Source organism: Gossypium hirsutum, chromosome A03 (genome assembly GCF_007990345.1).
Source record: "Gossypium hirsutum isolate 1008001.06 chromosome A03, Gossypium_hirsutum_v2.1, whole genome shotgun sequence".
NCBI lineage: Eukaryota > Viridiplantae > Streptophyta > Magnoliopsida > Malvales > Malvaceae > Gossypium > Gossypium hirsutum.
The window spans coordinates 52,914,123-52,986,211 of NC_053426.1; the positions used below are offsets into that span (position 1 = coordinate 52,914,123).

The 72,089-nt window shown below is 34.9% G+C and overlaps 1 protein-coding gene across 4 annotated transcripts; it reads left to right on the forward strand.

Moving 5' to 3' along the window:
• The first annotated feature begins 32,060 nt into the window (after positions 1–32,060).
• On the forward strand, positions 32,061–37,921 carry LOC107948427 (probable boron transporter 2). 4 transcript variants are annotated; one of them, XM_041109371.1, is made up of 13 exons: positions 32,061–33,229; positions 33,487–33,618; positions 33,777–33,859; positions 33,943–34,135; positions 34,226–34,364; positions 34,567–34,732; positions 34,931–35,097; positions 35,224–35,397; positions 35,521–35,616; positions 35,979–36,116; positions 36,197–36,516; positions 36,831–37,101; positions 37,350–37,921. In XM_041109371.1, exons 2-13 carry the CDS (start codon positions 33,515–33,517, stop codon positions 37,644–37,646), a joined length of 2,148 nt encoding a protein of 715 aa, XP_040965305.1. In that variant the 5' UTR covers positions 32,061–33,229; positions 33,487–33,514; the 3' UTR covers positions 37,647–37,921. The 4 variants fall into 4 exon arrangements, with proteins under 4 accessions (XP_040965305.1, XP_016738458.2, XP_040965314.1 ...); XM_016882969.2 differs by having other exon boundaries at positions 32,061–33,618; XM_041109380.1 differs by lacking the exon at positions 35,521–35,616.
• The last annotated feature ends 34,168 nt before the right edge of the window (positions 37,922–72,089 follow it).

The following is a 72,089-nucleotide window of genomic DNA, read 5'->3' on the forward strand; positions in this document are numbered from 1 at the left end:
AATATGTAGATGGGCATATGAGTCTAGTTTCAGGGAAAAATTACGAAACTGATTTTCGAGTTGTGAAACTCAACATATGATTTTTAAGGTGACAGTGTCGCAGTTAGCCAACTGCCTGGAAAATTTTAAAATGGACTGCGATAGTAAGCGAATTTAGTCTGTGAACCCCTCGTGTCCGACTCCGACAACGGTCTCGGGTACGGGGTGTTACATGATTTTTGCATAAAAAGAAAAATGGAAGCAAATATTCCTCATTGGTTATCTAAATGTTTAACTAATACTAAGCGATATTATGTGGTCGGATCGTAGTACAAAAAGACAACTTGTATTAGTAAACGAACCTAAACATGACCTTAGTCTAATCAGAAATGAGCAAACAGATTAAAAGACTAATATGTCGTCTATCAAGTCCAATTGGGGAGATGTCTTGTCTTGGGCAATAGAGCGAATGACTCCTAGAAGATAAATATATAGATGTGACTAACTGGACTAACAGTACATTGGACAATACCCAAGCAGAATAGATCATGAATCCGTTTATGGATTTATTCACTTGTAACTTTCATAGTGTGACATAGCTAAATCTTGAGTGGATGGCGGACTATGTATGTGTGACTCATATACTTTGATGTAAGTAAAAGCCTGAGTTCAAATAGATAAGGAACTAAAAGCTGGTGCGTTCGGTGTACGACTTCTGTAGTATGTAGTATCATTCACAACAGTGGAATTCATAGCCCAAAACATGGGTAAATGATATCCTTTGATTAACATTACATGGTTGATGAAAAGTAAACATGGTCAGGGCCGTCCGTCTTTGTGATGGATGACTTAATCACTATATGATAGTGATTGATTTTTCATGAAGGGAGATGTAATGGTTACCATGAGATAAAATAAGATCATTTTGGGAGAATGGATATTATTCCAAAGAGATCAAGGATATCCTATGAGGGTAACACACTTATGACAAGGTCATTAGACGAGCATTGAGTAGTTGCTTCTGTAATAGTATGTTGTTCAGGAGAGCTCAGTCACGATACTATAGTGGAATGAATTCGTGAATAAATGAGTTTATAATTAATAGGCAAAAAGTTATAACTTAATCATAAATCATTTGAACTTTAGCTACATATGTCCAATCAGTCCCTCTACTAGCTCGTTGAAACTAGAAATGAATTGCGTGTTTAGAACAGAAAGAATGGAATGAATAGAAAAATAGAAATGGAAACATTCAGGAATGATTGTGGTTTTCTCCGAAATGGAAAAATGGATCATTTGGAAATGAGTGTAGGTTTCCAAAAATGGAAATGGAAATTTGCAATCCTATATGGATTACTTAAAAGTGACTTGAAGAATGAGTTTATGTTTTTGGACTATTTTGAACCTGAAAATGAAAATATCCTTTCAACCATAGTGAACATATTGTGCTATGAAATATTGAACATATTTTCTCAAAATTTTACAAGGAAAAAAATCGTTAAAATTTTACCAAGGGTAAAATCGTCAAAAATTTTATTGGTAGGGATAATAAAATTGTTTTATATATGAATATTAAAGTTTATTTTGGGAAATAAAAAAATTAAATCGAGTTGGATCACATTACAAAGTACTAGGTCAAAAAGGTATAGGAAGTACTTGTAATTGGACCTGGTGTGTGAAAGGCCCAAAACTCCTCATGTAACATGAAGGGGGCGACAAACATAGTAGGAATATAGTGGCCCCTTTAAATAGGCTTAGATTAGAGTTCTAATCATACTAAAATATCCATAGAATAATTAGAGTCCAACTAAGAGAATTAGTCCTACTTGAAGTCTAAAAAATGATTGCATAACTTGGAGAAATTGTCATGACATCCCAAGCATGCTCGTCACGACATCGGGCCTATTTTGGCCTTTCTTTGATCGTTTGTTGATCGTTGTCTTAAACGCCTGCAAAGTTTCCGATTAATGCGAGGCACACCCCTTAAATCTCAACCTTGACTCGTATTTATCATGCCTTTTTTCATGTTCAGGCATAGGTCAAACTCGAATTTTGCAAAATTTCAACCAAGTATAAACTAAGTTTGGCCCATGACAGGGTATGGAAAATGAGGCATGATAAATATGAGTCAAGGTAGAGATTTGTAGGGCGTGCCTCGTATTTATTGGAAACTTTGCTGGCACTTAAGACAAGAATGAACAAACAACAGAAGAAGGGCCAAAATAGGCCCAACATTGTGACGAGAAGGTAAGGCTCATCATCACGGCACGAAAAAAACCTAAACGAACGTGGCAGGGATGTTGTGACGAGCATGCATGGGACGCCACAATGATTTCTCCAAGTTATGCAGTCACGTTTTAGACTCCAAGCAGGACTTCTTCTCATAATCAGACTCTGATTATTGTAGGGATATTTTAGTATAATTAGAGCTCTAATCTAAGCCATTTTAGTATAATTAGAACTCTAATCTAAGCCTATTTAAAAGGGTCATTTTATCCCTATTTTGAGATACCAATCAGTAAGGGCTTTTCTTGAGGGCGACAAGATGTAGTTGCATATGAGTTTTGGTGAGAGAGTTTTCGTAATAACTATGGAGAGAATTTTGTTCCCGAGTTAGGGCTTTGTTTTCGGGTTTTGTATAATGTGCATTTAGGTTTATTTTCTTCATATTGTACTCTTGTTTTTTTTCTTATTTAGTGAAAAGTCGATACATCATTTGCCCATGATTTTTTTCTCTTTAAAGGTTTTTCACGTAAAATATTTGTATTCATTTCTCTCCACTTTTACTATCTTATTATTGATATGGGTCGATCCCCAACATTTTCTCTAATAATGTAAAGGACTTGCAGCTTAGAAATTTTTTTTGAACTCCAATCTATTGTTTATCTTCCAAACAATATTATTCTCCATCAGTTTCTTGTCCATTAAAATGCTTTTTGACGTCTATGATTATTCACAAATCTTAATAATAGTTATGCAACATAAATTAAAGATTTTATGCTATCAGAAATGTCAAAACTTAATTTAATTTGGGCCATAGAAAAGTTTCAAAAATGAAGCACTATTCAACTAACCTAATCGAAGGCAATAATTGCCATTATGTGCTTGTTGGCCTCGCAATCTAATCAAATTTTAATCAAATACTTATTTCTCTTTCAATTTAACCATTATTTTTTCAGAATATATTGATAATTTGCCACTTTACAAATATTAAAATTTGGTATTATACTTTATTTTTATTGATATTTATAATTATATTTTAAAAATATTGATAAATTTATCACTCAAGTTTTATGGGACTAAACTTAGAATTTTAGTAAAAATTAATAGTAGATATTGATTATGAATATTTGAAACAAAATTAACAAAAAATATTATTCAAATATTTAATTTTAATAGTTAACAGTAAGTTAATTTTATAAAATATTCAATTAATAAATTAATTTTGAATTTTTATTTATCAATAATTTCAAAGTTAAGTTGATAGCTGAATTGGTCATACAATCGATTACTAGTGCAATCGATTTGACTGGCTAAACTGTCAATTCAACAATAAATAAATATTAAAAATATAAATTGGTTCAATTGATTTAACTCGTCGATTTTTTTCTTTTTTATCTCGGTTAACAAATAGTTTGCTCTATTTTTAGTTTTATCAATCTGATCGAACTATTAATTTCTATTCATCCAGTCGATCCAATCTTATTTTTTCATTTATTGAAAGAAATACTTCATAACTTAAAAACATAAAAAAGAAAAAATAATTTTATTATTATAAATAGCAATTCTTATTATTATCTTTAATTTTTTAAAATTAAAATTAAATAGTAGAAATTAATAAAAAAATCATACTTTAGTTTCATAATTCGATCAAGGAAATGTGAAATTGAAAAATTCAATATAAAATTAGAGTAGTAGACTTACTTTCAGTTCAAAAATACAAAAACAAATATTAATTAAATTAAAATATAGTGACAATTTTTAATATTTATTAAAAATATAATGGAAAATTTAGTCATTAATTTTTTTTAATGCATTAATCATTTATCAACTTTCTAATTGATTATTGAAGAGGTTCTACAATAATTTAGTGTAAAGGCTTTTTTTTATGGTTATATCATTATTTTTCAAATTTTTAATAGAAAAAGAGTATTTTTAAAACTATATCAATGGCATTTTCTTTCTCCTATCAAATGCTCCATGTTGCCTCATTTTCTATTATTTCTAAGAAAATCAGGAAAAAAAGAATAAACAAATAATATTAATGACTGAAATTGAGATTTATTATGTTTTTTAAGAAAAAAAATTAAAAATAGAATGAATTTTTAATTTAATTTTGCATGCTTTTCCCATAAAATTACATTTTCAACTTTATTTCATTAGTTTTCTGAAAAGAAAAGAAAAGCAAATGAGGCAGCAAGCAACATCTATTATCTCTAAAAATGTGACAGCCACTTGGGTCTTAAATTATTCATAAAACCCCCACTATGAGTACAATTTCCTAAAATGTTCATACATTTTTGTAAATATTTTTTTTCTTACAAATTTGTATTCTAACTATTGTGGATGTCCGTTAACGGAGGATAATTATTCTATTTAAGAAAATATTTATTGATAAGGTAATTTTTGGACCATTTTATTAAGAAAGGCTCATTTCTTATATTATTTATAGAAATGGACCACTTTAAACTTTATTTATTAGAATGGGCTAAAATTATAAAAATGCTTTCATGTAAGTGTATTTCAAAGGGAAATTTCAGAAAAGCGCATCCTTGAGGGAGCACTTTTGCCATGTTAGCAAAAAATGCGCTAATGTGGACACGCTTTGTTGACATGGCAAAAACGCTCCCTCAAAGACGGAGCTTTAGCCCGTATTTTTGGCCCCCAATGTTCATTTAAAAATTTGACTGTTGGCCAGTAGTCATAAACAAAAAAAAACCTATAAAAAGCCCCCACCTATATTTTTTTCACACAATTTTCTTTAGCATTTCTTCTGAAATTCTCAAAAAAGCTCTTAGATTTCTCTCTAAATTTCTCAAAACTCTATATAAATAACTATTTCCTTCAGTTTTTTTCTAAATTGGTATTTTTTTATAATTTCTAAGATATTTGATCGTGTTAGCAATGGTCGGGGAATTAATTTGTCTCAATCATAAACATATCTCCGTCAAACAAATGAAAATGGTAAGGGTTAATTTCAATTTTTGAATATTATTTAATTTTTTATGTAATTTTAATTAATTTTATTTTATGATTTTCTATAACAGTTGGTAGATTGGGTGTTACAATGTTATATTCGTAATATGTTTGGTCTTCTATCACCGTTGATAGAAAATTACTTGAGGGAAGCGGATTTTTGGCACGTGGCCAATATAGGTCAGGGGTGCAAGTTGAACCCGAAACTCATCAACCCGTTCATAGAGAGGTAGAGACCCGAGACGCACACATTTCATCTTCCATGTAGGGAGTGTACCATCACTTTGGAGGACATGCAGTTACAATTGGGATTGCCAGTGGATGAGTCCATACTCATCGGGTCCACTCAATCTATTGATTGGAGAGTCATATGCTATGATCTTTTGGGTGCGATTTCGGATAATATTTACGAAGGTCAAATTGAGATGGGCTAGTTACGAAACACATTCCCGAAGCTAGGGGATGATTCGACTGAAGTTGAAAGAATACTGTGACAGCCCTAATGTGACCCTAGTCGGAAAGTGGTTTCGGGACCACAACACCGAGTCGTAAAAAAATAATTAATTGCTATATTCTGTGCTTATTATGTGTGAACATGAGTATGTGGAAGTTTCATTCCCTAATTTTACCAATTGCATGAGAAAATTGTTAATAGGGATCGATTTGAGACATGGAGAAAATATGATAGTCCAATTTAAAATGGTCTATTAGTGCATGTACCAAAAAGAGTGGACTTGCATGTCAAATAGACCATTTTTGAATGTGAATGGCCGGCCAACACAAGCATGCATTATGGTGTTCCCTTGTCTCCATTTTTTATATTTGGTGGGAATTATGTATAATAAATTTATATTAGTAAGTGGTGATAAAAACAAAGTTCCTTCATCTTTTCTATCATCTTGCCGAAACCATAAGGAAAAGAAAAGAAAAAATAATGGAAGCTAGGACATTCGGCCAAGTGAATTTGTAGATTAAGGTATGATATCATGTGGTTCTTTTGGCATTTTTTTTGTGAAGTTGAGTTGTTTTGATGCTCATAACATGACCCATGTGTTGATTTTTGAGTTGTGTTGCAAGAAACCTTTGGTTATGTTCTTATATGCCAAAGTGATGATGTTTTGTAGTATGTGATTTGAAATGATTATAGATGAATATGAACTAAGAAACATGTATTATTGAGTAAGTAGAAGATGGAAAGGGGTTTAAATGGGAGGTTCAATTGATTTATTTTGGTCCTTGTATGAAAAGTGGTTCTTGGTTATGGCCGAATGAGTCATCCTAGATTAGTTGAAAAGAATGTTCATGTTATGAGGTAATTTGAATAATTGACCGAAACATGAAAGGAATAATGAAAGTTGTATTAAGTTTAATGTGCATACTTTAGTCTAAGTATTGAGGAGTATTCGGCTAAGATAGTTGAATGTGGGTGTTGCCGATTTTTAAATGTAGATTATGGGAGTGGCTATAATGGGCATTAAGATGTGGAACTTAAGAAATGTAGTTATATGTGGACTTACATGATGTTACAAATAGATGTGAAAATATGCTAGATTAGGGAAACTTGATTAAGTGTTCATGAGATGAATTAGGTGTTTAAATGATGTTATAGTTGACATTGTACATGTATACATGCATTTCGGCCATGGGTTTTGTTTGAATTTGAGATTTGCAATGTGATTTTCCTAAATTGTCTATGAATTTTTGGTTGTTGATTTCATGGTAATGGTATATTGAATCCATGAAAATTTAGTAAGGTTGCATTCGGCAACCTGCTTGAAATTAAAAATTGATGTCTAAGCTTAGGTGATTTCGATGATGATATATGTGTATATACATAAGTATATTTAGTTGATTCGGCTTTGGTAGTTGCATGAGGTTATTAGCCGAATATACTAACATACATATACATGTGAAATCGGATTGTAAATATTTAGCAAGGTGGTTAAACTAGTTAAATTATTGATTTAGCTCAAGGAGCTAAAGGAGGTGAATCGAGCAAAGGCAAAGAAAAGGTTATCGAGTAGCCGAGTTGGAACCGTCTTACCCAACACGAGGTAAGTCATTAAGCATGTAGTTGGTATTATTTCAAATGGTCATAATGTGTATGTATTGATGCTGAATGGAATGAATAAATATACATATATATATGCATGTACGTATGTGATGATGAAATTGTTGAATGAAAGAAAAGAGGTAAGATGTACCGAGTTGTTGATCTCGGCACTAAACGTGCGGGATAACCATTTATGACCATGAGATTGGCGCTAAGTGCACGGGATTAAATTGTACAGCACTAAGTGTGCGATTCGACTATGTTGCACTAAGTGTGCGAAATGAATATGATGCACTAAGTGTGCGAATTGACCATGCGGCACTAAGTGTGCGAGTCTGACTATGTAGCACTAAGTGTGCGATTTGATTACGTGGCACTAAGTGTGCGAGTTGAATATATAGCACTGAGTGTGCGGGCTCAATATACATTCGTGAATCATTATGGACACTATGTGTGCGACACTATTGAGTCGGTCGCGGACAGCGGATCGGGTAAGTGTCTTGAGTACATGGCTAATATGTGCTATGCTTATACTTGGTGTTGAGCTCGGTAAGTTGAACCTATGTGACAACTATACTTGAAGTCACGTACATAAAAATTTATCGTAGGATGGGTGAAAGGCCGTTTTGTTGTTTGATTGTAACGAAAATAAATTGATTTATGAAAATGCTTCAATGTCCTATTGATGAGTATATGGATGGTGAATGCATGAATTGATATGAAATTGAATCGATAGGTTGGAGGAACTATGGCATGGTTCGGTATGGATGGAGTAAATTGTCTCATTCCATTTTGTTTCCTCTTGTGATAATGTTATTGATATATAGTAGTGCATTGCTTATGACTTACTGAGTTATAAACTCACCCGGTGTTTCCTTGTCACCCATTATAGGTTGCTTGGACTCATCTACTTTTGCGGGGTCGGGCCGTCATCGAAGTCATCACACCGGATAGCAAGTTTTGGTACTTTCTTCTTAGTGTGCTTAGAAGATCATTTTGGCATGTATAAGCTAGTACGTTGTGTTTGAATTATGGCATGTAAACTTTAAGCCATGCGAAAATGGCACGAATGTTCGATTGAGTTGGATCAAGGGTAGGCATGAAATGGACCTAGTTACTTTCGTAACAGATGCTGGCAGCAGCAGTGTCATGAGATTGAAAAATCACTAAAAATAGTAGGAGTGGAATTAATTGATGAATAAATTATGTAATCGTAGCTCGATGAGTCTTCTTTCATGAGGAAGTAACGAAAAGATCATATGGGCAGTATATTAAGAGATAATCAGATTTTTGTGGGACAGGGCCAGAACGGTTTCTGGATTCCCTGCTCCGACTTTGGAAATTCATTATAAATTAACCAGAGATAATTAGGGGTCGTACCATATATGTACAGATTCCTCTCTGAGTCTAGTTTCCATAGAAACAAACGGCATCAGTATTGAAGCCCCGTGCAGGGAGATATCCAAGTCGTAATGGGCAAAGGTCAGTGTAGTCGACCCCTGCAACTTGGGGGACTTTGACTAATAAACTGTACTAATTGGCCCAACCAAAAATTCTAGAAAAAAATACATAGATGGGCACATGAGTCTAGTTTCTGGGAAAAATTACGAAACTGATTTTTGAGTTACGGAACTCAAGATATGATTTTTAAAACGACTAGTACACAGATTGGGCAGTGTCTGGAAAATAAATTTTGTAAGGGGTTAAAGCCAGTTAACACCTCGTGTTCGACTCCGGTGTCGGTTTCGGGTTCGGGGTGTTACAAATACGATATGCTCGGGCATACATCCTTGATATCATTGGAGTTATCTAATGTCGGACTTGCCTCAAAACCTCATACATTTGAGCTGGCTGATGAAACTCGTTGATTTTAGAGTAGCTGACGAACTCAATTGAGGGTCTGTCATGTTGTCAACATTGTACAAGGAGATGTGCGAGGCTACGAAACCAAACAAAGTCAAAATCGGAGGTTGCCTATCACTACTATAATCACGGGCTCGGTTTTGCTTTCCATTTTTACACTATCAAGTGAACCACCCATATACATTCCCACTCTTAACAAGGTAAAATTTATATTAGATTTTATAATTATTACATAGATTTAAAATATAATTTTATGCTAAAAATTTATTTAATTAGGTGGAAATATTCAGCAAGTTATGTTGGAATACTTACCGCTCTTGAAGATATATGACTTCTATTAGACCAACGGTCGGAAGCACATGTAAGTATTAAATAAAAAATATATACATAACATAGTCGTTTCGTATTTAGAATTTAGTATTATGTAACTACTATTTTTATCATGTTCATATAGTTTCAATGGACACCATATGAGGATCTGACAATTTAGGCAGTAATTCTAGATGAATTTTTAAAGAATCCGAACATCTGGCATGTTAAGGCCCTATTGATCAATTATGCTACTGTCGAGATGCACCAGACGGTAGAGTGTTGCAGCAATTTAGATCCTGACAACCAATTTCCATGACACCTGGCCTCAAAATTTTTAGATTTAGATTTAACCACGTGGTAGTTAACCCCGTTCATAATGTTATATTGTTTCAATACACCAAAAAACTGTAACACCCCTCACCCGTATTTATTGCTAGAATAGGGTTACAAAACATTACCTGACTTATTTAACAAATAAACATACATTTCTCATACATTTTTCTATTCCAAATATAAAACATTCACAATCATTCATAACGTCCCTAATATAAACCTACGAGGCCCAAAACATGCTTTAATAGTGGTTCGAGACTAAACCGATAACTCAGGAAATTTTTGGAAAACTTAAAAAATTTTACAAAAAATAGGGGACACATGCCCATGTGGCCCAGCGTGTGTCTCACACAACCAAAGACACGCTTGTGTCATAGGCCATATGGACATTCGAAATGGGATCACATGGTCGTATCCCAGCCTATTTTTGACCCCGTGTAACTCTCTGACTTGGGTCACACGGCCAACCACATGCCTGTGCGACTAGCTCGTATGCCCTTCAAAATGGCCACACACGCTCGTGTGTCAGGCCATGTGCTAGGCCATGCCAAACCTGTAGGGTATACTGACTTATACCACAAGGCAAAATCACACGCCCGTGTGTTGGGCCGTGTGGAGAATACTAACTTGGTTTCTAATTAAACACCAGGGGACACACGACCGTGTCTCTTAATTGTGTGTCACACACGGCTGAGACACACGCTCGTGTCTCTTCTCGTGTAAGCAAAAAATAGGCTATTTACCAAGCCATCTTTCTCACCCAAATTGCAATCACCTACACCAAACCAAAAGGCATATAATATGGCATAAATAGGCATTCCAACCAATTTCAGCCAAGCCTAATTCATACTAAATCCATACTATCAACCATATGACATACAAGTATCACAAATAGTCATTCAATTTCATACCAAATTCACATTCTCAAATCACCTAAATGGTCACTTTCATTTATACATCACTTTGCCTAAAATCACAAGCATACAAATTCACAATTATCAACTATTTGATACTCAAATTACCAATTCATAAAGAACCTTTCACCACAAGCATTTACATAACAATTACCAAATGCATAACAAAGGCCATTTGCATATATATATACAACCAAAATAAGCCAAATCACATGGCTATACACATAGCAAACCATTCATCATTTACAAGACAACTCAAATGGCTAAATCCATTACCAAACTATATACCAAAATGACCATAACTCCTATACATGCCATATGACCAAAATACATAAGTTCAAAAGTACCAAAGTGAAAGCTTGATAGTGTGATGAGATCTCTGAAGACTCCCAAATCTGAGCGAGCTTTGATTATACTATAAAACACGAAAAAGTAAACAAAGTAAGCTATAAAGCTTAGTAAGTTCTTATAATAATAAACTCAACTTACTATACATGCACAATTTATGCAACTAAACATATCATAATATAATCTCATATTGATCCACAAACCTATCACATATTCATTCACTAGGTTAGATATGAAATTCACAAGTTTCTTCGATTCAATGCTTGTACGGTTCATGTACATACTTGTACCAGCTCGTATCAATTACATACTCATCCATATCCTCGATAAACCCGTTGAACCATTCGAAATAATATCAGATACGCGGGACTCTCGCACCCTAAGTGCCAAATACATAGCTGAAGTTATCTCGACCTCATATAATGCTCACTCTCGAGCTATCAACAGGTCTGCTCACACAAGCTAACGGTCATAACGTAGCTACACGATGCTATTCATACAAGCTGATGAGAATCCGCAAGACATGCCGGATAACTCAGGCATTGGTAGGACGTATGGACTAGCACCCAAATCACATAAGCCCTATTGACATGTCATTTTTATCCTAATCTATTCCTAAGGTTCAATCAAGATTTCTCATTTCTGAATCTTCGTTGAACATTTTCGTACAATCATATTCATCAACAATTCAAATATAAAGCATTTAAAACACAATAACAATAATACTTATTAACATATAAACTTACCTCGATCTCAAAAACGACGAAATATATCGATTAGTCCAAAACCTTGTTTTTCCCCCGATCTATTCAATTTAGCTCATAAAGTATATTATGACAACTTTACACTTTTTTCCCGAATATTTCAACATTTTTACAATTTAGTCCTTAACTTATAAAAATACAAATTCATGCAATTAGGTCCCTATCCATGCTAGCCGAATTTCTCTTATTACCATAGTAGCCCAAAATTTTCATTTATTTCACATTTAGCCACAAAATTTTCACATTTCACAGGTAAATCCTTAATTGACAATTTTACCAAAAATCACATTACAAATGTTGTTTATCTAACAACAACCATACATTTTCTATCATCAAACATCAAAATACACTTATTTTTATCAATTGAAAAACCCTAAACCTTTAACATTTTTCAAATTAGTCCCTGAGCTAGCTAGATTAAGCTGCGACGATCTCAAAAACATAGAAATCATTAAAAACGGGACAAAAACGAAGTTACATGCACAAGGAGACTAGACCAAATGCTTAAAGCTATTCTCATGGCTTTTCTATGCCCTAAATTCCGCTAGGAAGAAGATGAATGAATAAAATGCCTTTTTTTATTAATTTATCATTTAATTATCTATTTACTTAATTAACCTTAAAAATTAATTCAATTTACAACATTACCAAGACATTATCATCCACTATCATATTAATGGGTTATTTATCACATAAAGACGTCCACTTTAAGGTTCCATAGCTATTAGACACCTTTAGCTAATAGAAAACAAGTTTTACACTTTACGCGATTTAGTCCTTTTTATCAAATTGAACACTCAAATGATAAAATTTCTTAACGAAATTTTCACACAATCATACTATCATGTTGCAGACATTAAAATAATAATAAAATAGTTATTTTGATCTCAGATTTGTGGTCCTGAAACTACAATTTTGATTTGACTAAAAACGGGTTGTTACAAAAACAATCATTACTAGAAAGCTCCTTAACAACTTCTAATTCACCCGAATCCAAAAAAAAAAACTTGTATGGTCACTCCTTATATGTGGTAGATTTGGAAACTCCAATGCATCATCTGCAGATAGATCGACATTATGCATGTGGGTTGTAGGCGAGCATGCTATGAATCATGGATCTTCTTCTTCTTTCTCTGCACCCCCTTCACCATCTTCATGTTCGATTGGAATAGGCTCTGGTTCAGAAAATAATGCAACTTCTGCACCATCTGGGTCGGGCTCTCGAGGTGGATCCACACCAAACTCATCATCCATCCCACCATCATCTGCAATGTACGAGGTCCCCTCGTCGGTGGATGTTGTAAGGAGTACATCATCCCTTCTTGTGGACATTTTGTAACGTCCCCAATCAGATGTGGATTGCCAACCACTAGAAGTTGATATCATTCCCTAGTACGTATTTCCAAGATCGAACATTGACCCACCGAGGTGCATGTCCCATCCATTAACCGAGTGCCATGCAGGGATTGTGTATTCTATACTACCAACAAACACGAGCACTTTCGTGTTCTACCTCCCAGTAACGGAGTGTCAAGCAGGGGTTGTGTATTCCTCTCGAATAACAGTAGATGTTGAAGTCGCAAGTGCTTCATTTGGCGATGAAAATTGTACATATAACTTAAGATAGGGTGATCCACTAGCAAGATGAGTGTGCACCATTGCCTCCAAGCTACGACCACCTTTGATATCAAATGAGTCATATGTCACGGGATCAACTGAAGCACAAAATCAATACTTAATAGATGAAACTCTCATTGGCGTCATTCTGAAGATTTTGTGCCTAATTCTTTTACGAATTTTTGTCAAATCTATGTTCTGGTTAAAAACCAGTCACGCTATGTTCTTTGATAAAAAAACAATATCGTTCTCGGTGTCACAGACCTCACCATCACAGTAAATAACAACACTAGTACGTTCACTCATCTTCAATTTCTATTCCTCTAAACTTCTCTAATTTTCTTGTTGTAACTTATGCAACACGAGAATGAAATTTGACTCATTTATAACCTAAGGCCAAGCAGGAACTACTATAGAAAAAGAGCGTCCACGTGAGAGCTTTTTTCAGTACTTTTACTGATAGTGCATCCTTCTTCAAGCATTCTTTTACACTATTTTTTATAACATTCTTCTTAAAATTATTTTTTCAGAAACTACCGTAGAAAAAAAGGTCCACGTGGGAGCTTCTTTCAGTACTTTTGCTAATAATGCATCCTGCTTGAAACATTTTTTACACTATTTTTATAATATTGTCTTCTCAAAATTATTTTCTCAAAAACTACTGTAGAAAAAAGCGTCCACGTGGAAGCTTTTTTTCGGTACTTTTGCTGACAGTGCATCCTGCTTGACGCATTTTTGACACTATTTTTTTCAAAACTATCTTCTCAAAATTATTTTTCCAGAAATTACTAGACAAAAAAATCCATCTTTTCAATATAATTTTTTCAAGACTCATCCCAGAAACTATTACAAAAACCCTAAAACTCTAAACACAAAATTATTTTTAAAAACTCTAAACCCTAATTTAATTTATTTTTTAAAAAACCCTAAACATTAATTTGTTTTATTTAAAAAACCCTAAACCTTGATTTATTTTTTTAAAAATCCCAAACCCATAACCCCATAAATAAATTCTTAATTTATTTTAACAAAACCCTAAACATAAACCCCTAAAACCCTAGCACTAAACATCCAAATAGCCTTAACCCTAGAAAAAACATGGGCTAAAGCACGTCCTTGAGGGAGCGTTTTTGCCATGTCAACAAAGCGCGTCCACGTCAGTGCGCTTTTTGTTGAGATGGAAAAAACACTCCCTCAAGAAAGTGCTTTTCTAAAATTTCCCCTTAAAACGTGTAACACCCCTTACCCGTATTCGACATCGAAAGAGGATACGAGGCATTTTCAGAGTTAAATATGAGCAAACATACATTTTCTGAGTTATAAATTTGCGTCCAAATTAAAACCTTTGTGCATTCAATCATAAAGTCCCTAATACGAGCCTACGAGGCCCAAAACATACTTTGAAGGTGGTTCGGGACTAAAACGAGAACTTTGGAAAATTATACCAAACTTAAGAAAATTTTCACCAAACAGGGGTCATATGCCTGTGTAGATATGGGACACGCCCATGTGGGCAGGTAGCGTGGTTACACACGTCCGTGTCCCGAACCTTTGTAACTTTCTGTTTGTCACCTAAGAACAAATTGAAGACACACGGCCAAGTCACACGCCTATGTGTTAGGCCTTGTAGTCAAATTAAAATTTATGATTTTTCATAAAATAGGTGCAGACTTCACACGCCCAGGACACATGCCCGTGCCTGAAGCCGTGTCATCCACACGGCTGAGACACACACCTGTATCTCTGCCTATTGCTCAATTTTGAGCATTCTATTTTGCAAAAATTAGGGTGCATAGGACACACAGTCTAAGCACATGCCCATGGGGCAAGCCGTGTATTGCACACGGCCTAGGCAAATGCCCGTGTGCCTACCCATATGGACAAAAATAAGGCTATTTATCAAGCCATGTTGCCACCCTTTAATGCACACACCTACACAACTCAACATAGCACCAATCCAAGCATTTACATACAACCAAATCAGCCACAACCAAGATATCAACACATTAGCATTTACATACAACCAAATCAGCCACAACCAAGATATCAACACATTATTCACATGCTACCACGAACATCACATACTTATCAATTCAAAACAAGTAAAATCCCACATCCATGAAAGGCATCATCATATAAATTGCTTATACCAATAGTAGCCAATTTCAAATGGCCTTATACAAAATGAACTTTCAACCAATATAAGCCAACACATTTGGCCAAATCAATTATGACGCATAACAAAATGACCAAGTCCCGTATAAATGCCATAACTCAAAATGTTGAAATCATTGGTACCAAAATAATTGTTGATAGTATGAATGGATCTCCGACGGTCTCCGATCCTTGAGCTAGCTTGGTGACACTATAAGACAAGGGAAAGGAAGGGGAGTAAGCTTTAAAGCTTAGTAAGTTCCTATGCAAATAATAAGCATCATAATTATACATTTAACATACTACTAGCATAATGAAAATTGGCATGAATGTTATAAAATCTCATAGTCATACTTACTCAATCACAACCTTACCAAGGTTTCATCATATATCGAGCTCATTACATATGAGTTTTACGTACATACCTGTATCAACTTGTAACATAACCATAGTATTTCATAACTTTGACATTCACGTTGAACACTCGGAAATCTTGCACATAAGTGCCATATATGTAGCCAAAGCTACCTCGTATCTCATAATACATATAGACTCGTTTTCAAGCTACTGTCGGGCCTACTCACAAGAGCTGTCGGTTAGGACGTAGCTACTTAGTGCTGCTCACACAAGCTGTTAAGTATTTGTAACATATTCCGAACTACTTAGCCATTGGTAGGACCTACAAGACCAACACCTGGATCACATAAACACATGGGTTCCTAGTGACATGTCAATTGTATCCTATTTTATTCCTAAGTCTCAACCGAGAATTCTCGCTTATCAAAACTTCATAGAGTACATTCAAAGAGTCATTCATAATTCATACAATATTAAATCATTTAAAGCATAAATATAACAATGCATTATTTACATACGAACTTACCTCGGTACAAAAATAGTAGAAATGAGACCTAATTGTCAAACACTTTGTTTTCCCCCCGATCTAGGTCTAAACCTCGTTTTTCTTGATCTATAATAACAAATTTAACTTATTTAATACACACATTGTTCAATTCAGTCCAAAATTCATATTATGGAAAATTACATTTTTGCCCCTAATGTTTCACATTTTTACAATTTAGTCCCTAGGCTCGTAAAATATTCTCATCCAATTTCTTCATTACCTAAGCCTAGTTGAATCTTTATTATACTCATACCAACCCACATTTTTCATTCAATCACACCTTTACTACTTATTTTATAACTTTTACAAATAAGTTATTTTTGATATTTTTACCGAAAACCATTTAGCAAAAGTCATTTTTCTAACAACAAACATGCATTTTCTACCATTAGCCATCAAAATACACACATATCCAACATGGGTCAAACCCTAGACCTTAATCATACCTCAAATTAGTGTTAGAAATAGGTAGATTGAGTTACAACAACTTCAAAAATGTAAAGAGCATTAAAATCGAGGCAAGAATGGACTTACAATCGAGCTTGGAAATGGCCAAACCCTAACTATGGTTTCCCCTTCTAATTTTTGGCTATGGGAGGAAGAAGATTATTTTCCATAGCCAAAAATTTTTAAAAATTATTTTCCATTTCGATCCTACAGGGGTTTTCACACGGCCAAGCATACGCCCATGTCCTTGGCCCATGTCCTTCACACGGCCTAGACACGCCCATGTGGTCACTCATGTCCAGAAACTTGAGCATTCTGTTTATTACGTCAGCATGCATTTAGGGGCACACGACCAAGACACATGCCCGTGTGCTAGGCCATGCCCTCTACATAGTTGAGACACACGGCCGTGTCTCTACCCGTGTGTTTACTACAATGCATTCTGACTTAAAATTTTTATGTGCAGGGGACACACGACCATACCACACGCCCATGGAGCGATCCGTGTGTTACACACGGTCTAGACACACGCCCGTGTGTCTACCCCTGTAGACCTTGTTAGGCTATTTTCCAAGCCTTTGGTCACCCTCTATCAACCCCATACTCTTATAGGTTCCCATAATACATAACACGGCCTAATTATACATCTTGGATGACCTTGATAAACCTCATTGCATGTAAACCTCATCTCATTGGATTTACACATGCTAGTGTTATTCCCTTTGTACTAAGGATTTCTATGCCTTAAAATACTTTTAAGATTGGCTCATTATTATTACTCATTGACAATTATGACCCAGTCATCCCATGTGATTTGGTCACATTACATGTATGGAAATGTGGTAGGCCATATTTCATCCTCACTAGCACAATTGAACATAAACATGCACAAATTTGTAGGTCATGACCTACATCAAAATGAGCCAATTCCCATGGCCATATGCAAGTGAACATGTATACCTTTACAAGCCTTTATATTGGCAAATCAAATGACACATATAACAAAATAAACAAAAGCCCCATACATGCCATTGAACAAAATAAAAACATCTATATACCAAAGCTAGGCAAGTTGATAATGTGTTGACTCGCCAACCATCTTCTAATCTTTACAAGTCCTCGAGCTCTGTAAGACAGGGAAAAGAGAGGGGTAAGCATTTACATGCTTAGTAAGCCCGAATAACTAGAAAGTAAACTTTTCGATTAATTAGCATGCAACCATATTAGGCAATAAAACCAACAAGCACGGAATGGTTTCCCTATCACATGCACTTAATCAACAAGATAGTCACATAACAATGCACCATGTAACTTGTCTAAGATGAGCTCATCATTCAACGTATTCATTTTTATATCTCATGTTAATCCCGTTGAGTTTCTGGAAATCTCGATGGATTACCTATTTACCGTCAAGTCATAAGAGCGATCATCTCATGTACGCACTCTCGCGAACCTCGCGTCTTACGGCGGGATTACCAGTCCAGGCTAAATCCCTTATAGCAACAAACACCCTTAGTGAGCTCGGATCTGAATTACCAGCCCAGGCTAAATTCAGACCCTAATCGGATTACCCGTCCAGGCTAAATCCACAATGCACACATATTCTTCAGGAGGCTCGATCACTCAAGGAACACTCGTTCAGGCCAAGATACTTTCTATATTTGAGATCAATGGATTACCTGTCCAGGCTAAATCATTTCTACAACACATGCAGGATCTCAAGTCACATGAAAATAATGGTTTACCCATCGGACTTCCTTTTTAACCTCAACCGGGACATTTACCATAATGTCATTATTAATAACACATTTTATGGATTTTTATGCCATCATCAAATACAATATTCATAAAACATGCAATTAGGTATATTATGAGTTTACTTTAAGTTATTCAAACTTACCTAGTATTCGTCTCAGTTTCACGTTTCGGTTATTTTGAAACCTTTCGTTTTCTTCGATCGACCTTCGAAATTTGTTCCTCAGGGTCTATAATAATAAAAATGAATCATTAATACCTCACATTATTCCTTTTGAGTCTAAATTTCACCTTCAGACAAAATGATCGTTTTGCCCCTAACCTTTCACATTTTTACGATTTAGTTCCTAGACTCGTATAATTAAATGCATGCAATTTCTACCTTACTCGAGCCTAGCCGAATGTTCTTTCCTCTTATGGCAGCCCACATTTTCCCATTATTTCTCATCTTGCTACCCATTTTTACAACTTTTACAAAATGGGCCCTAAAGCCATTTCCATGAAAAATCACTTAGTAAAAGTTGTTTACCATTCTTTAAACTTTCATATTCCACCATAAACCATCAAAATACAAGTGACTCATGTATAGGTAAATTTCTAAACATGAACCCTAGCATGAAATATGGGTAGAATAGAGAGAGTAAGTTACCGAGATTTCAAAAATACAAAAAACATTAAAAACGGGACTTGGGAGCATTTACTATTGAGCTTGAAAATGTTGAAAACCCTAGCTATAGAGGGCTTGAGAATTTCGGCTAGATGAGGGAGAAGAATGGTTGATTTTTGCCTTCATTTTCTCACTTTATTTCATTAATTAGACAAATGACCAAAATACCCTTAAGCCCTTTCTTTAAAATTTCATCCAGACATGCCCATTTTTGTCCAAAAACTTGGAAATGGGGCAAATTGCTCTTTAAGACCTTCTAGTTAATAATCTAAAGCAATTCATACAAATTGCTTCTACAATCCAAGTTTTACAATTTATTCAATTTGGTCATTATTTTCCAATTGGGCACCTTACTCATAAAATTTCTTCATGAAACTTTAACACATGCATATTCTGATATTCTAGACCTCACAATAATCATAAAATAAATATTTCAACGTCAGATTTGTGGTCCCAAAATCATTGTTTCGATTAGGGCCTATTTCAGGATGTTACATAACTTAACAGATGGTCTAATTACCACCTAGGGACCTTCAATTTAAAATTTCATAGCAATTAGACACCTCTAGCACAAGTTTTGTACTTTTTGCAATTTAGTCATTTTAACTAAATTGAGTGCTCAAACATCAAAATTTTCAAACGAAATTTTCACAAAATCATTCCATAAAATTGTAGATCTTAAAAATATAAGAAAAATAAATTTTTCTACATCGAATTTGTGGTCCTGAAACCACTGTTCCGACTAGACCTAAAATTGGGCTATTACAAAACATGCCTACGCGGAAGCGTTTTTCTAATTTTGGTCCATTACTCTAAATAAAGTTTAAAGTGACCCATTTTCATAAATAAAGTAGGAAATGGGCCTTGTTTTTTAGTAAAATGGTCTAATTTTTTAGTAGTGTCAAGTATCAGTGTCAACAAGTATCTAGTAATGCTTATTTATAAAATTTTCAAAATTTTTAGGGTTTTGAGTCTAGTTGATATTTTGAACAAGAGTCACTCAATTTTTAAACCCAAATCATACATAGAAATATATTTTGGAGATTAGTTTAGATTTAAATAAGAATAATCGATTTCTCAAGATTGATGAATTGAATTTAGTAAAATTTGAAATTATATCTTGAAGATTCAAAAATTATCTGAGCTTATCGAAGATATTCTTTCTGTTTGATATTCTTCTAATTTTCTTAAAAAAAAATCTTCCTTTGAGAATTACTACTTTGACAATTTAAAGAAACTACTACTACACTAATAATAATAGTTTTTGGCAATGGTTATCTTCAACAATGGCAAGAAATCCAGAGCAATTTTTGTTTGAATCTTCCTTCTTTTTTAATGAAACTCTTCAATCTCTTTATTATTGGAAACCATGGCTATATTTTTTGAAACCCATAAATCTCTTGGCTTGAAGCTCTTAAATCTCTTCACATAACTCCTTCATCAAATTTTTGTTTTTAAACACTAAACCCAAACAAAAAATACTTTGATGGGAAACCCATGTCTTCCTTAGTAATCAGATTCAAAAATATACATATTAACGGGTTAAAACCTTTCAAAAAACCCCAAATAAATTGAAGAGATGAAAACCACAAATAAAATCCCTAAAATCCCTAAAATCCCAAAATTTCATCAAAAAATTGAAGAGATTGGACCTTTAATAGAATGGAAAATCATATAGGCTTATTTGTTAAAAAAAATATTCCCAATTAGTGATCAAATTAATAAAGCATAAGCACAGTACATATCAAATATACTGGAGCAAATCGGTCAAACTATTTCTACCCTAAACCACTCTACATTTTTCCCCTAGTTGGAAAATGATGAGATTTTTTTTGTAGTAAAAATAGGATTGAATCAATTATAAACTAACAGAAGCCTCATTAGAATTAAACAGTAAGAATTGATTATTTGATTGAATCTGATCAACAACTTTAGCAAAAGCTACATGGAATACTCAGGGACCAATCGAAAACTCTATCATTAATCCTACCAGAATTTGGGGAGCAGAATTCGCTTCTCTTGGAATCAATTTGATGACTACACGCCAATCACTTTTACATAGTTCTTGGATTTGTAAGATCTAGTCTCTATTCACTTGTCCCTTGAGACCGCCAAGGATACCTTCAACAACTATAGTGCAATTAATCTCAATTATCACTTCTTTCCACTTAACATCTTATGCTAGTTCAAGGCCATCATAAATAGCCCAAAGCTTAGCTTATTCAACATTATAATTTTCAATATTTCTCTCAATCCCTCATAACCACCTACCATACTTATCCCTTGCAACGGTTGTTGAAGAAGTGAGTCTCAAAGATGGATTAGAAGCTCCATCAGCATTCAATTTTTTTAAAAAAAAGTAGATGGTGGAATCCACCTACAATCCCTACTTCGATTACTTGAAGTTCTCCTAAACCTTTCAGGCTTCAGCTTAGTATATCTTGCCCAACACCAAAAAGATTGGATAACATTATCAAAGTTGAAAACGCCCTAGATAGCTATAAGATTTCTTTATTTCCAAAGCCTCCAATAAACAGTACCAAAGAAAAATTGCCAAATCACATCTTGAATTACTAATCCAAATACGTTTCTCAAATTTGCCAAAATCCAATCCTATAAAGAATAAGAGAAAATTTGAGTTAAGAGATTGGACTGGATAATATGTCTCTAAACTTCCTATGCTTGACAAAAATCACTTAAAATATGATATAAGATTCTTCAACGCTCCCACAAATCGTTCAAGAATGGCCCGTCAATACTCCTCTTATACATCGTTCTACATTAGTCATTAAGCATTCTTTCAAGACCAACTAAAGAAATTGATGAATCTGCTGAGGACCATCCAAAAACCAAATAAGCTTCCGTTTATCTTATGGAGAATTAAAACAACCTTGAAGGTATTCTTTTTGACTCACTTGTGAAACAATGGCAGTCCCAAATATGTCCCCAAATTATCTAAATAACGAAATCCAAGAATACTACAAATATCGGTGACATTGTTGACATTGGTATTTTTTGAAAAATATACAGTAGTTTTTTACCCATTGACTCTATGTCCCGAAGATGCTCCAAAAGTATTAAGAGTATCCTTGATTCTATGCACCTAATTAACCTCATCTTCAACAAATAATGATAAATCATTCATGAAGAAAAGGTGTGGGTGGCCCATCCTTACCCAAAACAATTGGTTTTTAGAACTTATCCGTAACTTTCCTGTGAATTAATTGGCCTAACCTCTCCATATAGAGTACAAAGATGTACAAAGATAATAGGCAACCTTGCCTAATACCTCTTAGGAACAAAATCATTCAAAAGTTTTTTCGTTCCACACAATCGGTATGGAAACTTAGGAAATACATTCCATGATGACATTAACCAAGTTGAAGGAAAACTAACATCAGTTAAGGTATCTTCAATAAAATCCAAGTGAATTTTATCATATGCTTTCTCTAAATCCATTTTTATAGCCATCCAAGATTTCTTCCTTTTTTTTTTGGTTCGCATTGTGTGTACAATCTCTTGGGCGATAATAATGTTGTCTGTGATTTGCCTCCCTGCCACAAAACTCACTTGATTTTAAGCAATAAGGGAAAGGAATATTGGCTTTAAATGGTTTGCGATAACTTTAGTAACAATCTTGTACAAAACGTTGCAGAGACTTATTGGGTGATAATGGGACAAAAAATCAAGATTCTTAATCTTCTGTATAAGAACCAAAAGTGTCTTATTAATAGAGGAATTGAGAGGTTTACTGAAAAAACATCACAAACCTAAGAACAAACATCCGATCCAACCGTATCCCATTAGCTTTAGCATGAAGACCGTTTGGGTAGGGGGTTTTAGGGGACCTATACTAAACAATGCATTTCGAACTTCCTCATAGTGATACTTAGGGTTAAAGAATTTAGAGTGCTAGAATCAAGTTTCAGGAAAAAGACCACGCATAGGGAAAAGTCACATGATAGATTATCCAAAGAGTAAAGAGAGGAGAAAAAAATGAATCATTTCATCATGAAGAATTTCATTATCATAGCACTAACTATCCCCAATTTTTAAAGCAAAAATTTTAGTAGAATTCCACCTTATAAGGGATTTATTTTAAAGAACTTTGTATTACGATCCCCAAAATGAATTTAGTCTAATGTTATTATTTGCTTCCAAAGTAATTCTTCCTCATCAAATATTCTATCCATAACTCACTTTCAAGATTCAGAAGATAGTTGCACCATCTACGATCTAAAGCAACCTGAACTTTACCAATACGATGAGCAATCGATCGTTTCTTTCTAATGATGCGCCCATAAACCTTAGTATTCCATCTTTTAAGGTCAGTAGTAAGAGAAGTAAGATTAGCATAAATTTCAGATCCATTTCTCCAATTATCACACAAATTGAGAAAAAACCTGGGTGAGATATCTAAATAGCTAGAAAGCGAAAAGGACTAGGTTGAAATAATTGACTAGGAGAACTAATGGATAATAAAATGGTTTGTGATTAGATTTAAGTCGAGGAAGATGAAAACCTATTATATCAGATTAAAGTCGACACCACTTACTATTTCCAATTGCCCGGTCAAGTCTTTCAAAAATTGCCCCTCTTCTTTAACTAAACTAGGGACCTTTGAAGTCAAGATCCCTCAAGTCATTGCTATGAACAAATTTTTGGAATAACTGACATCTAGAGAAAATTGGTCGACCTCTTCTCTTTTCATTTGGGGAAATAACCGAATTCAAGTCCCCCAACAAAACCAAAGGCTCGTTAATGGAATAAACAACTTGATCCAAGCGATCCCATAAAGCCTTACATTTCTATTTGTCTAGATAACCATAAACAAAAGTCACTAGAAAATTTCTAGATCCCAGCTTCTTCCTCAAACGACAGTGAATAATTGTGCATCATTTAGGAGAATCTGGACTTGGACACTATTTTTCCAACAAATTTATAAATCCCCCTGCAAAACCTCGAGCTTCGATTCTATAGGAACAATCCAAACCAATTCTTATTATAATTTCGTTCGCATTCAAACCACTAACTTGAGTCTCAAGGAATGCCACAACATCAACCTCAAAATCAGCAAAGGATTGATTGTGGTCATCTTGGTCACCCAAAAAATATTTTTTAAAAGTATTGATTGTGGTAAAAAAAAATTAAGGATTAAAGTGAAAAAATAGTAGAAACTAAAATAATATCAAAAAATTGTCAAATTGTACTGTTTATCTCATTCTCAAAAATTCTAAATTTCGTTTTTCTTTTAATAATGAAATTTTAAAATTTAAAACATAAAAACAAATTGATTAAATTGTTGAACATTTTTTATCCATTGATATGTCAACCATTTTGTTATTATAAAAAAATTGCGAGTATCTTTTCCTTTTCTAGATTAGCATGAAAGATTCAAAATTATGTAATCAAAAGAAAATTTAACTTTTGTAGACGCTATCTTAATTTTAATATCATTGTAACAATTCGGTTGACATTATCAATAGATAAATTTTTTTCAATAATTTATTCATTTTATTTTGATGTTTTTAAATTTAAATTTTCAATATTAAAAAAAAAGAAATTTAGAATTTTTGGGAATGAGATAAACAAATACAATTTCATAATTTTTGTGTATTATTTTAATCTCTACTACTTTTTCACTTTAATCCTTGATTTTTTTACCCCAATCAATATTTTAAAAAAGTATTTTTTCAATAATCAAAATGAAAGCAACCAAAAAGTTGGTTGGCCAAAATGAAAGTGTAAACATGACGTGACATGTACAATTACGTGTCGTTAGAAATTCAATACTTGGCTGACTAAAATAAAAGCATTCTAAAAGTTAGGTAACCAAATTGTAAGAATTTCATTTTGGGTAAGCAAAATGGGAACGCCTTAAAAGTTGGGTGACCAACTAAGTAATTTACCCTTTTTTTTTAATTACCCTTCTACATTATTAGGAGATAAAGAAGTGTTGGTTAGTTGTTAACAGTTAGTTAGGTAAGGGCAGTTGTAACTGCTGTTGACTTACTGTATATATACATACGTACTTTGCATGAGATGATATATAAGAAGAAATGATAGATGAAGTTTTATTCAGTATTCTTGAAATTTAACATGGTATCAGAGCCAGGTGAATCTTGCTGATTTTCTGAAAGAAAAAAAAAGGGTGCCTCATGGCCACTGATGCAGCAGGTGATACTCCCCGTCACTCGTCCAACACTAGAGAAGCTAAACACTCACAAGGTAATGGTGCTCAAGGCTCATGCAAGTCTACCGTTGAAGTTTTGGTTTTATGCTGTTATGCATGCTGTTCACCTAACCAATCGACTACCAACTCCGGTCCTCGGACAGACTAGTCCCTATGAGGTTCTCCACAAAGTCAAACCGAGCTATGAGCTTTTAAGGGTCTTTGGGTGTGCGTGCTTCCCAAATCTCAGGCCTTTTCAGCCTCACAAGCTGAGTTTTCGGTCTCAACAATGTGTATTCCTTGGGAGTGTTCCTAATACCAAGGGCTATCGATGTCTCGCAGAAGATGGCAGCATGTTTGTGTCTCGACATGTAATTTTTGATGAGGAAAAATTCCCTTTCAAAGATGGGTTCCAAACTAAGGCAGTATCACAAAGTTCGCGGACGGTGCCTCATCGGTCTGTTCTCCCAATAGTTTCAGCTGGTGGTTCGCATGTTCTTGCTATGACACGGGCATCAGCTAGCCCGTCTACCATAGGCATCTCTCCTGGCCAGTCTCAACCCAATCCTACAGAGTCTCCTACTCCTAATGACACAAATGGTCCACCTGATAACTCTGACCTATCTCCATCACTACCTACCCGAGTCAATCATCACCCCATGCAGACACGTTCGAAAAATGGGATTTTTCGACCTAAAGTGCTGGCTTCAGTCGTAGATGAAGTTGAACCTACCACCATTCATGAGGCGTTTCAGAGTCCAGCTTGGACTACGGCAGCCGAGGAAGAGTACAATGCCTTGATTTCCAATCACACCTGGGAGCTAGTTGGTTTACCTGAAGGTCGATAAGCCGTTGGATGTAAATGGCTCTTTCGTATTAAGAGGCATGCAGATGGGTCTGTTGCTAGATACAAGGGCAGACTCGTGGTCAAAGGGTACCTCCAAGAAGCCGGTGTTGACTTTCAAGACACTTTCAGTCCCGTCGTCAAACCCACCACAATTAGAGTCGTCCTTGCCCTGGCCGTCTCTCACCAGTGGTCTCTTCGATAAGTTGACATAAACAATGCCTTTCTTAATGGAGACTTGATGTGACAGCCCAAAATTGACCCTAGTCGGGAAGTGGTTTCGGGACCGCTAAACCGAGTCATAAAAATAATTAACCGTCATAATTGATGCTCATTATATGTACATGTGCATGTGTGAAAATTTTGTGTTTGAATTTTGTTTAATTGTAGGTGAATTTTAGTAAATAGGACTTATGTGAGAAAATTTTGAAATGTGATAGGTCAAAGCATAAGGATCTATTAGTGCATGAAATAAAAAGGGGGGACTTGCATGTCAATTTCCCCCCTGATTAGTAGTGGCCGGCCATGACAAGCATGGTAGACCAAGTGTGATGGGCAAGAACATGTCATAAACATGTTGAGTTAGTGTTTCATGGGAAGTATGATAAAATAAGGAGCATGGGCATAAAATAATGAAAGGGAATATGATGAAAACAAAAAAAAAGTGTGTGGTTGTTCCCCCCTATTTGGCCGAAACTAGAAAGAAAAAACAAAAAAAAAGTGTCCATCTTTCTTCATTTCCCTTGGCCGAATGTTCTAAGGAAGAAAGAAAAACAAGTTGTGTTCTTTGGTTCTTCTTGGCCGAATTGAAAAGAAAAAGAAGAAATTGAAGTTAAGGCATTTGGTCACCTTTAAGTTGATTAAAAAGCTCTTGAATATTCGGTGCCTAGGGGAAAAGTTTCTAAGAAGTTTGGCCATGCATGTAACTAGATTGAGGTATGTTTGATATTATTCTTTGAGATTCATGTATATTTTAAGTTGTAAGTTTGAAATCTACCTAGCCATGGTTCAAATTTTGTTAATTGATGGAGATGATATTCGGCCATGAATGTTACATTCTTGGTTGGTATTTTGATGTCTTTGGTGATGAGGTATGAAGATGGTTGATTTTGAGTGTTTAATAAAAAGGATACATGAATTATTGTTAAATAATGGTCGAATGTAGCATGATTAAAGATGTGAATAAATTGAAGTTAAGGAGGTTGTCAATGAAAAATATGAGTTGGATGAGTTTTAAAGAATAAAAATTTAGGTGACTAGAGGTCAAGGACATTCGGTCAAAGGCTTGTGTGCTAGCAAAACCGGCCTAAATGTCGTTTTGATGTGTTGAATTGAGTAAGCTAGATGTTGGAACACATAAGGATTCGGCCTTCTAAAACAATAGAGATAAGTGTATGAAAGGCTAAGTTTAAGTAGTAAGGCCGAATAGGTTGTAGATAAGGCACTTGTGAGTTCTTGGCCAAGCAATTGACAAATTAAATTAGAGTTCTTGTGACGTATAATGTCAAGTCTAACTTGGTATATTTGGCCACCTAATTAAGTACATCGGTGGTGTTGAATGTAATCTTACACATTCGGCCATATGGGGTAAAAAAAATGGGTCGAGTGTTCATGAGATGAAATTAGGTGTTTAAATGATGTTATAGTTGACATTGTGCATATATACATGCATTCGGCCATCTAATTGAGTATGAAGGTGGTGTTAAATCTAATTGTGATGCCCATTCCGAAGTATATATATATATACATATATATATATACATAAGTATGCCCATTCGTGATGTTACCTTTAATTATGTGTATAATCGACTAAATGGGTAATTAGTGAGGATGGTTGCCGAATATACAGACATACATATGCATGTGTAATTGAATTATGAATGTTTAGCAAGATGGTTAAACTAGTTGATTTATTGATTAAGCTCAAGGAGTTAAAGGAGGAGAATCAAGCAAAGGCAAAGAAAAGATCATCGAGTAGCCGAGTTGGAACCGTCTTACCCAACACAAAGTAAGTCATTAAGCATATAGTTTGTATTAATTTAAATGGTCATAACGTCTATGTAATGATGCTGAATGGAATGATAAATATATATATACATGTATGCATGTGGTGATGAAAGTGTTGAATGAAAAGAAAAGAGGTGAGATGTATTGAGTTGTTGATCTCGGCACTAAGTGTGCGGGTATAAACATTTATGATCATGAGATTGGCACTAAGTGTGCGGGTTTAAATTGTACAGCACTAAGTGTGCGAGTTTGATTATATAGCACTAAGTGTGCGAGTTGATTATATAGCACTGAGTGTGCGAACTTAATATATACTTTTGAATCACTATGGACACTAAGTGTGCGACATTATTGAGTTGATCACGGACAGCGGATCGGGTAAGTACCTTGAGTTCAGGGCTAATAGGCGCTATGTTTATATTTGGAGTTGAGCTTGGTAAGTTTGAACCTATGTGACAATCATAATTGAAGTCACGTACATAAGATTTATCGTGGAATAGATGCAAGGTCGTTTAGTTGTATGATTGTAACGAAAATACAATGATGTATGAAAATGCCTCAAATATCCTATTGATTAGTATATGGAATGTGAATGCATGACCTGGTATGAGATTGAACCGATAGGTCTAAGGAACTATGGTATGGTTCAGTATGGATGGAGTAACTAGCCTCGTTCCATTTTGTTTCCTCTTGTGATAATGTTATTAATGGATGGTGGTGCATTGCTTATGACTTACTGAGTTATATACTCACTCGGTGTTTCCTTGTCACCTATTTTAGGTTTCTTGGACTCGTCTCTTTTTTGCGTGATCGGCCCGTCATCGAAGTCATCACACCGGCTAGCAACTTTTGGTATCTTCTTTTTAGTCGGTCTAGGAGAACATTTCGGCATGTATAGGCTAATATGTTTTGTTGAAATTTGGTATGTAAACTTTTAGCCATGCGAAAATGGCATAAATGGTCGGTTGGATTTGGTTCTATAATGTTAGGTCGTAAGTCTTGGAAATTCGATTTTTATGCCATATGTCATGGTTGATTATTTTTGGTGTCAAAATTCATGATATGGCAATAGTGTAGTAGGGAGATGTTTGACAATGATTAGCCCTTGGCATGGCTAGTCATGATCATAATTTGTGATATGTTTGATGAATTACTAGTTAGATCAAGGAGAAATCACGAAATAGGCATAGTTGCTTTAGTAACAGATGCTGGCAGCAGCAGTGACGTGAGATTGAAAAATTACTAAAAATAGTAGGAGTGGAATTAATTAATGAATAAATTATGTAATCGAAGCTCGATGAGTCTATTTTCATATAGAAGAAACGAAACGACCATATGAGCTGTATGTTAGGAGATAATTAAACTCTTGTGAAACAGGGCCAGAGCGATTTCTGGATTCCCTGTTCCGACTTTGGAAATTCATTATAAATTAACCAGAGATAATTAGAAGTCATGTCATATGTGCATAGATCCCCCTTCGAGTCTAGTTTCTATAGAAACAAACGACATCAGTAATGAAGCCCTGTACAGGGAGATATCCAAGTCGTAATGCGCAAAGGTCAGTGTAGTCGATCCCTGTAACATGGGAGACTTTGACTAATAAACTGTACTAATTGGAACAACCAAAAATTCTAGAAAAAAATATGTGGATGGGCATATGATTCTAGTTTCAGGGAAATTTTACGGAACTGGATTTCGAGTTTCAGAACTCAAGATATGATTTTTAAAGCGACTAGTACGCAGATTGGCAGCTTGTCTGGGAAATTTTTTTTAAGTGGTTTGAAGTCTGTTAACACCTCGTGTTCGACTCCGGCGACAGCCTCAGGTTCAGGGTGTTACACTTGAGCGAGGAGATCTATATGTCACAGCCACCAGGTTTTGAACAGTATGGCTTACATGGAGAGCCTCTGGTCTGCAAGTTAAAGAAGGCTCTCTATGGTCTCAAACAGGCTCCACGAGCCTGGTTTCAAAAACTAAGGGATTTTTTGGTGACCATGGGGCTCAACACTTCCAAAGCGGATAACTCGCTCTTCATTCGACATCGTGAGGATGCGTTGTTGTACGTTTTAGTGTATGTCGATGACATCATCGTTACAGGCAGTGACTCACAGGAAATTGATAAGTTTGTCAAGACACTTGATGGTCAATTTGCATTGAAGGACCTTGGCCAGTTGAGCTATTTCCTTGGTATTGAAGTCAAGCACACGTCGAATGGGATAGTTTTGTCTCAAACTAAATACATTAGAGACTTGCTTCAAAAAGTAGCTATGGACAGATCCAATGCTCTCCCAACACCAATGGTTGCAAATAATCGTCTTACTGCTGAGGAAGGAAGCCCCCTTGAAGATGAACATAGTATCGAAGCATCGTAGGAGCCTTACAATATATCGTGATCACCAGGCCTGACATCGCCTATTCAGTCAACAAGGTGTGCCAATTCATGCACAAACCACTAACCGGTCACCTCAAAGCAGTCAAGAGGATACTACGGTATTTACAAGGAACAATGAATTACGGATTACAGTTTACTCGAGCTTCCAAATTCCTTCTTGAAGGTTATTCGGATGCGAGTTGGGGATCAAACGTTGACGATCGAAGGTCCACCTCGGGGTATTGTATCTTCCTTGGAGGAAATCCGGTCTCATGGAGCTCGAAAAAGCAACACGTTGTGTCTCGTTCCACAGCAGAGGCGGAATACAGGAGTGTTGCACATGTCACCGCTGAAATGACGTGGATACAATCCCTACTGACTGAATTGCGTGTTCCAAGCTTACCAAAGGCACTAATTTGGTATGATAGTTCAGCAGCAATAGCAGTTGCAGGAAATCCAGTCATGCACTCCAAGTTCAAGCATGTGGAGCTAGACATTTTCTTTGTTAGAGAAAAGGTGGCTGCTGGAGTTGTTCAAGTTGGTCATGTCCCAGGGACCCATCAGCTAGCAGGCATACTAACAAAGCCTTTGTCAGCCTCAGGGTTTAACCGGTTTCAGGATTTACTTCGAGTGGTTAACACAAACTAGGGGGATTTTAGTTAGTCAGGGAATGGATGAGTATGAGGAATATTAGGAGATAAAGAAGTGTTGGTTAGTTGTTAACAGTTAGTTAGGTAAGGGCAGTTGTAACTGCTGTTGACTTACTGTATATATACATACGTACTTTGCATGAGATGATATACAAGAAGAAATGATGGATGAAGTTTTATTCAGTATTCTTGAAATTTAACATACATTAAGGATAATGTTAATCTCAACTGAACTAAGACTCAATCGATATCTTGAATGTTAATGTTAATATGTTGCCTATTATGGACACCCAAACCTAACATTTATACTCAAATAATAATATCTGCAAAACAACTCAACCCTTAATTAAGAGATAAAAGAATATTAGTGCGCTCGAACCTATAATCTCATAAATTGACAATAATGCTGATGTCAATCGAGTTAAGAGTTGTAATAATTTTTTTTTAATATCTGAAAACAGATTTTAAGGTTTTTTAGAATATAGAAACATATAAACTTAACTTTTAATCGAAAAAATTAAGAAAATAATTATTGAAAAGATATAAAGCAGGCGTGAAATTAGGTTTGAACATAGGTAATGAATGTTGATTTTTGTAATACAACCGTTAAATGTAAGGACAAGCACTTGCTCAACTTTAGGACTAGATTCCAAAAATGTCAACACCATGCTTAAGTTATCAATTCAGAAGATAAGCCTAAGCCGCATTTATGATTTGCCTATTTTCGGTTACGTTTTCATTTTCTCAAATCACAACTTTTGCCTCCCAAAACTTACATTAAGCTTTATTAAATTAAGAATTCCAGTTTTGTCAGCAACCGTTAGCCCACACTACCTTTCGCCATCTTTATTTTTCATTGCTGAAAGGAAATGTTTTTTTTATGCTTACTCACCGCACACTATCTCGTTTAACGCCAAAAATCTTCTTGTTCATTGCCTGAATTTGTTTACCAAAATCTTCATCTCAATCTCTGGTTTTCCACTTTCCTCTCCTTTCCATTGCCTACTTCTGCCTTTACTTGTCTTCTTAGCTTCTCCTCCTTTTATTCACACATATTTCTCTACCCCTTCTCCTTCCCTTTACTCCTCTTAAGCTTTCTCACTGCAACCTGTTACTCTCATTCTTCTCCTTGTCTGTTTCTTTTTTTGTTACTGTTTTGCGTTCTTCCTTGAGAAAAGGGTCTCTTTCTTATAATGTAATCTTGATCAAATTGTCTTTTTTGCTTCCTTTCTCTGTTTGATTAATGCTCATTTCTTTAAAATTGCTTTAAACTTGTGCTGGTATGTTTCCAGTTATGGATTCTCGTTAATATTGCTCCACTGCCACTTTTTTTTTTATCTTAAAGGTTTCTTCTTGGATTTTTATCAACGCCCATTTGCTTTAGATTGTAATAAACGATCTGAAATGGAGTTTAGGATGATGGGTTTTCGTTAAGTTTCTGGTATTTTGCTTTTAAACTCTTTAAAACTTTTAACTTATGTGAGATTCCTGTTTGGCTTTTTTAGCATGTAAGATTGTAGCATGTAATTTGTCAAAGATCTAACTGCCTTTGTGCTTGTTGGTTTAATTTTGGCGGGATTTAGTTGATATCAAGAAAGCTTCTGTTTTGTAAAAAAAAAAGGTAAATAGAGAAGGATTATGGATCTAAGTTTGGTTGAATTTGATTATTAATTTCGATCTGAAGATATGGATAGCATTTTTTGGTTCCGTTCCGTTAACTAAGACCTTTATTAAATTCACTTATGGAATTTGCTCGCTAGCACTTAGGCCCCTTGACTTTTTTTGCAGACAAACTGAATTTCAGGTGTTTTGATTCATATCTAATTTGATTCTTTTCACAGGAATATATTTAAATCATTCTTTACACATTCATTGAAATGTAAGTTTATTTTATTTTGAATATTTCATTACTGCCCTTATCAAGGGTCAATTTACACATAGGAAAAATGATAAACTCCCATCATTTTTCTCCTACAATGACCAGCCAAATGTTATCTTTCTACCCATAATTTCACCAACTTAATTATCTTACCTTATGCAACTTTAGTTTCCATACTGGCCTCTCGAGTCCTTCAATCTTTTTCAGTGTGTTGTGTCTTGTATTCTGTCTTTCATTGAGTTCTGTCAACTGAGAAGGTGAAAGAAAAGTCAACATTGAGGTACCATGGAAGAAACTTTTGTTCCATTCCGTGGAATCAAGAATGATCTGAAAGGAAGGCTTTTATGCTACAAGCAAGACTGGACTGGTGGCTTAAGTGCAGATATCAGGTTTGTAACATCCATTGCCCAGCTCCACTTATGCAAAGGATACAATGAGCTCAACGAAGAATTATCTGAAGCTTGTGAACATCACTATTAAAAAGGCTACTATAATTTCAAAGTAATGCTTTTTAAAGATATAACATATTTAGTTTTTGATTGTTTAGGATTCTTGCTCCAACGACATATATATTCTTCGCTTCGGCAATTCCAGTTATATCTTTCGGAGAGCAGTTGGAAAGGAATACAGGTGGGGACTAGACAATTATACATGTATAACATGTTCTGCTATGTTTTTCATGATTTCTCAGTGATACTTTCTTGTTGTTTTAGATGGAAGTTTGACTGCAGTACAAACTCTTGCATCGACAGCACTTTGTGGAATCATTCATTCAGTTGTTGGAGGACAGCCCTTGCTCATACTTGGAGTTGCAGAGCCAACAGTATTGATGTATACGTTTATGTTCAACTTTGCAAAGGACCGAAAGGATTTGGGGCATAAACTCTTCTTAGCCTGGACTGGATGGTATTCTTTGATTCCAGCATACTTGAGTACTGAACCAGATAGGTTGTCTGATGGCACTGAGCTTTTTTCTTTACTTTGATGGACTATCAGGGTTTGTGTCTGGACGGCACTTTTGCTTTTCATATTGGCAATTTTAGGGGCATGTTCTATAATAAATCGTTTTACACGTGTTGCTGGTGAATTATTTGGTCTACTAATTGCGATGCTTTTCATGCAGCAAGCTATTCGGGTGAGTACCCTTATATAGTTAACATTATTAAATGAAATGATCTATTCTTATGATCAGGATAACTGAAATTTTTATGTGCAGGCTTTTAAGTGTCACTTACTTTCTTCTAGTGTTATTTAAAATTAAAATGTACTGATACTTTTCTCATACATTCCCTCCCAAGAATTTGCTAAATTTGAACATAATGAATTGAATTCTACAGGGAATTGTGGAGGAGTTTGGCATTCCTCACAGAGAAAATCCTGAGCAAACAGCATTGCAGGCTTCTTGGCGATTTGGGAATGGAATGTTTGCACTGGTTCTGTCCTTTGGCCTCCTCCTTACTGCACTAAAGAGCCGTAAAGCAAGATCCTGGCGCTATGGAACTGGTATTGGAGTGTATTTCCAATTTATTAGAGTCTGTTACATTCGTTTTTTCCACTTTAAGAATAGTTCCGTAGCCCAATTACTGTCTAGATCTTTCTTTCATCATTAGGTTATCTCTTTGTTCAGTTCCCTGGTTAGAGAAAGCTCATACTTTTGTCTTCCTTACTTATTTCACTGACTTATGTATCTTATTTTGATAGGCTGGCTTCGAGGCTTTGTAGCAGATTATGGGGTGCCACTTATGGTGCTTTTGTGGACTGCTGTTTCCTACATACCCGTTAATGATGTTCCAAGAGGTATTCCAAGGCGTCTTTTCAGTCCAAACCCATGGTCTCCCGGTGCATATTCTAATTGGACTGTTATCAAGGTGAATCCTTTTTTGGTTTTCAAATCTTTAGCATCAGTTTACTGCCTTCCCTTCGTGGGAGCTAATTTTTGTTGAATTTCCTTCAAAACCTGCCAAGAGACTCATTTCTTTTTTGTGAGTATGCAGGAAATGGTGAATGTGCCCCCTCTTTACATAGTTGGAGCATTTATTCCAGCAACCATGATTGCCGTCCTTTACTATTTTGACCACAGTGTAGCATCTCAACTTGCTCAACAGAAAGAGTTCAATCTGAAAAAGCCACCTTCATACCATTATGACCTTCTTCTTTTGGGTTTTCTGGTGCGCCATTAACATGCTTAATTTTTTTTTAATGATGAACCTATTACATAACAAATGTTGTTCTTTTCTGCAGAAAGCTTTTATTTTATTTTTTTGTCTTAACTCTAAATATGATTTGACCAGGTTATATTATGTGGTCTTATTGGCATTCCACCATCTAATGGTGTTATTCCACAGTCCCCTATGCATACAAAAAGTTTAGCAACTCTTAAACATCAGGTATAGATGGTTTGCTAGTTGACAATATACAAATGTATTATGTGTCAGGCTCAAACATAAATTAACTGAAATTCCTGTCATTCTGTATGTGGTTACAAGAATTGGCCACCCAACTCTTCTTTGTCTTTCCTTGTTCATTGTATTGTTTTGTTAACGTTTCACAAAGTAATTTCTAAAATTAGATTTGTCTCCTGAGGGTATGACACAGAAGCTCGAACAATTTTCTTACATATTGGGAGCAAAATTTCCAGTTTCCTATGATATTTTGTTGTCTTCTAACTATATTTCTGATTATTAATGTAGACAGTTCTGCTTTCATATGTGAATCATTGTGATTGGTTCTTTTGTTTTATTGGTAACAGCTTTTGCATAATAAGCTTGTATCAACTGCCCGGAAAAGTATTAGTAAAAACTCAAGCCTGAGTCAACTATATCAAAGCATGCAAGAGGCATACAATGAGATGCAGACTCCACTTGTCTATCAGCTTCCATCCACTCTGGTAGATTAATTTGTATTCATAATTTTGATTTGCAACATCTATTATGGTCCCTTGCCGCCCTTACCTTTTAGTTAAAATAGGGACTGAAAGAACTGAAAGAATCCACTGTCCAACTGGCTTCAAGTACTAGTAACATTAATGCACCTGTTGACGAGACCATTTTTGACGTTGATAAGGAAATCGATGAGCTTTTACCTGTAGAAGTCAAAGAACAACGTTTCAGTAACTTGCTTCAGGCATTGATGGTTGGTGCGTGTGTTGCTGCTATGCCTCTACTTAAGAAGATCCCCACTTCGGTTCTTTGGGGTTATTTTGCTTTCATGGCCATCGAAAGCTTGCCAGGAAATCAATTTTGGGAGAGAATATTGTTGCTTTTCACTGCTCCAGGTCGGCGGTACAAGTATGTTTCTGTTTCTTCCCCTCTTTTAACTTCCTTTTGCTTTTGAGTACTAGCTGTTATAGTCTTTATGTAGCCAAAGTTAGCACGTGCTCCTCTTCCTAGTTCAGGGCCCTTGTATGTAGACAGTTGTATTCTAATGCTCATTTCGCGTCATAGCTTGTCATAAAAACTGTCTTGTATGTAGACAGTCATTTCTCACATCAAGTAATGCTAATAAAAGATGAATAATCTTAGTAGTTCTGCTCTAATACTACGACTTGCTTTTATTCTTTGAAGATTAGATATCTGAATTCCTGCATGATCTGTTGTGTCAGGGTGTTGGAGGATTCTCATGCAACCTCTGTTGAGACTGTACCTTTCAAAACTATCGCCACCTTTACCTTGTTCCAGACAGTTTACTTGCTAGTATGCTTTGGCATAACATGGATCCCAATAGCTGGAGTCCTTTTCCCACTTTTGATCATGCTTCTTGTGCCAGTGCGCCAATATTTGCTCCCCAAGTTTTTCAAAAGTGCCCATCTTCAGGACCTTGATGCCGCAGAATATGAGGAAGCTCCAGCCATTGCCTACAACATGACATTTGAAGTATGCTTTCTAAACCTCACTTTTGCTCATCACGGATTTGTTCTTAGCTCAGGCTGCTATTAGTGTTTGATTCACTTTGTCCTCTATAGCCATAACTGGATTCAAAACTGCATTTGGCAACCGTATCAGCAACTGTATACACTGTTGCCGATATTTGAATGGCATAAAGAGAGCATATTTTCATTTTATGGATCAGACTGCTCTCTTAGATCTTTCCTGATACATCATGATGTTTGTATACTGGACAGGACCAGGAAAGGCAGGCAACAGCTACTAATATCGATGGTTTAGAAATTCTAGATGAAATTATGACAAGAAGCCGTGGAGAAATCCGGCGTACACAGAGTCCTAAAGTATCAAGTACAACTCCATCTTCAGTAGGGGACATAAAACCTTCTTACAGCCGAGGGATCTTTCAAAATGCCTATAGTCCTCGGATTAGTCAACTGAGGGGAAAGAATGAAAAGGGACTTGAATTAAAGCAAACTCCCAGTCCTGGGCCATCTACACTTGGACAAAGTAGTCGTGCTTCATCATCAATCTAAAAGAAAAAAAAAAGTCTTCTTTTTTAATGTCTATTTAGTGGTGTGATTTGATAAGTTTAAATGTCAGTGCAACTCGAGAGGTCTTTTGTTTCAGTGTGTTTTTCCTGTTCCGTCTTAACAATAGGGTGATTGACACTTCTTTTACTTTATTATTTTACCCTTTACTACCGAAGCATGGAATAACAGCACGTATGCCAATTGTTTACAAACTAATAAAAAAAACCTCATGTACGGTAAATTTATATAAAATTAAAGCTAAGGTTTTAAAGTGTTCATTTCACTTTTTTTTTGAAGTTTTATTTGTTTTTACCATATTTTGTTGTGCAAAAAAGAGTTATTAAAAAATAAACTCTGATTATACAATAAAATTTAATGAGTGACTGTGTTTTTCACAGACAAATATAGTCCACTAAATATTGAGTAAAATATAGTGAGAGTATTATATTCTATAAAGAATATCTATATTAATTTTTTGTAAAACAATATTTAAATATTAAATGATGAATGAGAAAATGGAAATTCTTCCAAAGTAATCCAATATAATTTTTGATTACTTATAAAACTTTTGTTTATTGGTTTACAAGTATTAGAACATTGTATATATTTTAAAAATGTTACAACAGAAAAAATATGAATCCTCAAAACCAAAACCCGTACCTCTCACATTTCTGGTCTGCAGTGGATAGAAAGCATAACAGTTTCCTCCGTCTGTGTGCTTGTATCCTTTACTCGATATTTTCTTAGGTACAAAGTTTTACATAAAAGTAGTCCTCACAAAGCGTGGCGCACTGATAAATGCACACTTCAAATCTGTCAGGCTTCAAATTATAGCTATCTGATGCTGAGTGGGAATCTCTTTAGTCAGCAAAGGGAGTATATGCTTTAGCTTTATTTTCTTCTACCTTAATGTTTACATTCTTACAGATAAAAAAAAAAAAGTGCAGGCAATTTTGGTACCATAGTCGTCAGGCATCACATGATAGTATAATGAAAATAGTTTCATGTCGCTTTTTTTAGTTTTATTATTTATTTTTTATTATTGAGATTTTTTGGTAGAAAAAAGAATGCCCTTTATAACATAAAACCAAGTTCAAAATCCTACAGAACACAACGCCAAACAGGAGGTCCCATGCCTCAGCTAAAACAGTCGACAAAATAGCTTCATGGGGCTGGTTACAAAAAGACCTGCTCTCGAGATTAGCCAAAGCATCAACACTCCGATTCCCTTCTCTAAAAACATGTTTAACTCTAGTATTCGGGATAATAATCCAAAGCATCCTGCAATCATCGCCAACAAAGAGTTAAACAGTTGATAAATTAGATAGGAAATTAATAATTGCAGTTGCATCAACTTCAATCCCTAAGTACGATAGATTTAAGTCCACTGCTAATGTAAGTCCGTTCCTAAGCGTCTACAGTTCCACTTCGATGTTGTTCGCCTTGGGGATGAACCTGTAGCAACCCTTAACCCAGATATAGTCATGATCCCTAATTAAGGCACCCGCCCCTGCTCTCCCTGGATTCCCAATGGCAGAGCCATCAGTGTTCAATTTCTTCCATCCGATGCTCGGTGGCTGCCACTTGACTGCTATAGGGGAAGGCGGGTAACGTATATGAATCGAAGAATTGATGGCTAAAATTTCACAAGCCTTGGCCACCACCTTATATCTAAATTCTCCTTATCCTGATCTTCTACTAAAAACAAAACAATTTTCTACTAAGCCAAAGTTCCCAGAAAGTGAATGAGAAAACAAGATACCATGGGAGTTTAGGACTAGCAATCCAATGTTTCGACAAAAGATTAGCGAACAACCATTCCATCTAGTCACTGCTAGCAGATGGCAAGTAAGTGTTATGGTCATGAAGTAATGAGAACTATAGAAATGAATCAAGAGAAGTAAACTGATTGAATAATATTGATTTTCAGAGTACATTGCACAACATTTATAACACAAGGTATTAATAGTTAACTAACTGTAACAACCATAGCTACTAAGCTCTAACTACTAATTACTAATTGTCATAACTGTTTCCATTCCTTTAACATGCCTCCATCTTTTCGATTTCTGTTGATTTCTCAAACTTTCGCAACCACTTTAGGATACGGTCTGAATTTTGTAAACAAGGGGGCTGACAAGCGTTTGGTAAAGACATCTAAAACTTGCTTCTTTGCTGGAATATGCCCCACACTAAGCTTTCTAGCTGCATTCTTTTCTCGAACAAAGAACAAGTCTAACTCAACGTGCTTAAACTTTGAGTGCAACACTGGATTTGCAGATACAACAATAGCACCTGAGTTATCGCAACATACTGTGGTTTTTCTTAAAGTTGAAACATGCAGTTCAGACAATAGAGACTCAAACCAAACCACCTCTGTAACTGTATGACCTAGCTCTCTATATATAGCTTCTGCTTTTGACCTGGAGACAATCTGTTGCTTCTTTGATCCCCAAGCTACAAGATTACTCCCAAGGAACACAAAAAACCCTGTAATAGACCTTCAATCATCAACATCAGTTCCCCAATTTGCATCCAAATAGCCAACCAAATCCAAGTTGACAGTTGTAGTAAAGTGAAGACTGTAGTCCATAGTACTTTGAAGATATCTAACGATGTGTTTGACAGCCTTAAATGTTGATCAAGAGGTCGATGCATGAATTGACACACTTTATTCACAGGAAAGGCAATATCTGGTCTGGTGATGACCATATATCGTAGAGCTCCCACAATGCTTCTATACTCAGACTCATTCTCAATTGCACAACCAATTACCGAGACAAGTTGGATAAAGTAACCATGGGTGTAGGAGAGCCATTTTGTAACATCTCGAATTAGGGCCTAGTCGGAACAGTGGTTTCGGGACCACAAATTGGACACAGTAAAATTTTTTTTTATTATATTTTTATGGTCTACAATTTCACAAGATGATTTCATGAAAATTTCGTTCAAAACTTTTGACGTTTGGGCCTCAATTTGGTCAAAAGGACTAAATTGTAAAAAGTGCAAAAGTTGAGTTCTACATGTTAGAGGTGTCTAATTGTTATGAAATTTTAAATTGGAGGCCCTTAAATGGTAATTAGACCATTGGATAATTTTTTAGACAAAAATAGACATGAAATGGCTGAAATAGAATATTTTTAAGTTAGGGGCATTTTGGTAATCTAGTAATTAAAATGAAATAAAAACAAAATTAAAACTCAATTATTGTCCATCTTCTATCCCATGGCCGAAAAGTGCATGGAAAATACATATACTTTCAAGCTCGATTGTAAGTCCGTTCTACCCTATTTTTAATGATTTTTATGTTTTTGAAATCCTCGTAACAAGATCTACTCATTTCTACCCATTTTTTGAGCTAGGGTTTGTGTTTAAAAATTTACCCATAGATTACATGCATGTGTTTGATTTCTAATGGTAGAAAATGAATGCTTGGTGTGTAATAAACGACGTTTACTAAGTAATTTTCGGTGAAATTGTCAAAAAGGACTGTTTTGCAAAAGTTACAAAATTTGTCATAAAAGTGTGATTTAGTGGAAATTAGGGGCTTCTATAGTTATGAAAATGATTTGTCTAGGCTTAAAATGAAAGGAAATTGGATAAAAATAATTTTACGAGCCTTGAGGAAAAAGTGCAAATATGTGAAAGTTTAGGGATCAAAATGAAAATTTGTAAAAATATGATTTTTGGACCCATATGAATAATGTGACTAATTATTAAGCTAAATGTGATATTATAGATCAAGGAAAATGAGATTCGGGCATAGATTGGGAATGAATAAGATTATGGACTAAATCAGAATAAATAGCCGTGCTCGCATTCGAGGTAAGTTTGTATGTAAATAATATATCGATTCTTTTTATGTTATTCTGTTTCTTTACTATATGAGATATGGCTGCCTATAGAATGATCATTTGATGTAAATTACGAATCGAAATAGACTATGAATGAGTTTGTTAAATGTTGAAAAGTGAGGAATTTCCCGGTTGAACCTTCGGAATAGAAATGATACGAATGATCCATTGTGAGAACACATGTGTAGTACTATGTGCAGGCTACTATGTGTTTAAGATGGTTTTAGGCCACGTGTGTAGTACTAAATGCAGGCTACTACATCTACCAGATAGTTAGGTCGCATGTGTAGTACTAAGTGCAGGCTACTACGTGTATCAGATGGTTAGGTCACGTGTGTAGTACTAAGTGTAGGCTACTACATGTACCGGATTGTTGGTTGCATGTGTAGTACTAAGTGCAGGCTACTATGCATACCAGATAGCTTCAGTTTCAAGGGTGGTAATATGTGCAGGCAACCGTGTATCTGTTATTATTCCGATGAGTTCAACGGGAAATCGACTAAGTGAAAATACATGTGAACATGACCATGTGATGGATAAGTGCATGTATATGTTTGTGGAAATTTATGAGCAATGTGCTCGATAGTTGAGCGAACTTTCGGTAAGATGGAATGGAGTAAGTGAAATTATGTAAGAGTGAAATTTGTAGTAAAACAGTTTTGGACAACAGCAGTTATGTAACTTTGAAAAATCACCAAAAATTGTGGAAATCAAATTAGTGGTTTAATAAGATATGAAATTAAATATTTTTTTAGTATATTTTCATATAATGGAAACGGTATAAGAAAAAGAATTTCATATTATAAGATATTTGAATTTTTGTGAGACAGGGTTAGAATGATTTCAGAATCCCCTGTTTTGAATTGAAAATATCATTAAAAATTGTAAAAAAATAATTATGGGTTATAATTTATATGCTTAAAATCCTTAATGAGTCTACTTTCAAGAGAAGTAGACGAGAACATTAATCAAAACCCATACTATGAGATAATCGATTTTTAGTAAAAAACTATCGAAGCTGTCAAGAAGAAAAATAGGGGTAACTTTAAAGAATAAACTCTACTTATTGGCTAGACCAAAAATTCTAGAAAATTTATGGTAACAATATATATGAGTATAGTTTCAGTTAAAATTTACGGATCTTAATTTGGAGTTCTATAGCTCCAGATATAAATAATCTAGTAACTATGACTTGAGAAAATAGCATGACCAGAAATTAATTAAAAGTTTAATTATGATTATATTTCCATGGAATCATGTTGATAATTTGCTTATTATTTTCATATGGACTTACTAAGCTTTAAGCTTACTCCCTCCTTTCCATTTCTTTTAGTGTTGTTAGGTCGGCTCGGGGTTGGAGATCGTTGGAGGCAGCATCACACTATCAAGCTAATACCTTTGGAATATTGTTACATATGTTAGAATTATCAAGTGAGTAGCATGTATAGGGACCTATTTCTATAACATGTGTTATTATGATTTGGCCAAATGTATTGGCCTATTTTGAGCTATTGTATATGGCCATGAGATGTCGCTCATATTGATTATGGCTTGTAAGTATAGCTAGTCAAAGTTATGATTTATTGCTTATGCTGTGAAGATATGATTATGTTTGTTTGTCATGCATGGTTGGTAATATGTCATGTGTATTGAATGTATGTTTTATGACCATGAATTAAATGTGTAATATGGAGATAAATAATAATGCTTTGAACATGGAAGTTTGATGAAAAGTTGAAATAAATTGGCACAAAGATAACTATGGTATGGCTAGTCTTGGCTTAATGTGAGAATGTATAACACATTCATGTTGATAGGTAAATGATATGTTTGTATCATAATTGAGAATGTTAAATGCGATTTGATCCATGTATATGTGTGTGCATGTAAGGGTAACAAAAAGGCTTGGAAAATAGCCTAAGAGTTAACTACACGGGATGAGACACGGCTGTGTGTCTCAACCGTGTGAGGGACACGGTCTGGTGACATAGGCGTGTGGCCTAGTTGTGTGGTTTAATTTATTTGTTGATGTCATAAACAAAGAGTTATACGGCCTAAAGACACGAGCGTGTTGGTGGCACACGAGCATGTGATCCTGTTTCATGAGAAAAATTTCTAAGTTTTTTCCCAGAGCTTTCCAAAGTTCTCGGTTTAGTCCTGAACCCTTTCTAAAGTATGTTTTGGGCTTCGTAAACCCGAATAAGGGACTATGTGCATGTGATTCATTATTTTAAAATATGAATGAAATTTTATGGCCCGGTTTGCATGATTATTTACGTTTAGGTCCATTAATGCCTCATATCCTGTCCCGACGTCAGACACAGGTAGGGGGTGTTACATTTAGTGGTATCAGAGCTATGGTTTAGTCAGTTCTCAGACTAACCTAGCATGAATGAGAGTCTAGCTATACATGCCACAAATCCGTGATAGTGTGATGTCTCTCGACATGAATGAGAACCATCTTGTTTAGACAGAGGTACTCTCCAACCGAGCTACACCGACCATGTTAAATATGATGCAAAGGTATTTGAGTAAATTACAGTTATGATGAGCCTAAACTTAGAAAAGTATGAATAAAAGTTCATGATATGTACATGATAACATGTGAGATAAAAGTTCATGTTGCGATGAGTACCTATGCTTGTTTGATATTCATATGATGTTGTGCACTTGATTTACTTGATTAAGTGAATGTGACAAATAGAAATTCATGAAGGTATGAATAAAAGGTTCATAATAACATGATACGGATAAAATGTCATTGTCCCGATTGAACATTGAATGTTGATGGATTGCAATGATATCTTTAAATGAGATAAAGGAATACATTATGATAAGCTTATCTATGTTCAGTTGGTAGTTCTATGATATATATGATCGTTTTGCTCTAGTGAATGTATGTATTTGGGTAACTCACCAACCTTATTGATGGAACAAATGTTCGTGTATACTTGTTTGGATAATTATAATGGGCAAACTCGTATAGTTTAAGTAAATGTGCTAAAATTTATTGAATTGAGTTATATGATGGTAATGATATGTATAGGATGATGTCCAAGATAAAAGTTTTGATTGTGACATACTTATCCATGTTTGTTTGGCCCTCATAAAATGTTATGTGCATGACTTGTTTGATTGAATGAATGGGATAAGTAAAGTTATTCAGAATCCATAGAATGCATGCATAAATGCACTGGATTAAATAAGATAATTGGAAGGTTCGTGCCATACAGGTGTGAATAATAATTTGCCAGAAGTGGATGATATGTTTGTGAAAATGTTGCTATGATGATGAAATAGTGTTATATTTATATGTGTATGAGAGACGAGTTAGGGACCTTACGACCCCACGCCCTTACCAGAGTGGTGTTTTGTAAAGGATTTTATAAGATCAGTGTTGAATAAGCTTACAAGTATGAGACCAAAGAGTTCAGCTGTAGAATGATTATAACTATGATCAGAGATTAATTGGATTGATAAGTAAAGACAGAGCTAGTAGAGTACGATGTCGAGAAATGTATTAACTAGAATTTCTTCAGAATTGATCTTCTTCAATGAAAATTATAATGTGGGATTTGTAATACATAAATAGTTGGAGGAATAAATCTTGAAATATAAGATATCTGAATGTGGTAATTATAGTAAGCAGATTATGACTATCTCTCTTGAGGTACTCTATGAGTTCATTTACTCTTGAAAGTATTATTGGGGCTATCTATTTTCAAATAAATTGTTATCGTGCGAGAATGTTTTCTAATTTTGGAATAAGACGAAAGTATTGATAGTTTGACTGGTATATAATATATATTGCTCTATTTTCCCTCTGGCATTCTATTACATTCCGTCTGTTGGGATTTTATGAGAAAATGCACATGATGTCATGATTCTGTTTATATATATATATAAGGGAAGGTACATTATCCTTGTTTCATTTAATACCAGTGGGCTTGAATGATGTATTCTTCTGGACTTCTTTCCTTTGGGAAATTATCGAAATCTTCCATATTTTCTTATGAGCTTTGCTCTGATTATGATATTGTGTCTTAGATTTCTCTATCTTGGACTTCTTAATCCTGGTTTTCTTGTTATCTATATTCTGGAATTTATTAATCACGGATCATATATACAGTGTGTTCTTCAGTTGTGATAATCATGTCAAGTGTGACTATGCTTCTGGTTTGATCATAGTAATATGGTAATTCTAGTATCTAGATTTCTCTAAATCTTCGTGAAGGATTTGACATCGGCAAAGGAATAAGTGGTGAAATTGCTAGTTACAATTTTTATGGTGGATTTCTTTTCTTAAGTAAGTTAATCGAAGTTGATGCCTTCAATTGAGATATCCTTCTTACTTGAATTAATGCTTTTGAAATGGTTTTTGATTAGTATGATAAGTGAACTTTGAATGATTACATATTGAATCGTTCTATTGATTGGAAGAGAGGATTTCTTGAAATGTCATTTATTGATGATTAAGACCGACTCAGTGGTTCAATCGGTATTGGTTACTATTTGAAAGACTAAACGAGATATTCATGTCTAGGAATAAAATTTTATTCCTTTACGGGTAAAAGGCGATAGTTTGAATGAAAAGTGTATATTCCCTAGCAGACATTAATATGATTTAAAGTTGCTATGAATCATAAAGTTATCGCCTTGTAAAATTTGAATGGTCTATTGCGTGTTAGTAAAGTTTAGAACAGACGAGAACATTGTTAATTAGGACATTAGACTTGGTTTGGCCTACATCAGGCAAAAAATTCTTGATTTTAAACGGATTGTGATACATTTCAAGACAAAAAGACAATGTGATAGCTTAATGTATCTGCTATCATAGAAAAATTTGAATTTGAGATGGCATAGATGATCTGAGATTGTTGTTGTATGATCTTTGAGAAAAGGAAAATGTGGTTACAAGTGCTTGGGTAGAAAGTCCAGAACTATTACAGAGAGTTTGCAAGAAAGCTCACGAGAGTAATGTGTTGGTGTTCAAGTTTGGAACTCGACATTTCTGATCTTTGTATTTGATACATGAAATGTTATCAGGGTTAAAGTTGAATAACAGGTGACGTCAGAACGATTTTCGCCAGTGGTGGTAATTGAATGGAAATGAGAATGAGATTATTATAGATTTCATAACAGGATTATTCCTATATTTGAAAGAGAAAGATGTTATGTGACTTGTTGTTAAGTAATTGATGAATCTGCAAATCATGTCGGTATGTACTGAATTTCCGTTCATCAGACTTGTGGAATTAAGTATCATTGAGATTTTTGAATTTCTTAAAATGCTAGTTTTTTTTAATCAAAATGAGATCCGGGATTTATATCGTGAATTATTGAAAAAGCTAAATGAGGCTTTGAATTTTAATGAGGACCAGAGGTTGAATTAGTAAACTATCGGGCTGTATAAATGATGAAGAACTTAAGGCCATGATGATCGGGCTGGCTACGCTATTTGAATCTGAGAGGATTCAAGTATGATATTCATATATATATTCCATGAACGGTACGGGTTCGACCCTTGTGTACATGAATTCTCTGGTAGAAGTCAAGATTCGGTTCATGCGTCGTATAACAAAGAATTGTTCATGACTTTAGTATGAGAAATTAAAGAGCTAAGTATTAAGCATAGACTGAGTAAAAGTTGTTCAGCAGTGATTATGAGATAGTGGAGTTTATGTGATAATTAAACCACTCTTCTGGTAAGATTTTCAGGGACAAAAATCCCTAAAGGGGGAAGAGTTGTAACATCCCGAATTAGGGCATAGTCAGAACAATGGTTCCGAGATCACAAATTGGACACAGTAAAATTTATTTTTATTATATTTTTATGGTCTACAATTTCATGGGATGATTTCGTTAAAATTTTGTTCGAAAATTTTGACTTTTGGGAACTCAATTTGATCAAAAGGACTAAATTGTAAAAAGTGCAGAAGTTGAGTTCTACATGTTAGAGGTGTCTAATTGTTATGAAATTTTAAATTGGAGGCCCTTAAATGGTAATTAGACCATTGGATAATTTTTTGGATAAAAATGGACATTAAAATGGGAGAAATAGAATATTTTTAAGTTAGGGGCATTTTGGTAATCTAGTAATTAAAATGAATTAAAAACAAAATAAAAAGCCAATTTTTGTCGATCTTCTACCACATGGCTGAAACTTGCATGGAGAAGACATAACGAGGGTATTTCAAGCTTCCAAGCTCAATTGTAAGTCCGTTCTAGCTCTGTTTTTATTAATTTTTATGTTTTTTGAAATCCTCGCAATAAGATCTACTCATTTCTACCCTTATTTTGAGCTAGGGTTTGTGTTTAAAAATTTACCCATGGATGACATGCATGTGTTTTGATGTCTAGTGGTAGAAAATGAAAACTCGGTGTGTAATAAATGTCTTTTACTAAGTGATTTCCGGTGAAATTGTTAAAAAGGACCGTTTTGCAAAAGTTACAAAATTTGTCATAAAAGTGTGATTTAGTGGAAATTAGGGGCTGCTATAGTTATGAAAATGATTCAGCTAGGCATAAAATGTAAGGAAATTATATAAAAATCATTTTACGAGCCTTGGGGCATACGTGAAAATATGTGAAAGTTTAAGGGTCAAAATGTAAATTTGTAAAAATATGATTTTTGGACCCATATGAATAATGTGACTAATTATTAAGCTAAATCCGATAATATAGATCAAGGAAAATGAGATTCGAGCATAGATTGGGAATGAATGAGATTATGGACTAAATCGGAATAGATAGCCGTGCTCGCATTCGAGGTAAGTTTGTATGCAAATAATATATTGATTCTTTTTATGTTATTATATTTCTTTATTATATGAGATATGGCTGCCTATAGAATAATCATTTGATGTAAATTACGAATCGAAATAGACTATGAATGAGTTTGTTAAATGTTGAAAAGTGAGGAATTTCCCTATTGAACCTTCGGAATAGAAATGATGCGAATGATCCATTGTGAGAACACATGTGTAGTACTATATGCAGGCTACTACTTGTACCAGATAGTTAGGTTTCATGTGTAGTACTAAGTGCAGGCTATTATGCGTACCCGACAACTTCAATCACGTGTATAGTATTAAGTGCAGGCTACTACGTGTATCAGATGGTTAGCTCACGTGTGTAGTACTAAGTGTAGGCTACTACATGTACCAGATTGTTGGTCGCATGTGTAGTACTAAGTGCAGGCTACTATGCGTACCAGATAGCTTCGATTACAAGGGTGGTAATATGTGCAGGCAACCATGTATCTGTTATTATACCGATGAGTTCAACAGGAAATCGACTAAGTGAAAATACATGTGAACAAGACCATGTGATGAATAAGTGTAGGTATATGTTTGTGGAAATTTAGGAGCAATGTGCTTGATAGTTGAACGAACTTTCAGTAGGATGGAATGGAGTAAATGAAATTATGTAAGAGTGAAATTTGTAATAAAACAGTTTTGGACAGCAGCAGTTGTGTAACTTTGAAAAATCACCAAAAATCATGGAAATCTAATTAGAGGTTTAATAAGATATGAAATTCAATATTTTTGAGTCTATTTTCATATAAAGGAAACGGTATAAGAAAAAGAATTTCATATTATGAGATATTTGACATTTTGTGAGACAGGGTCAAAATGATTTCGAAATCCCCTATTTTGACTTGGAAATATCATTAAAAATTGTAAAAAAATAATTATGGGTTATAATTTATATGATTAAAATCCTTAATGAGTTTATTTTCAATAGAAATAGATGGTAACATTAATCAAAACCCATACTATGAGATAATCAATTTTTAGTAAAAAAAGGTTGAAGCTGTCAAGTAGCAAAATAGGGGTAAATTTAAAGAATAAACTGTACTTATTGGCTAGACCACAAATTTTGGAAATTTTATATAGGAGTCTGGTTTTAGGGAAAATTTACGGATCTTAATTTGGAGTTCCATAGCTTCAGATATAAATAATCTAGTAATTATGACTCGAGAAAATAGCATGACCAGAAAATAATTAAAAGTGTAATTATGATTATATTTCCATGGAATCATGTTTATAATTTGCTTATTATTTTCATATGGACTTACGAAGATTTAAGCTTACTCCCTCATTTCCATTTCTTTTAGTGTTGTTAGGTCGGCTCGGGTTGGAGATCATCGGAGGCAGCATCACACTATCAAGCCAATACCTTTGGAATATTGTTACATATGTTAGAATTATCAAGTGAGTGGCATGTATAGGGACCTATCTCTATGACATGTGTTATTATGATTTGGCCAAATGTATTGGCCTATTTTGAGCTACTGTATATGGCCATGAGATGTCGCTCATATTGATTATGGCTTGTAAGTATAGGTAGTCAAGTTATGATTTATTGCTTATGATGTGAAGATATGATTATGTTTGTTTGTCATGCATGGTTGGCAATATGTCATGTGTGTTGAATGCATGTTTTATGACCGTGAATTAAATGAGTAATATGAAGATAAATAATAATGCTTTGAACATGGAAGTTTGATGATAAGTTGAAATAAATTGGCACAAAGATAACTATGGTATGGCTAGTCTTGACTTAATGTGGGAATGTGTAACACATGCATGTTGATAGGTAAATAATATGTTTGTATCATAATTGAGGATGTTGAATGCCATTGGAGCCATGTAAATGTGTGTGCTTGTAAGGGTAACAAAAAGGCTTGAAAAATGGCCTAAGAGTTAACTACATAGGATGAGACATGGCCGTGTGTCTCAACCGTGTGAGGGACACGGCTTGGTGACACGGGCGTGTGGCCTGGCCGTGTGGTTCAATTTATTTGCTGACATCATAAACAAAGAGTTATACGGCCTGAGGACATAGCCATGTTGATGGCACATGGGCGTGTGACCTGATTTCATGAGAAAAATTTCTATGTTTTTTCCTAGAGCTTTCCAAAGTTCTCGGTTTAGTCCCAAACACTTTCTAAAGTATGTTTTGGGCTTCGTAAACCCCAATAAGGGACTATGTGCATGTGATTGAATGTTTTAAAATATGAATGATATTTTATGGCTTGGTTTGCATGATTTTTTGCGTTTAAGTCCGTTAATGCCTCATATCCTATCCCGGCGTTGGATACAGGTTGGAGGTGTTGCACATTTTCCTGATCCATTTGAGCCTTTCTTAGAAGATCAATAACATATTTCCGCTGGCTTAAAAACAATACATCAGTAGTAGAAGTTACTTCAATACCAAGGAAGCAACTGGGAGGCCCCAAATCCTTCAAGGAAAACTGAGTATCCAAGGTTGAAACAAAGTCATCGATGTTGTCCTGATGATTTCCAGTGACAATTGTGTTATCTACATATACTAGAACATACAAAAGCACCCCCTTAGTCTTCCTAACAAAGAGAGAACCATCTGACTTAGCCAAAAAAAAAGTGGGAAAAGAGCAAAAAATCTCGCAGCTTGGAGAAGAAGGCCCTGGGAGCCTATTTAAGACCATCAGTGCTTTCTTCAACCTGCACACAGCATTGTTGATATCCATCTACCTTAGCTGCCAGCCGAACTTGATAGCCAATGTCAAAACAACTTGAATTTTTCTTGACTTCACAACTGGACTAAAAGTGTCTTGAAAGTCAATACATGCCTCCTAAAGATAACCCTTAACTACTAGGCAACCTTTGTAGTGAATAATAGTGCCATCTGAACGACATTTGAGTTTGAACACCCACTTACAGCCCACAGCTCTTCGGTTTGCATGTAAAGGAACCAAATCCATGTGTTATTTTTTAGCAGCATCATACTCTTGCTGAGCTGCTAGTGTCCACTCTTTGCTAGCAAAGGCTTCTTCAATTGTGACATGCTCAGTCTCACTTAACTCAGTAGAGAATACCTTAGGCTTAAAAATGCCACTTTTGGACCTAGTTTGCATAGGATGAAAGTTGACAGGTAAGCTTGAGGAAGGATCCTAACTGGAAGGCACTGAAGGAATCACAATAGGAGGAGATGGAGTTGAAGGATGAGGAGAATGGCTACTGCAAGTTTCATTCCCTGGTGAGAGGCTATCATTTGGCCTTAATTTGAATGCAGTAGACTCCAAGAGAAGAGGACCAGAAGAAGGAGCAGCAGACTTTGACACAGCTCTTAAAATTTGCTGAGCTAAAGTAACAGACAAACTTAGAGCACCAAATTAAGGCTGATCCACAAAAGACACCACAATTGGAACCTGAAATTACTGATGCTGGAACCTAGGCTGAGTGCAAGAAGTGACAGAACTACCACTTGAACCAACAGAACTGGCAAAAGGAAAGCATGCTTCATCAAACACCATATGCCTAGAGACAAAAATCTTACTAGTATCATCAAGAGATTTGTATCCTTTGTGAACAAGATTGTAGCCAAGGAACACATAAGGCTTGGAATGATATTGGAGCTTATGAGTATTAAAAAGTTTGAGATAAGGACAAGACCTACAGCCAAACACTTTTAAATGCATATAGCTAGGCACAATCTTATGCAACACCTCATAGGGTGACCTGCCAGTAAGTACTGATGTGAGAAGTCTGTTGATAAAATACACAACACTAATGAAAGCATGAGCCCAAAGATGCATAGGCATATTAGCTTGAGCCAGCAAAGTCAGACCAGTATCAACTATATGCCTATGTTTCCTCTCCACTAAGCTACTTTTTTCAAAGGTATGAGGACAAGAGAGTTGATCATGAATCCCCAGCTGAGATAGGACCTTTGGAAAAGAATGAAATTCTCCACCCCAATCAGTTTGAAGAACCTTTATTTTACATCCAAAGTGAACTTCAACAAATTTATGTAGATGAAGAAACTTGTTCAATGCCTTAGACTTGCTTTTGATAAGATACATCCAAGTGCACCTAGAATTAGCATCAACAAAGGATACATAATAAAAGTGGCCTTCAGATGCCACAGGAGTAGGACCCCATAAATCAGATACAATGAATTCAAAATGAGTTGTATAAATAGTAGTTGAGGGAGAAAATGGAAGCTTATGAAACTTGCCAAGTTGACATGCTGAACAAACTGAATTCATCCTACAATTCTTTGAAACAACATTACACTTTTGAAGAACTAACATAATAGTTTTATTACAAGGATGACCAAGGCATTTGTGCCATAAATCAAAGATAGAACTACTAGAAACAGGAGACTCCTAGAACTACTAGAAACAGGAGACTCCAGATGAGTGGTGTGAGCAGTAGCTGAAGAATTTGAAGCAGTGTTGAAACTTTAAGTGCCTGATAGATTGAACTGGTACAAGCCATCATGAATGCGGCCCACCAATAAGATAGTCCCTGTCTTGATATCCTTCACAAAGCAATGGAAAGGATGGAATTCAAAATAAACTTGATTACCATTAGCAATTTGGGAAACAAACATTAAGTTTTTGCAGATTCGTGGAACATGCAACACATTTTTCAAATGAAAACCTTTGTTTGAACTGCCAAAGAAGGAAGAGCCAATGTGAGCCATTGGTATAGACACAACATTTCCCATGAAAAGCCTGCTGTTACCTATACATTGTGTTGCCTCCTACAGGTTATCCAGGTCATTAGTAACATGGGTGGATGCTCTTGAGTCTGGATACTAGACTTTTGTGTTTAGAGAGTTTGTAGGTAACTGTCCTTCGGTGGAGGCAGCATTAGCTTGCAAACCAGGATGTTGCATAGTGTTCCTTTGGGAACATCAATGAGAGCCTTCACATGGTGATCTTAAAGAATTTTGAAACTGATGACAGTGTACTTGCATTGTCTGATTAGAAACACCTTCAAAAGACTCATCAAATCGATAGTAACACTTCTGGGCTGTGTGACCAATTCAACCACACAACTGGCATTGAGGTTTGTTATAAGCAAACCTCTTCCTTCGGCCTCTACCTTGAAATGTCCTAGAACCACTGCCCTTGTAGGGTGGTCTAGAACCTCTGTCAAATTGTCTAGCATTTCTATTATCAGTACCACATTGCTGAGTAACATTAACGTGAAAAGGCATACTTGAAATAGCCTCACAATCAGTAGGCATCTTAGCAAAAAGATCAAGAGGAACACTCATTGCTGAAACCACAACACAATTGACTCATATTCTACTAATACACTAGCAAGAATGATACTAATCTGTTCCTTCTTAGAAATAACATTGCCTACAACCATCAAGGTATCACACTAAACTTTGATCTTGGCCAAGTACTATTTAATGGTTAATTTCCATTTCTTTTGGGAATACAAAGAATGCCTTAGAGTAGAAAGTGTCATGATGGATTTGGTAGCAAAGCGCCGAACAAGTATGTTCTATACATCAAAGCTTGATTGAGCACCAGTAAGATGCACCAAGATATCATCATAGATAATGGACAATAACTAGGAAGCTAACAGCTTATATTGTTGCTTATGAAACAAGAAGTCAAGGTTAGCAACAAGTTTGTCATCTCTGTCACCAATAGATTGTGGAGGAACATTGAAAGCTCCAAGAACAAACTCATGCAACCCATACCCCTCAAGAATTAACAGAACCTGTTGTTTCCATAAAAGAAAGTTGTGCTCACCTAGTTTCACCGTATCATGTTTGGGAAACTGTTGAATCTTTCTTAAGGAATCACAACTAGGACCGGGAGAGGAGCTAGCTACAAGTGTAACCGTCTTGATTGATTGATGATTATCATCATCATTGCCAAAAACTGCTTCTGTCGCTATGGTAGAAGCACAAAGAAGAAACACAAAAAAAACAAAACTTAAGGCTCAGATGCCATAATTGAGAGCTATAGAAACGAATCAAGAGAAGTAAACTAATTAAATAATCTTGATTTTCAGAGTACATTGCACAACATTTATAACACAGCATATTAATAGTTAACTAATTGTAATAACCATAACTACTAAGTTCTAACTACAAACTACTAACTAGAATAATCGTTTCCATTTCTTAACATGAAGCAATGCCTACCAACTTCTAGCAATGTCACAATCCCTTAACACGTGGGATAAAGTTTCAGGGCTGTTATTGCAAAAATGACATACGTTAAGAACATTTAGTCCCCTTCAGTTCAAGAAATTAGTGGTTGGTAGAATATTGCTAGCACATTTCCAGAGGAAGCACTTGATCTTTGGTGGGATTTTTAGCTTTCTGAAGTGCTCACCACTTCCCTTCATTCTCAAACAGTTGTGTTCTCATGTTATGGGCTGTCACCTCATACATACTAGAAATGGAGAAACTACCATAATGAGTATGTTCCCAGCAAATCCCATCTCGAGGGTTCTCTTTGAAAGAAACAGAAACACTTATCACGGCTTCCAGATTTTCACTAGGGAGTTGTAAAGAAAAGTCGTTACTACCATGTCTCGGTACACGATTCTAAGCTATAGGCTTTATTTAGCATTGCTTCTCAAAAGTGTTTTTGGGGGTCAAAAGCACTTTTAAAGTCAGAAGCAATGCTAAACAACAACTTTTTTTAAGTGTGCTTTGGAAAATTGCTTTTCAACCTAGAGTTAAAAGCAATTTTTCTTAGCTTTATTTATAAGGCATATGTAATTATTTTCTTATTAAAATTTATTTTATATATAATATTATATATTTAAATTTTTATTGATTATATATTTAAATTTTTATTGATCATATTTTATTGTTTAAAATATAGTTTATATATTCGAATTAAATTTTATGACTAATTAATATTAATTATTTAAAAATATTTAAAATTTATATTTTATATATTAAAATATTAACAACAAATTATAATAAATTATTTTTTACATTCTTACTAAGATTTCATAATATTAACTAATTTGAATATTATTTAAATGCATATTTATTACTTATAACACAATGTCTAAAATAGACTTTTTATTTATCAAAAACATTTTTTTGACAACAATACTAAACACTTAAATCTTAAACCAAACTTTTCAAAAGCATTTCTCAAAATCACTTTTCCACAGCATTTTTTAAAAGCACTTCTCAAAAGCAATGCTAAACTGGCCTATAATGAAGGTCAAATTCTTTTCTTCACTATTATGTGGGCCTAAAAAAATTTTTTTTTGGGGCCCAATCCCGCTCAAATAATCATATCGAAACTTGACCATGGTCTCGCTACCAACCAACCAACCATATAAGCCCACTTTGGAACAATAGGCTAACACTTCTAAGCATAGCCCATGTAGTTGAAACACGTTTCCTCCCTATCTCATTTCCATTGCTTGGAAGATATTTGGAGAGAAGAACTTTGACCCATAACTTATCCGGTTCATGTAGAATTCCCCAAAATAATTTCGTGATATGAAATTGATTCCTAGATCTTAAGACTTGGATTCCAAGGCCACCATTTTCTTTGGGTTGGGTTAACTTCTTCTAAGACTTTCCTCAAAAGAAATTACGATTTATACGATCAAGCCTCCCCAGAATACTGATGGGTAATGATAAACACCATATGTAATAAATTTGAATGGTTGTCATAGTAGCTTCCCAACTAGTGAAAGTAAGTTAACTAAGTTTGCCCCACACCTTGTTAGTGATAAATTCATAGTCTTTCTTGATGGTCCTTGATGAGAGAATAGGGAACCCCAAATAATGTCCTAGATTAGGGTCTCTTTCATTGTGAAGGTATTAAGCGTTTTGGTTTTCCTTAGCCCTTCAACTTGAGGAGAGAATAAGATCTAAGATTTCAGGAAATTAATGCTCTATTCGAATTGCGCCATGAAATTTTAAGGAATGGTTTTGATAGTTGCAACATATTTTCTCTCCACTCTAGAAAATAAGATGACATCATCAAAAAAAAAAGATGGGACAACGTCGATGTAACATACCAAAATTCCTGATCAAACACGTGGCACTATTTCGATAGTGGATATAGTAAATTTAAAAAAAAATTGGAATAAAATTTAGTTTAAGAAATTATTCTAAAAATAAAGATATTTTAGATATAAGAATTTATGAATATTATTTTAAAACTGAAAACGTGAGGAAAGGACCAAATCATTAATTTTAAAAAGGTTGAGGATTAAAATGAAAATTTGACCAAAATGGGTAAAGTGAGTTATTTGTGATGAATTGCCATAATTATAAGTTGGAATATGTATTGTTGTGATTAAAATCACTTTTATGATTCAAAGGGAAAGATTGAAAAGTGTAGGGACCAAATTGTAAAATTTTTATTTCTTACCAAAACGAGGGTCAAAACATAATTATTGTCATTAAAGGATTCTTATTAAATATTATAAGTCAACTATGAGATTTGGGATTGACAATTTCCTATTATTGAAAAGAAATTGTACAAAGAGTGAAAATGGGTAAAATGATATTTTTTCCATAAAAGGTTCATTTGGTTATTTCTCAAGTATTTTATTATTAAAATATCATTTAGATGACATATTTGAAAATTAAAATTTTTATGGACCATTTCGATCTTGTTATAAGAAAAATAGATTTAATTGGTGATTTGGACTTAAATGTGATATGTGGGTTTGAGGGGTCCATTTGTGTGATTTGTAAAAGAGAGAAAGAAGAGAAATCAACCCCCATCAGCCTCCCCCAAGCTGTTTCCAGCTAGCTCCTTTCTCCATGGGGTTCTCTTCATTTTTCTTCAATTTTTCTGCTTCTTTCTTCGAGATTTTTTTTAATAATTTCAAAATCCAACCATGAGTTTTGTTGAAATCACTTATAAATCAAACTTTTTGCAGGGATTCTACAATTATTTTTATCATTTTTAGCTTAGGGTTTATGTGAATTTAGTGAGAGAATGAAAGCTTCAGTAAGGTAATTAATGGCAACTTCCACCTCTCTTAGCTTATTGATTGAATTTAGTTACTTTGAAAAATCTTAGAAAATTTATATGTTTATTTTGAATTATATTTTTTTATATGGTAAATAAGGAAATGATGAGAAAAGGAGTTTGCAAGCTTAGTTGGGGAATGGTTCAAGTTCATGGAAGCATAGTTTTGTGTTGTAGTGCATCCAAGAATTAAGTACCCTTAGGCACTCTTACTTTTTCCTACGTTAAAATGTTTAAGAAAAAAAATTCAAATTATGTGATAATTATGAAATTCATATTGAGATAAGTAAGTATAAGATCCATGGCTTGATCATGTGAGAACAAGTAAATAGTATGTTGTGGTAAAAATACTTAATTATGAGATATCATGTTAACCACTATTGTTTCATGAAAATTTTGGATGGCCATAAGAAAATGAATAAATAAAACATGTAAAGAACAAAATTGAATCAAAAGAGAAAAGATATTAGAATAATCTTGATTTTGATGCCGAGTAGAGCATAGAGTAATGAAGCTCTCGATTGGAATAATCAACTATCATCGCTTGCGAAGAAGAATTAAACTGAAATACTTCAATAATATAAAAAAAACTCTTGGATCAAAACTGATTCCAAGATGAAAAACAAAGAGTTTATGAAAACTGAAAGAAAACCTAATCTAATCCTACTCCTAAACTATTAGGGTTTTTAGTGCATCTAAGATGACTTAGTTACATCAAACTCCTAAGGTTTTGTTTATAGGAGTGTTGGCAACCCGAATTAGGTTTTCGACATGTCCTAGGTCTTCGTATAAAGTCGATTGTGCGGACGAAAATAGCCCTAAAAGACTTGACCAACACGTCGACCTATGTTGTGCAATACAAGGTCTATGGCATGACACGACATCTGATTCACACCTTGTATGGTTCGTTTCATGCTTGTGTATCACTCGTCCTTTGCTCCCACGTCAATTAGGCCTATAATTAATCATCTTGCACACTCAATTCAACATATTAGCCTGACCTAAGGCCTGTATTGGCCTAATAGGTCACAACATTCGCAAATCCTGTTAAAAACACTTATTTTTACTAATATTGAATCCTAACTACTAAATACCAAAATATAATATTAAATACTAAATTGCCCAGTGTAACACCCGGTTATCCTTATTGACCTAAAATTTAAGAATAGTTAGGATTAAATTGAAATGATTAGTAAATTTTTGGACTCCACTGAAGATTCAAAAATTTTAGTGGCCAAATTGCGATTAGTTGGATCTCAATTCTGGTTCGGTTACGATAGAACTGGTTGGTTCTATAGTGGGAGATAAATTGATTAAGGATGGAGGGTTGAGATGGTCTGTGAAGACCGTGCTTAATAAGTATATATATAGGTGTGTGTGGAGACAACTTTCTCAATTCTGTTTACAACTATTATTCTTTTCATAGCAGCATCTTCTTTAGTTTCTCTAAAGAAGAAGATGATGTAGCTAAAGAAAGCTATACATGTCGTAGCAACAATGAGAATTGAAGTCTGATAGTGGAGAAATTTAGGAATTGATAAGCTTCTTTACCTCTCTATAATTGTGGATTGAAGAAAGGGGTGAAGTAGAAACTCTTAAAAACTCCTACATAATTATGGATTTCGGGTTTTTAAGGGTTGAACACCTTTAGTTTAACCAATAAATGGTTGTCATGCTTAGCTTCTAGGATGAAGAAGGCTTTGGCGTTTGGACAAAGCTAAGCTGGCAAGGATAGGGAAGAAATGTGAGTTTCTATATACCATTTTTTGGGTGAACTAAGATGTTGTGCTTCTAGACCAAAATACCTTATTGCCTGTTACGTAGTGTGCCTAGAAATTTGATTGTGAATTTGTAAGAATGATAGTTGTTTGTCTATGGATTCTTCTCAATACTTGAATGTTTGTCATACTATGTGTGGATAGATAGTGTCTTAAAGTGTGTTGAAATGCATGATTTCCATGTTTACAATGGCAGAGTATTGAGGGGAAATTATTGACAAGTTAGAAAAAGTTAGGAATTGAGAAATGAGATTTTTGTTTATCGCCATACGGTGTTGCTGGGTGCTAACCGTGATGTGCGAAGTTTTCGAGCTTTGAGAAGGAGATATTGTGGTGTTCAAGCATCAATGTTAGAAATGGAAAAATGGAGAAATATATGGATAAATAGAGAAATGGAATTCCGTTAAGATACCACCATACAAGGTTGCTGGGTACAAACCCTGATGTGTGAAGCTCCAGGCCTTACGAAAGGGACACTTCGGTGTTCGAGCATCAAGGCTAATTATGAAATGGAATTGTAACTACTTGTTTTCTAGTGGTATTAGAAACAATGGTTTCGAGACCACAAATCCAATGAGAGAATCTGTAAATATTATTATTTAATATTTATGAGTCAAATATAATATTATAGTAAATTTTGAATTGATAATTTTAGTTAATTGAATGATTAATTAAGTTCAAGTGGTTTTAGAAAATGAGGCAGTGGGATCTTGTTTCTATAAATTGAGCTATAAATATTTTTATTAAATATTTACGGAGTGATTATATAGGTGTATTAAAATTTGGTTAAGAAATTTTAATGTATAGATAGTTAATTAAAGAATAAGGACTAAATCATAAAAGAGTGTAAAAGTAAATTGTTATTAGTGTTTTAGTGCCAACTGGATATTTAAACAATTTAGGATGGTTTATTATGGCAATTAAACCATTTTCATATGTAGTAGACGGTAAGTGGATGAAAAATTGATTAAAAAACAAAATTAAAATATCAAATAATGGCAAACTTGTAATTAATGTAAAATTAAGTAAAATAAATTGTAAAGAATAGTGTTGTCTTCTCCATTTTTCTTTTGTGTTGGCCGAACCTCCATTGAAAGACTTGGGGTAGCTTTGGTTTGAATTCAAGCTTTCTTGTAAATGTTTCGTGGTTAATTTTCATGAATTTTTATGTTTTTAATATCATTACAATTAGGTCTAGCTAAATCGTACCTCTGTTTTTGAAATTTTTAAATGTTTTAGAACGTACCATGGATGAGTTTGAGGTGTTTGTGAAATAAGTTGATAGATCATGAAGCTTGGTTGTAAAATAGGACTATTTTGTAAAGTAGTTTTTATTGATTTTAATGTTTAAGGACTAAATTATTGGCATGGTAAAATCTTAAGGTTTTATTGTGAAATTATAGAGTTTAGAGGGTTGTATGGAGGCCTTTGATAATTTTCTAGCAAGGATTTTGTAATAATATGGTTAAATTGTATGTTTTGGGTTTAAGGATTAAATTGAATTAAATGAAAAAGTTTAGAGCAATTGTGTAAATTTGTAAATAAGAAGTCATAGGTATTAAATTGAACAATATATGTGAAATTGGGGCTAATAATTGAAATAAAATTATATTATAGATCAAGAACAAGTTGACAACCGTGGAAAAATGAAGATTTCGGAATAGTCCCCAGACTTTTGTCATTAGTGCAGTTTAACTCTGGTAAGTTCGTGGTCCTTGAACTCAAACTTTACTTTACCTTAATTAATTTAATTATTACTTTGATGTCAAATCATATTTATATGTAATTGATTAGTAGTAAATGAAGACTTATGGAGTTATAGATATGAATATGGAATAGATTAAATGATTAATCATAGTCATTGATGCAATAGTTGAATTATGAAATGAAGAATTGTGGAATTATGTAATTACATATGTATTTTTCAATTTTATCAACTAGTTCTAGGCACATCGAAACATTGAAATGTTGGTATATCCAACTAGTGTTGGGCACACATTTGATATCGTTGGTTCATTCGACTAGCGCTGGGAGCAAAACATTGTCGGTTTATCCGACCAATGTTGGGCACACCTATTTTCGGTTTATTCGCCCAGCATTGGGTACAAAACATTGTTACGGTTTATACGTTAGGCACCGAGTGCCAATAACAGGTTAATCCATAATTGATCCATTGAAGAAGGTTGGTAAATAAGGGATATCATGAAACATGTATGGAAAGTTCATGATGAACTTTATGGTAAACTATGTGGTAATAAACATTACATGTTATGGATTCTAACATTATGGTTGTAAATTGTATGTGTAGTTCTTGGTGCTTAATGAAATTTATTCAATGATTAATCATTACTTTGTGTGCAAGTTAGATATCTATCTTTGATTGTCGACTCATCATCCAGTGATAATCCCGAGCTCAATGTTGGTGATGTTCCCTTTTATGTTTGGCATGTACCTAGGATGTCAACATTATAAGAAATGGTCTTTTGATATATAGTTTTTCTTAATGAAGTTACTATGTAAACTTTTGAATTATGTTTTGGCCTAATTTAAATGCTTGTATGTTGGGTGACTATAGGTATGTTTTATGAGTTTGGCACTTTTGGATGTGTATGTTGTAAGTTATATATTTTGGATTGAAGTATGGTATGATGTGGTAATTGAGATTGATGATTATTGATGTTTGGAAGTATGTTATGTGTATTTTGGTTAAGGATTTTTCATATTATTACATGTATGGAATGTGGTGTCAATGAGGAAACATTGGTTAGTCATTTAGGTTGTTATATTTTGGCATGTTTTGACTTGTTTTGAGGTACATTTGGTGATATTTTAAGGTTGGTTAGGGGTTTGGATTGATGGTCGATTTAAGTGTAAAGTTTGCCTTATTTTTGAAGCAAATTGGGGCACACATGGCCTGAGGCACGGGCTACCACACGGCCATGTATCACACACAGCTTATTCAAATGGTCATGTGTCTTATTGTCTTCAAGCGCAGGTTTCACACGGTCTGGCACACAGACCGCGACACGATTGCGTGTCCTAAAATAATTTGTCACATGGTTTGAGACACGACCGTGTAACCCAACATTGAATGCACTCACGGGTAGGAACACGACCCGAGACACGATCGTGTGACCTTAATTTGAATGTTCACACAGTCTGGTCCGTGTCATACGACTTGGCCACACGGTCGTGTGACCCTTGTTTCTAGAATTTTAAACTTTTTCCTAATTTTTCTGAATTGATTCAAATTGATCCCAAACTATGGCCCCGTAGACTTTATTTAAGGCTCGTATGCATATTTTGAATATAAATTGAATTTTATTTGATTAATTGTTATTATACTTGAATGTTTGTTTGTAAGCTATGTAAATGTCTAATATTCTGTTAGGTAGACCATTTTTAGCAATGTCAATGTCTACCATTGACCTAGAAAATAATGAGTTAATTATGAAAATCAATGGTGAGACTAAAATTTTCAAATGTGGTCACCAACAGAATGAGGGAATTAGCGAACAGTTAGGAAAACAATGCTTTGAAATATATGTAAAAATCCCTAATTACCTTGAGCTAGAAAAGGTATTTTCTAGGATAAGTGCAAGTCGAAAGGCCATATTTAAGAAGCAGGATAAACAAAGAAAGGTGAAGTGGCATGACGGACGTTGGACCTATACGGATCAAAAAGAAACCAAAAGCACATCCATGTACAAGCTAACGGAGTTGGCAAACAAATCTGATAACAATACTTGATACTTTTAGACTGAGATAAATTTTTGTATATTATTGTATTTTAATAGCCTCATAAGTAGTTTAAGATTTAATTTTGTTTAAACTATTTAAGAATTTAATTTGAACACTTTGAAATTTGAGAAAAAGGGTCGAAATAGAGCCAATGTCGCAACATAGAACTTCCATGTCACGACACTAGTCATAGGTTCAAGAAATTGAGCAATTCAGCTCGATGTCACAACACAACACCTCTCTACCACGATAAAGAAGTTAGTATACCCCAAATTTAGAAGATTCAAGGTCTGTCGTGGCATCGAACTCGATGTTGCGAAAACGATATCCTGCCAGGGGTTTCGTGACATGGAACCCCTATGTCGTGACATCGCTACAACTTTCTGTAAGGTTGACCCGACCCATCGCACAACCCGCTAGGTTTAACTCTTATTTTACTTGACCTTTAACATAAAAACATCAAAATTTTATTCTCAAAACACTTCAAACTTGTTTCTAAATCCCTCTTAACTCTAAACTCTCTTTAAACCCCTAAAACTAACCACTTTTTAAAACCCCTCTTCTCCCTTTTATGTTGCTGCAAAATTTCTTTTATTTCACTTCTCGTAACAAAATATTATGAGGAATCATAAGCAATGAATCAAGGTTAAGGGTTCCTATTTTGTTTTTACTGTTCCATCAAATACTGCTTGACTTCAATTAGTTATTCTAGCCAGAAGTATATTGAAAATGCCTCCTAAAGGGTCTAGAAAAACTAATGTGCAAAAGACACTGGTGGTATCAAATCCTTCTAAATTTTTAAATGCAAATATGAAAAAGAATTTATTAGAGCTTCAAGGAAAAACATTTATACAAGAGAAGGGATTTGAGCCATCAATGGTATTATGCAAGGAAATTTGGTCCTTAGTTCGGTACTGTAGGTGGGAACACTTTTGCGTAACCCCAAAAGAAAATGCAGTTATCCTAATTATTCAAGAATTTTATGTTGCATTAAGGGATCAAGAGGCTAGAAGACGTTATAACGCCATTCAGGAAACCGTAACGATAAGAGGTAAGCAGGTACGCGTTACTCCTCAGGAAATTTGTGAGTTTTACAATGTTCCATACTATGAAAATGGTTTGCTTGATAATACAGATTTAGACACTTTTAGGGGTATAAATATGGGTGACATTGTAAAATACTTAACTGAAGGGAGGGCTGCATGGAACCACCGACTGGATACCGAATTACCAACCAATTTTAATCAAACAATTATGTTTCCTATAGCTAAGATATGGATGCAATTTCTTTCCGTTAGAATTACGCTTGCTATGAATGTTTCTAACGTAAACACTTTTTGAGCTATTTTGTTGTATGTAATTTTGCAAATAAAGCACATATGTGCCAGAACATGAATTTATCATAGTATGAAATGATTGTATAAGTGATTAGAAGATCAGATTTTTCTTTCCCCACCTTGTGACGGCACTATGCAAAAAGGTTGGGGTTCTAATGGAAGAAAATGAGCAATTTATGAGACTGACGAATAGCTTAATAGGCGATTCTATGTATACATAGTACACTGAGCTCCACTGAAAACAAATCAAAGATTGGAACCAAAGGAGAAAATAAATATGGATGTCCCAACATCTCTATACCGAGAGAGAGGGTTACATGGGAATTCATTCAAGAGGAGTTCCAAAAGAAGTATATTAGTCAGCGGTTCATCAATCAGAAATGTAAGGAATTTTTTGAGCTGAAACTAGGTTGTATGATGGTGACAGAGTATGAACGAGAATTTGTCAGGCTTAGTAAATATGCCCAAGAATGTGTTTCCACCGAGGCCATCATGTGTAAAAGATTTGAGGATGGATTGAATGAAGACATTCGTGTGTTAGTTGGGATCCTAGAGCGAAAGGAATTTGTGGTGTTAGTCGAACAGGCTTGTAAGGACAAAGAGTTGAATAAAGAGAAGAGGAAAATTGATAGTAAAGCTAGAGATTTGAGGAAAACACCGATGAGTAAGTCATTTCCATATCATTCAAAGAACTTTAAAGAAATGTATTCCCGTTCGACTGTTTCAGCGGGGTATTCATGTAGAGATCGTGAGAAGCAACATTCGAGTTTTAAATCTCAAGCCACTTCTATTGCAAGTGTGGGTAATGTAAAGTCAAACAGACCCGAATGTCAGTATTGTGGGAGGAGACATCTCGGCTATTGTAGGATGAATGACTGGTCTTGCTTCAAGTGTGGCTCTTAAGAGCATTTTATCCGAGATTGTCCTGAAAAGGTTGAGAAAGAAAAATTTCAAAGTGCGAGGTTGAGTAACATTGCTAATAGAGGTAGGCCACCGAGGAATACCAGAAATGGAGCTAGTAGTAAAGGTGTGATGAAAGACACCACTGTGAGATCTGAAGCTCGAGCACCTACTAGAGCCTATGCCATCCGTGCTCGCGAAGAAGCAACATCTCCCGATGTTATCACTGATACTTTTTCTTTGTATTATACTAATGTAGTTGCACTGATTGATCGTGGATTGACTTATTCTTTTGTTTGTGTGAAACTGGTATCTAGTAAGAGCTTGCCTGTTGAGTTTACTGAATTTGTGATTAGAGTGTCAAACCCTTTAGGCATACATGTATTAGTTGATAGAGTTTGCAAAAATTGTCCCTTGATGATTTGAGGTCATTATTTTTTGGCTGATTTCATATTGTTTCCATTTGATGAATTCGATGTTATTTTGGGTATGGATTTGTTGACACTGCATGATGTCATAGTGAACTGTAAAAGAAAGATTATTAAACTAAAATGTGAAAATGGTAGAATTCTACGGACTGATTCAGATGAGTCGGGTAAGTTACCTATTTTGATTTCTTCGATGACTGCCCAAAGATATGTAAGAAAAGGCTGTGAAGCTTACATTGCTTATGTGTTGAATACAAAAGAATCTGAATTGAAAATTAAATTAGTGTCGATTGTTTTTGAATATCCAGATGGGTTCTCGAAAGAGTTTACTAGGTTACCACCAATTAGAGAAGTAGAGTTTGGTATTGATTTAGTCCCTGGTACCTCGTTGATATCTATTGCTCCATATAGAATGGACTGGACTGAATTGAAGGAATTAAAAGCTCAGTTGCAAGAGTTGATGAATAAGGGTTTTGCGAGACTGAGTTATTCTCTCTGGGGTGCTCCAGTGTTATTTATAAAGAAGAAGGGTCTATGAGACTTTGAATCGATTATCGGTAGCTCAATAAGGTGACTGTAAAGAACAAGTAGCCTTTGCTGAGGATAAATGACCTCTTTGATCAGTTGAAAGGAGCAAATGTATTCTCGAAGATTGATTTAAGATCTGGCCACTATCAATGGAGAGTTAAAGAGTCGAATGTATCGATATTTGCTTTTAGAACAAGGTATGGACACTATGAATTCCTTGAAATGCCTTTCAGATTAACAAATGCACCTGTTGTTTTTATGGTACTGATGAATAGAATTTTTAGACCGTATTTGGACAAGTTTATGGTTGCGTTTATTGATGATATTTTGATTTTTTCTTGAGATGAGTCTGAGCATGCCGAGCACTTGAGAACTATTTTGCAGACTTTGAGAATAAGAAATTGTTCGCTAAATTTATTAAAAGTGAGTTTTGGCTCCGAGGGGTCAGATTTTTGGGAGATATCATTTCGGGTGATGGTATTCGGGTTGATCTGAGTAAAATTTCGGTAGTTATTGATTGGAAGCCACCAAGAAATGCATCTGAAGTTAGAAGCTTTTTGGGCTTAACCGATATTTACCAATGATTTTTTAAAGGATTCTCGATGATTGCTACTTCTATGACCAAGTTGTTGCAAAAAGATGTTAAGTTTAAATGGCCCGAAAAATGTCAGCAAAGTTTTGGGAAGTTGAAGGTACTATTGACAGAGGCACCGGTTTTAGTGCAACCTAAATTGGGAAAAGATTTTGTGATATATAGTGATGTGTCACTGAATTGATTAGGATGTGTGTTGATTCAAGAGGGCAAAGTGATAGCCTATACCTCGAGACAGTTGAAACCGCACGAGAAAAATTATCCGATGCATGATTTGGAGTTAGTCGCCATTGTGTTTGCTTTAAAAATTTGGAGACATCATTTGCACGATGAGAGATGTCATGTGTTTTCTGATCATAAGAGTTTAAAGTACTTGATGACTCAAAAATATTTAAACTTGCGACAACGAAGATGGCTCGAGTTACTGAAGGATTATGATCTAGTGATTCACTATCACCCAGGTAAGGAAAATGTAGTCGTAAATGTGTTGAGTAGAAAGTCTTTGTTTTCTTTGAGAGTGATGAATACACGATTGACTTTGTCCAAAAATGGTTCGATTCTGGCCAAGTTGAGAGCTAGACTGTTATTTCTCCAACAAATTTGTGAAGCTCAGAAATGTGACAGTGATTCGCAAGCCAAGAGAGTTCATTGTGAATTGGTTAGTGATTCAGATTTTCATATCGGGTCCGACGATTTTTTTAGGTTCCAAAGTAGAATTTTTGTGCCAAAAAATGATGAAATTATTCTAAAAATTCTTCATGAAGCGCATAATGGTTGTCTATCTGTGCATCCGGGTAGTACAAAAATGTATAATGATTTGATGAAATTGTATTAGTGGTTTGGTATGAAACGAGATATTTCAGAGTTTGTTTCGAAATGTTTGATTTGTTAACAAGTGAAAGTAGAACACCAAGTGCCTTCGGGTTTACTTTAGCTAGTGATCATACTCGAGTGGAAATGGGATAGGATTACGATGGATTTTGTAACGGGTTTACCTTTGACTCCGAAAAAGAAAGATGTTGTATGGGTTGTGGTTGATAGATTGACGAAATTGGCTCATTTTATACTGGTACGTACTAATTACTCGCTTGATAAACTAGCTGAACTGTATATTGCTGAGATTGTGAGGTTACACTGGGTGCCTATATCGATTATTCCGGATAGAGATTTAAGGTTTACTTCACAATTTTGGAAGAAGTTGCAAGAAGCTTTGGGTACGAAGCTGAACTTTAGTTCCACTTTTCATCCACAAATCGATGGTCAGTCTGAAAGAACGATTCAAGTACTTGAAGATATGCTCTGATGTTGTGTTTTGGAATTCAAGGGTAGTTGGGAAAAATATCTACCATTGATTGAATTTGCTTATAACAACAACTTTCAGTCGAGTATTAAAATGGCACCTTATGAGGCATTGTATGGTCGCAAGTGTCAAACACCTTTGTATTGGACCGAGCTTAGTGAGAAATAGATTTATGGGGTTGATTTGGTCAGAGAAACCGAAGAAAAAGTAAAGGTAATTCGTGATTGCTTGAAAGTAGCTTTAGATCAATAAAAGTCGCACGCTGATTTGAAAAGAAAAGAGATTGAATTTCAGGTCAATGACAAAGTGTTTTTGAAAGTATCTCTGCGGAAGAAAGTTCTCAGATTTGGCTGTAAAGGCAAGCTAAGTCCACGTTTTATTAGGCCGTATGAGGTTATTGAAAGAGTAAGGCCAGTGGCATATCGCTTAGCTTTATCGACAGAGTTAGAAAGGATTCATAATGTGTTTCATGTGTTGATGTTGCGACGATATCATTTGATCCGTCACATGTGATTTCACCAACAGAGATTGAGATTCGACCGGATATAATGTATGGTGAAGAATTGATCAAGATCGTAGCTTGGAAAGTTAAATAATTGAGAAATAAAAGTATAGCCCTAGTGAAAGTGTTATGGCAGCAATATTGGGTCAAACAGGCTATGTGGGAACCTGAGGAGGCTATGAGAAAATAGTACCCAAACCTATTTTCTAGTAAGATTTTCGGGGATGAAAATCCTTAAAGGGGGAGAGTTGTAACAACCTTATCTTGGGGCTAGTTAGAACAGTGGTTTTGGGACCATAATTCCGACACAAAAAAATTATGTTTATTATATTTTTATGGTCTATACTTTTACGGAATGATTTCGTGAAAATCTCATTCGAAAATTTTAACGTTTGGGCACTCAATTTAGTCAAAAAGACTAAATTGTAATAAGTACAAAAGTTGAATTCTACTAGTTTAAGGTGTCCAATTCCTATGGGATTTTAAATTAGAGGTCCTTATATGATAATTAGACCATTAGTTAAGTTTATGGACAAAAATGGACATGATTAGGTGAAATTTCAAAGTTTTAAGTGAAAGGCATTTTACAAGACACCATAGCTAGGATTTTCTTCAACTTTCAAGCTTGATTGTAAGTACATCATAGCCCCTTTTTAATGCTCTTTACATTGTTGATGTCCTCGTAACCCGATTTACCTATTTCTACCATTATTTTGAAGTAGGGTTCATGTTTAGAAATTTACCCATGTGTGACATGCATGTATTTTGATGTTTGATGGAAGATATTGTATGTTTAAGGTGCGATAAACAACTTTTACCAAGTGATTTTTAGTGAAATGTATAAAAAGGACTTATTTGTAAAAGTTGTTAAAATGGGTAGTAGAAATGTGATTTAATGAAAAATGTGGGCAGATATGAGCATGTATATGGTTCGGTTAGGCTTGGGTAACAAAGAAATTCAATACATTTCAATTTACGAGCCTAAGGACTAATTTGTAAAAATGTGACAGGTTATGGGGCAAAACAGTAATTTTTCCATAGTGTGATTTTTGGACCAAATTGAACAATATGATAATTAGATAAGCTAAATTTGCTATTATAGATCAAGAAAGATGAGGTTTGGACCTTGATCGGGGGAAAAATAAGGTTATTAACGATTAGGTCCATTTTCGCTATTTCTGTACCGAGGTAAGTTCTTATGTAAATAATGCATTGTTTTAATTATGTTTTGTATGCTTTATTATTGTATGAATTATTATTGACCACTGATAGTGTTCGAAAAATTTATGACAATCTTGAAATCCCAATTGAACCTTAGGAATAGATAGGAGACAAATGTCATGACATTAGGGTTACCGAAACTATGTGTAAAACAATATCTAGGATATGGCATCATTATGAGACTCGTGTAAGACCATATTTGGGATATGGCAACGGTATGAGATATCGTGTAAGACCATTGCTAAGCTATTGGCATCAATACGAGATCCCCTTGCAAGACCATATCTGGGATATGGTATTGATGTGGTATTATGTGTGTGAGATACCCGAGTATCCTTCAGTATTCCAAGTGGTTCAACGAGAAATGAGACGAGTCAAATTTGTGAAAGACTATGGTTAGTTGTAAATTGGTACAGGTATGCACATAAAACTCATGCTTAATGAGCTTGATATGTGTGAAATCCCTCGGTAAGGTTGTGATTGAGTAAGTTGAATTGTGAGATTTATAATGATATTTAGGTTAATTTACTTCAAATTAATTGTATGTTAAATGTGACTTTATAATACTTATTATTTTCATGGGAACATTTTAAGCTTGAAAGCTTACTCTTTTTTCTTTTCCCTTGTTTTATAGTGTCACCAAGCCAGCTCGGGGATCGAAGATTGTTGGAGATTTATTCACACTATCAACTTAACATTTTGGGTACCAATGATTTTAATGTTTTGAGTTATGGCATGTATAGGGACTTGGTCTTTTCGTTACGTGTTATAGTTGATTTGGGCAAATATGTTGGCTTGTAAAGGTATTGATTCATTTTGTATATAGCCATCGAATGTTGGCCTATAATGGTTATGATGGCCTATGATGGTTATGTTGGCTATTGATATATTAATATGATGATGCTTTTCATGGATGTAGGATTTTGCATAGCTTGAGTTGATAAGCGTGTGATGTTGTATATGATGGACAATAGCATGTGAATGATGTGTGGATGCCTTGGTTGTGGCTGATTTGGTTAAGTGTATGTATTGGGAATGGTGTTATGTTTTGTTGTGTAGGTTTGTGCATGGAAGGGTGGCAATATGGCTTGGAAAATAGCCTCAATTTTGTCCACACGGATAGACACATGGATGTGTGTCTAGGTAGTGTGTGACACACGACTTGCCTCATGGGCATGTGATCCGGCAATGTGTCCCCTGCACCTTAATAGTTGCAAATTAGAATGCTCAGTATCGAGCACACGGGTGTGTGTCTTAGCCATGTGGACGGCACGGCCTCGAACACGGGTGTGTGCCCTGGCCGTGTGAAGTCTGCACCTATTTTATGAAAACAATTATGAAAATTAAATTGATCACACGGCTTAAGCACACGGGCGCGTGCCTTGGCCGTGTGACTTAAATTTGTTCTTTGGTAACAAACAGAGAGTTACAAGGGTTAGGGACACGAGCGTGTGTGACCACACGGCCTACCCACACGGGCGTATTCCAAGCCACACGGGTGTGTGGTTCTTAAAACATGAAAAATTTTGTAAGTGTTGTGAAATTTTCCAAGGTTCTCGGTTTAGTCCAAACTGCTTCCAAAGCATGTTTTGGGGCTTTGTAGGTTCATTATAGGGATGATTTGAATGTATGTGAGAAGTTTTAAATTTGAATAGAAATTTATGTCTCAATTTTGTATGTTTGCTTGTGTTTAAGTCCGGTAATGCCTCGTATCCTGTTCTGGTGTCGAATACGGGTAAAGGGTGTTACACAAGTATTGCCTCAATCTATTCCCATTTTCTGATCAGTTCTATGTCACTTTTCCAAACCTCATAAATCTATTGCAAAAACGTCAGTCTAGCTTTTAATTAAGCTACAATAGAACCATCATCAATCAATGTCAACTGAGTGTGTCAAAGCTCGTAAAACAAATAAAGATTTTCTACTTAAAGCATCAACAACAACATTAGCTTTTCTTGGATGCTAGTCAATGATCAAATCATAATCTTTTAACAACTCCAACCATCTATGTTGTCTCAAATTCAGTTCTTTCTGTCACATCAAGTACTTCAGGCTTTTGTAATCCGTGAAGATATCACATTTTTCTCCGTATAAATGGTGTTGCCAAATTTGGAAAGCAAATACAATAGCTGCAAGCTCTGAATCATGAGTCAAGTAATTCTTCTCATGTGGTTTTAACTATCAAAAAGCATAAGCTACCACTTTTGCCTCTTGCATCAAAACACAACCCAAACCATTTAATGAAGCATCACTATAAATCATGAATTCCTTACCAGGCTTTGGCTGAGCAAACACAAGGGCTTCAGTCAACAACACTTTCAACTAATCAAAGCTTTGTTGACACTTTTCAAACCATATAAACTTAACATCTTTCTGAAGAAATTTTGTCAATGGTGTAGTGATCATTGAAAATACCTTAGCAAATCTCCGATAATATCCAGCTAAACCTAGAAAACTTCTAATTTTTGAAACATTTCTTGGAGGCTTCTAGTCAGTTATAGC

Excerpts from the sequence above, each read along its gene's own strand:
- LOC107948427 (XM_016882969.2), top strand. The coding sequence starts at position 33,515 with ATGGAAGAAACTTTTGTTCCATTCCGTGGAATCAAGAATGATCTGAAA. Across the intron at positions 34,136-34,225 it reads TTCTTAGCCTGGACTGGATG|GGTTTGTGTCTGGACGGCAC; the intron begins GTATTCTTTGAT and ends ATGGACTATCAG. Across the intron at positions 34,733-34,930 it reads ATCCTGGCGCTATGGAACTG|GCTGGCTTCGAGGCTTTGTA; the intron begins GTATTGGAGTGT and ends TTATTTTGATAG.